The 72,089-nt window shown below is 39.8% G+C and overlaps 2 protein-coding genes across 2 annotated transcripts; one reads left to right on the forward strand and one right to left on the reverse strand.

The window, feature by feature from the left end:
- Window positions 1-36,881: 36,881 nt before the first annotated feature.
- On the reverse strand, window positions 36,882-37,271 carry LOC111365655 (copper transporter 1-like). The gene has a single exon (XM_022986195.1). It carries the CDS (start codon window positions 37,269-37,271, stop codon window positions 36,882-36,884), a length of 390 nt encoding a protein of 129 aa, XP_022841963.1.
- A 3,955-nt stretch (window positions 37,272-41,226) lies between these two features.
- On the forward strand, window positions 41,227-41,976 carry LOC111365229 (class I heat shock protein-like). The gene has a single exon (XM_022985642.1). It carries the CDS (start codon window positions 41,385-41,387, stop codon window positions 41,787-41,789), a length of 405 nt encoding a protein of 134 aa, XP_022841410.1. The 5' UTR covers window positions 41,227-41,384; the 3' UTR covers window positions 41,790-41,976.
- The last annotated feature ends 30,113 nt before the right edge of the window (window positions 41,977-72,089 follow it).

Consider the following 72,089-nt stretch of genomic DNA (forward strand, 5'->3'; position numbering starts at 1 on the left):
GGGAAGCCCCCTCTTTGGAAGCTTTTGGAGTACTGTCCTTGGAAAGGTGTTCCACCCTGCCTCGGTCCTCCTTGGAGCCACTAGACCCCGACTTCAAGGCCCTAGCCTTGACGGTGGTGGTGGCCTTCAGAATTGTAGCCATATGTGGAGCCGGGTACTCCTTCCTCTTGAATTTATCTGCATAAGAACGTCAGGTCAGCACATCAGTATCCAATCAAAAGGACAAGGAAATTTACAACTATGGGAGCCTCGTACCTCTGGATGCCATCAGTCCAAAATCTAGGAAGTAGCGACTCCTGTCAATCAGATGGTCAAAGTGGCGGAGCTTCAGAGGCCTCTTGTAGATGTCCTCTATCACCTCGAACTCTTCTCTGCTGAGCTCGAACCTCGTACTACAATCTGTAATGGAAGCCCCAACAGTTAGAAATTTTCTAAATGTTCAATTCAGAAGTACAAGCAGGGGCTGGGAGACTCACGAGCTTCATAGTACTGGGTCAGCACTGTGCAAGAAAGGGCCTTGTCCCCCTCCACTACCTGCCATTTTCCCCGTACCTAGAACCAGGACTCCTTCCACCCCTTAATGGAGGAAGGCAGTCCCACCACAAAGGGTACGTGAGCCCCCCAAGGTGTAAGGTAATACCACCCCCTGGACTCCTTCCCTATGATCCAGGGCTGAAAAAGGGACATGAATACATGGAGAGGCATGTCCTCCTCAAGTGACACCTCCTTCCACAGGAAGTACGAGCCGACCAACTGACTCCACCCATTTGGCAGAACCTGGGTCAGCGACAACATAACGTTCCTCAACACCTCCCTAAAGAAGGGGTGTAGAGGAAGACGCATACCTGCTTTAAACAGGTATTCACTGACTGCCACGCATCCGGGCCTCGGATAGCAGGCTCGCTCATTTGGCTCGGGTACTAGCATTTCTATGGTATGGGGGACACTGTATCTCTCCCTGATCTCCCCTAACCTTTTCCACGTCATACTTGAGGGCACCCTAGACGCCTCCCACTCTTCAGTATAATCTACTGGGTCTTCGGCCATGGCATAACTATTAGCCTCGGCATCCCCTCCTCTGACTGACCCCATAATCTAACGACGCTACAGTCACCACTTCCCTACCCGAGGTGGACTCCATTTCACAGAATTAACACAACAAAAAGGGATTTTCTGCGAATAATACCTAAGGAAAGAACACTACGCGAATGCAGACAGGCTAAAAAATCAAATAACAGGCAGCCTTGACGTCGAAAAGTTCGAGATTTTGAGAGAGAACCAAATTGCAAATTTTCAAAAGTCCTAAAAAATGGGATTCTCTTACCTTTTATAGAGGTCCAGGATGAACCCCAGCCGTCAGATCGAATCTCAGTCAATCTGAACCCTCCCTTGAAGAATAAATCCGAGGCATTGAATTCAAACTGGTTTTCAAACCTATGCCTCAGATTCAAGTGTGCCTCCCACGCACCCCATCCAATGCGTCTGCTTCTAGAACCTCCAGCTGTCCTCATAATTGTGTTTTTAATTCGACGGCAGCAGGTGCCTTGGAAGTCATACGGGTCAGTCGTATTTCCTCGAAAACAAGCACAAAACATGAAATCATTGCGCAGCTATCGATGCACAATCATTCCCATCGAACCTCGGCTTCAACTTCAACGATCAGCCTACAAGCCTCGCAGGTTCGGTTTCCCACCCACCTCGGCTTCGACTTCAACGATCGGCCTACAAGCCTCGCAGGTTCGATTTCCCAACTACCTCGACTTCCACCTCAACACAGCCTTGGTCTCTTCATCATTTGCTTACAGCAGCACATCTCAAACTCCAACCATCACATAAATATCTATACTTGGACTTGGGGGACTATTGTCGCGTATTGTCATACTTAGCCAACCTACCTGGGCCAATGGCCCACTTATGCCGAACCACGTGGCATTCCAGTCGAGGCGGTATATATTGCCGAGGTGGGCTATGGCCGAAGCCCTCCAATCCGAGGCATGCCCTTTCACCGAGGCCTATAATCACAACCGAGGTCCACATGCTGAGGCCTATGGCCGACGCCATGATGCGGAAGCTAGTTGAAGTTAGCCGAAGCCCTCAAGTGGGAGTATTGTATGAAATGGCCGAAGCCCCGAAGCTAATGCAGGAGCCTCCGAACCACATGGGAGCGTCCTCCATGGTCACTTTTCCCAAGAGATCGTCTACACAAAGATCTCATTCGAATGATTGATGGAACGTTTGTCATAAGCATAAAGGTCAAGTCTTGTCACTAGCATGGAGGCTCTACACAAACAATAAATGCGCAGTAAGCTAGCAAGTCAAGCCCCTGCCTAGGATAAGATGTTTGAATCAAAGAGATGAGGCCACGTGCCACCTCATCCAAGGGCTCCCATTTCACATGTATCACTATAAATACTTTCCTTGTGTAACATCAAAGGACTAATGCAAGAATCAATTCAAAGAACTACACTTTACTCAACTCTCTCTCTCTCTCTCTCTCTCTTATTTACTTGCAATACACAAATCGAGTTTACACATATTTACATATACATCTACGAACACCGGTTGGTAATTATTGTACAATCGGATCACGAACAACCCGTCGGATTTCGACGTCACCGTCCTGCATTGTTGGGCTACTCCCATGCCCTTTGAATCGCTCGTTGTAGATCGTCCACGTGTCATAGCGTGTTGGACATTCTCCCACGTGTGTGCGGGTGGCACCGGCATCTGTTGGCAACACTTTTTGGGGTCAACAGGGTAATCAAAGTAAAATAAAATAAAATTGAATGATCATAGTAACACTAAATAAGAACTTGAATTCCATGGAAAAATATACCCATCAAACACCTTAAAAGTTGGAAAATATTGTTGAAGTTCCATTTTTCATGGAAAATTTGGGTGTATCAAACACACCCTAATTTTGAAAGAGGTAAATCAGTAACTTTGCAATATATATAGTATAATTTTTAAAAATATAATAAACTAAAACTTATTTAAAAGAAAGTTACTTAAAAAAAATAAAATAAAAAATTTATTTTATAAAATCGTTACTTAAAAAATAAAATAAAATAAAAAATGTTTTAAAAAAATGTTTTAATTTTTTTTCCCAGGAAGACTCAGAGGGAGTTCACGACCCCCATTGTGATGCTTTGGTTGTAAGAGTCGTGGTAGCTAGAAACGGATTAAAACGCATGCTCGTTGACAATGGCAGTTCCGTGAACATATTGTTCAGCTCCACTTTTGACAAAATACAAATTAAACATGGGTTGATCCCCATGACCGACCCACTATTCGGATTCACTGGGGACAGCATCATCCCACGAGGGCAGATCACCCTGCCTGTCGAAATGTCGGCACCTCTAGTAGCCCAGCACTTCATGAAATTTCTGGTGGTAGATCATAGATCGACTTATCATGGAGTATTGGGCAGACCCGCTCTGAAAGATCTTTGGGCTGTGACGTCCATTCACTATTTGTGCATGAAATTTCCAACCGAACATGGGATTGCAACAGTTCGAGGCGATCAGATGGGCTCCAGGGCATGCTACCTAAACTCGCTGTGAAAGTTCGAGCCTCGAACTGTTAATGTAATCCTAGCTGAGGTACCCGCTAAAGTCGGTACGGATGTAGAAATGCTCGATGCCCCGGAACAAGAGGGAGACGTCGACATGGAATAGGCCCCTGAACAAGGACACCCTCTTGATGAGTTAAACCCCCGAATAATTGACTGTGAACTATGCGATCCCAATGGAAGAATTGGAGACTTTTCCCGTCAACCCGGAAGACCCCAGTCAGGTCTTACGTATGGGGAAGTCATTATCACCTGAAGCAAAAACTGAGATGATACGCTTCCTGAAAGGAAACCTGGATATCTTCGAATGGAAACATGAAGATATGGTGGGAATAGATCCTAGGATCAGTTGCCATCACCTTAACATCAACCCCTCCTATCTCCCCCATAGACAGAAGAGGCGTGCCTTAAACCCGGAATGGTACGAGGCACTGAAAGACGAAGTAAGCAAACTTAGCCGCAATGGTTTCATAAGAGAGGCCATCTATCCGAGGTGGATATCCAACCCGGTTCTGGTGAAAAAGCCCAGCGAAAAATGGAGGGTATGCGTGGACTTCACAAACCTAAATAAGGCGTGCCCCAAAGACAGCTTCCCACTTCCAAGAATAGATCAACTTGTGGACTCTACTGCTGGGCATGAACTATTGAGTTTCATGGATGCATACTCAAGGTATAACCAGATACCCATGTTCCGACCTGACGAGGAAGCTATATCATTCATTACGGACAGGGGCCTGTATTGCTACAAAGTCATGCCCTTCGGATTGAAAAATGTCGGAGCCACATACTAGAGGTTAGTCAACATGATGTTTGCCGAACTCATTGGCAAAACTATGGAAGTCTACGTAGACGACATGTTGGTCAAAAGCCTCCAGGCAACCGAACACGTGAGTCACATCGACCAAACCTTTCAGATACTTAGAAAGTATAATATGAAATTGAATCCCCTCAAGTGCACCTTTGGAGTGGCATCGAGCCAATTCTTGGGGTATATTGTAAATCAGAGAGGAATTGAGGCGAATCCGGTGAAAGTAACGGCCTTACTAGAAATGAGGTCACCTCAAAAACCGAAGGAGGTCCAAAGTCTCAATGGTCGGATCGCCGCACTCAGTCGCTTCATCTCCAGAGCCACTGATAAAAGCTCGCCTTTCTTCAATGTGCTGAAGTAAGGAAAGAAATTCCAATGGACTTCGGAGTGCGAAAAAGCTTTCGAGGCTCTGAAGAAGCACCTTGGGGAAGCGTCCCTCTTGTCAAAACCTCAACCGGATGAATCTCTACTACTGTATCTAGCGGTTTCGGACGTGGCAGTCAGTGCAGTCCTAATCAGGGAAGAAAATGAGCGCCAATTGCCAGTGTACTATATCAGCAAAGCACTTCTCCCAGCTGAAACACGCTACCCAGACATGGAAAAATTGGCACTCGCCCTTATCACAGCCTCAAGAAAGCTGAGGCCATATTTCCAAGCCCACTCAATACAAGTTCTCACCAATTTTCCTGTAAAACAAGTAATGCAGAAAACAGACGCGTCAGGGCGCCTGCTAAAATGGGCAATCGAGCTCAGCGAGTTCGATCTAACGTTCCGACCTCGACACGCCGTCAAGGGCCAGGCCCTTGCTGATTTTATAGTTGAGTTTACCAAAGTCCTAGAAATGGAGGCGATAATGGAAATAGCCGAGCCCCCCCACATGGAAACTATTCGTAGATGGGTCATCAGGAGAGGCTGGCGCAGGGGCAGGGATCGTATTGGAGAGCCTGGAAGGCCATAAGCTAAATTGTACGGTAAGGTTCGGCTTCAAAGCCTCGAACAACGCAGCCAAATACGAGGCCCTTCTGGCAGGTCTAAGACTCGCTAAGGAGATGCAGGTCAGAAAGCTCCTAGCGAGCAGTGACTCTCAGCTCATAGTAAATCAGGTAAATGGGAATTTCGCAGCCAAAGATGGTAACATGCTTGCGTACTTGAAGTTGGTTCTGGACATAATTCCTTATTTTGAAAGGTTCGAACTGACTCAAGTCCCCCATCTAGAAAATGCACATGCAGACGCCCTTTCAAAATTAGCCAGCAGCATAGACTCAGAGCTGCTAAACATCGTCCCTATTGAGCACTTATCGAAGCCCTCCACCTCCGAAGGCGAAGAGGTACTGTGGATAGAAGGCACCCCATTATGGATGCAACCCATCATCGCGTACCTGAAGGAGCAAACACTGCTTGCTTCCTGAGGCGAGGCGAGGAAATGAAGGAGAAGGGCTGCACACTTCGTCCTGCAAGAAGATACCCTTTACAAGAGAGGCTTCGCTTCGCCTCTTCTTCGATGCGTAGGCGGCGAAGAGGTCACATACATACTCAGGGAAATCCATGAAGGAATCTGTGGAAACCACTTTTGAGGAACGGTTCTGGCACAAAAGGTTCTTCGTCAAAGCTACTTCTGGCCGACCCTGAAAAGGGATGCTTGCCAATTTGTCCAGAAATGTGACAAGTGCCAGTGCTTCTCGAACATACAAAGACAACCTGCTCAAAGCCTCTCTGTAGTAACCAGCCCTTGGCCATTCGCCAAGTGGGGCATTGACTTCATTGGTCCACTCCTAAAAGAGAGAGGAAGCGCAACTTTCGCTATTGTCGCCATTGACTACTTCATTAAGTGGGTCGAGGCAGAACCCCTTGCCCGAATTACCGAGGCTAATACTACCAAGTTCGTTTGGAAAAATATCATTTGTAGATTCGGCATCCCCCACTCCTTAGTCTCTGATAAAGGACGGCAGTTCGACAATAGGAAGATGCGAGACTTATGCGACGAATTGGGCATAAAGAAGGACTTCTCGACACCTCATCACCCCCAGGCGAATGGGCAAGTTGAAGCAGTGAACAAGACTATCAAACACACCCTGTAAAGGAAACTGGATACCTTAAAAGGGGCCTGGGTTGACGAACTCCCCCACGTCCTCTGGGCTATCAGGACTACTTGCCGGACTGCAATCGGTAAAACCCCATTTTCCATGACCTACGGAGTCGAGGCAATGAGTCCGGTCGAAGTTGGGGTCCCATCATATCGACGGATACATTTCAATGAGATCAGCAACGACGAGGCCCGAATAAGCGAACTACACCTCCTTGAGGAAAAGAGAGATGCCTCCCAAGTGATCTTGGCAAAATATCATCGAAAGATGACCTGCTATTACAACTCCAAGGTCAGATTCCGTTTGGGCGACCTCGTCCTCAGAAGAGTGTTCTAACCTTCAAAACCAATCGGGTTAGGAATGTTCGGCCCAAACTGGAAAGGCCCTTACCGTATCCGTTGGGAATCCCGACCTGGTACCTTCGAAATCGAAGATATATCAGGAAAGGCGTTGCCTCATCAGTGGAACATCGAACACTTGAGGAAGTACTACCAATAATGAGACTGTGTTTCGATCCGATCTCAATATGTTATAGTGAATCGATTGTCCTGATCTGATCTCAGTTGTAAAATTCCCTAAGTGATGGAATCGCCTTTGTAAAGGGTGATGTAATTTATCTTAGTAATGAATCTTCTGTTCCGAGCCACATCGGTTATTGAATAGTTTCCTCAGTACTTCGGAAGGTTCATTTAAGCGATCCGATCGTCAATTATTAGCTGATTAACATCAAGCGGCTCTTCATGTTTGCTTAAGTGGTCTGATCTCAAATTATTAACAAGTTGGCATTAAGAGTCGCTTCATACTCGCTTAAGTGTTTAAACTTATATTAACTTGAGCGGTCCGCTCCGCAGTTATTAACTGGTTATTGTCGCGAGGCAATTAGTCTGACGTTTGTCGTTCATACAAGTATAAACAGATAGAAAATATAAAGAAGCAGAAGCCCAAATACTTAACAAAAATTTTCATTTCATTTAATAAATTTAAGTACAAAGGGGCCGAATTCATTACAAGAGATAACCCTAATCTGCTGGAGGGACTTCTACATTGGCCGCCTCCTGGGCCTCCGGAGCCCCCTCGACAACCCTATCAGGCCGACCTCCAGTTGGTCCCCCAAACTCTGCCTCCAATGAAGAGATGTCCAGAGTGGGATGCACCTCCTTCAGTCGACTCAGTAAGCTTTGGGCACTCCATGAGGCCCAGAAGTTGGCGAAGTCGTCATACAGGGGATGGTCTTCGAAGTGGTCAATGAAGTTCTGGACTGCCACCTTCCCCGCAGACTTCAACTCCTCCTTCAAAGAGGCAATCTCTTCTGACTGAACCTCTGCCTTCTGCCTCAGCTCTGCCTTTTCTTTGTTGGAGGCCTCTAGAGCATCGGTGGTGAGCTTGTGGTGCTCATTGGCATGATCAAGTCGCCGAGTCACAGCAGCCACTTGGCATTCCACCTCATACAGCTCCTTCTTCAGCCGTTCCACTTCTGCTTTCACAGCAGTAAGCTGGGCCTCAGCATCTTTCTTCCCCTCCTCTACCGACGTAGCTTTGGCCTGATGAGGCAGCGCCTTTCTTCCCCTCCTCGAGGCGCTTGGTGAGGTCCTCCCTTTTAGAGTTCAGATCCTTCACCAAGCCCTCAAGCTGGATGTTTGTGCTTAGGGCCCGAGCCACACAGGCACTGTTCACGGCCACCAAATCCTCAGCCGTGCAGGAGGCAGTGTGGTCCCTCCACTCTTCCGTCTAGTATTTATTGTGGACCACTGCCACCGCAGCTGTTTCGAGAGGAAGAGCCTCCAACACTTCCCTTACGGGCTCTTCAGAATTGGTGCCCAGAAAGTCGACCTCCTTAGAGGGACAGGGTCTTGTTCTCTTCTGCTACCCCATCGCTTGATCAATTGGCACTGCAGCGAGGGGTGTTGTGCTCGGGGCAGCGACGGGCTCAGTGGGAGCGGGCCTTCTCTCTGGGAGGGCCACCCCATGGGAATTGTGGTCTACCTCAAAGCTAGGGGTGGCCTCGCCACAGTTGGGCGTCTTGGAGGGACGGCACTCTTCTTGCCCTTCCTTCGGAGGTCAGCCTTCGGGTCCTCCGGTACTTCCTCCTCCGTCGGGGGCTGGAGCCTCTTACTGGCCTCCACCAACTCCTCCATTTGCTTTTTGTACGAGGAGGAGGAGACCTTCAACGCCCGTGCCTCTGCCATCATCTTCTGGATGGTCTTGAAGTCGGGGTACACTGACAGCTTCTTATTAAAGTTGTCTGCAAAGAAGCAAGTAAGGAATTAATACAAGTCTTGGGAGTTCGGAATAAAAAGTAAAGACTTCGGTCCAGTTACCTTGGGATGCCATTAAATCGTGAGTAATAAAATGGATGTTTTTTCGGATCTGCCTGTGGTAGGACCTCTTCTTTTGAGGCAGCTAATAAATGACCCAGATGGTGTCGAAGTCCTCGGTTGACAATTCGCACTGAGGAAGAGCACCTACAAAGGAAATGTAACTGTTAGACACAATTCGAACCGAAGAGAAATATAAGGAGCAACTACTACTATACTCACTAAGTGTTGAATACTTCGTTGGAACTGTAAAAGGCGCCAGGGGGTCCCCATCCATCGTGTCCCATCGCCATGCTGCCCAGCACCATGAGCTCTTCCATTCTTTGATGGAGCTCGGTAGATCGACCACGAATGGAATGTGGGAACCCCATGACGTGAGGTAATACCATCCCCGAGTCTTATCCCCCACGGTAGTAACCTTAGGAATAAAAAGGGTTTGGAAAACGGAAAGGGGCATCTCCACCACTAATGACGCCTCTTTCCACAACATCTAGGAGCCCACCATCTGGCTCCAGGAGTTCGGATTGAGCTGCGTCGGGGCTAGCCTATAGGATCTAAGCACCATCCTAAAGAATGGGTGAACGGGCAGCCTAAGTCCGGCCCTAAGGATTGCCTCACTAATGGCCACACAGCCCGGCCTAGTGTAGCAGGCTCTCTCTTCCGGCCTGGGGAGGATCAAATCTACGCTATCAGGGATCCTATACTCTGTCCTAAGTTTCCCCAGGTCGGCCTCCTTTAATTTTGATGGGTAGTCCGACGCCCCCAATGCACAGAGGTATCTGGTCGACTATCCGATCGTTTCCATATATTCTTCCCCCCATTATTGCCTTGACTATTTCTGAGGAGGTCGACACAATGGGCTCGTCCACCCTCACCATTTCTAAACCCCTCCCCGAACCAGAACTCCCCTCTGAGGCCATTCTTTCAAAATTTAAAAGCCTAAATAGGTACTAAAACTTACGGGTTTGGAGGTTTTCCTAGCCGAAAATGGTGTAAGGTCGCCGGAAGTCTAGTTTTCTCGTCGGAATTGCTTACAAAACGCTAGAAATTGCCAATAACTCGAGAGCAAAATATAGCGTTAGTTTCGCAAGGGTAGAAAGCCTGAGAAAACCTCAGAGTCCTCCTTTTATGGAAAAACAAATCCGATCTCCACCGTTGAGTTCAAATGCGATCAATCTAAGCCGTTCGTCGCATCCTCAATCTAGGCCATTGAAATGAAACACCAGATTTGATCTACGCCCAAGATGTCGTTGTGACTTTCACGCTTGCTTGAAACGCGTCACCTCGGTTACAACCAGCCGTTAATAATAATTAGTAGTTGCAGCAGCCTTTTAGGAGAATGGGCATGGCACCCAATTGTCACCTTGAAAACACGCAACAGTTGTCAAATCATTTGACGTTTCAATCGCCTTGGATTGAGCTCCTCCTCCAACTTTACAAAGCTTGGACGTACCTGACGCGAAGGCCTTTTTGGGTCATCGCCTCGGACGCTGCGTTTCCTCCCATGCTTTACAAAGTTTCAACCATCTCCCAACAAATCGGCCTTTTGGATCAGCGCACCGGTGGTAGGTGAGCTCCTTCTCCAACTTTACAAGGCTTGGACGCACCTGACGCGAAGACCCTTTTGGGTCATCGCCTCGGACGCTGCATTTCCTCCCATGCTTTACAAAGTTTCAGCCATCCTCCAACGCGTCGGCCTTTTCGGTCAGTGCACCGATGGCAGATGAGCTCCTCCTCCAACTTTACAATGCTTGGACGCACCTGACACGAAGGCCCCTTTTGGGTTATCACCTCGGACGATGCGTTACCTCCCGTGCTTTACAAAGTTTCAGCCATCTCCCAACGCGTCGATTTGTGGGGTCAGCACACCATATTCGCGAAGCTTCGATGCACCTTACGCAAAGTTCCATGCTGGTTGACCGCCTCGTACGTTATGCACAATAACGAAACTTTGGCACGTCTGCTTGTTATCATAACCTTGATTGCTGCAACAGATCAACCCCCAAAACTCCCATGATTTGCGGTCCGATCAGGAAAGCAAGTCCACGCATGATATAAATATTCATCCCCGGACTTGGGTGACCACTGTTACGCTCTGATCTTACACGCCTCGGACTCACAGCACCACATATTCCGACCTGAAAATGACCCTTCCGAAGTGATATAGATGCATCTCGCCTCCGAGGTCGAGATCAAGTGGACCCCGCGCAGCACCACATATTCCGACCTGAAAACGACCCTTCCGAAGTGATATAACGATTCCTACTACTGATCTGCCGAAGCATCTCGCCTCCGAGGTCGAGATCAAGTGGACCCCGGTTAGAAGATCCGCCGCCAATTTGAGATTTGTCCTGCACCTAAAGTTTAAATTGATTAGACGTCTCCATGAGGTTAGTTGATGTGAATTATCAACTTTATGTCAATTCAACTCAGAAGAAACAAACTGTCCGCCCACTCTACAAACGCGGCTGATTGACGCCTATGAGCGGACGCTTCATACCTTCAGATGTATACACGCGTTCCACATCCAACGTTTCATACCACCTATAAATACCCAAGGTTTGGTAAGAGGCAAAGATAATGAAACTCTTACTACATAGCACTCCATAACAAGTTTATATATTTTCTCCTCCCCCTTTATCATTGATTTGCATAGCCCCTGGGTACTGTTCCGATCACTTAAACTTAACTTGACCGTCGGAGTATATACGGCTGCCACCACCCCCACTGGTTCCGACCGTGTGCGCCTGACTATTCGCTGATTGTGCGCAGGGAGGAACACGTGGAGTAGCTTTCAGTTGGCCACGTGGAAGGACCAATTTTTGGGGTCAACAAGAACCATACGAAATTATTAAAAGCTTTGTATAAATTTTTCTTTATTTTCTTATCTTGTTTCTTTTTGTTTTAATTCTTTCCATAATGCTAGGTCCGAACTCATTCTCGCCTTCTGTTCTTTGTGTTCATTATGATAAGCCTTTCAACCATGCATACTCAATACAAATCTATGTTATATTTGATTGCTAAAAGGATTCTGGCAGAGACGGGTAATGGAAAATTGCTTGCATCACATACTCAAGGAGGACCACTTTTATGTTTTTTTTTTTTACTTTTGGGAAGTCTGAGGTCAGCCACGGTAGAAGGTATTGAAGAAGTCCATTTTGAGGTAGAGCTGGTACATTTCGTTCAGGTAACAAGTTCTTCTCCACTAGAGTTATCGGTGTCTCAAGACTCAGGTTGCTCTGTTTATGTGGAAAAGAAATTGTTACCATTTAATGTGATTAACGAAGTCAATAATTCTAGAAGAAATACTGCCTTATATATGGGTAACTTCTGTAACAGGTTTTACTTTACTAATTTTACAGCATCAAATCACATTAATGCTTTTATCTTCCTTGTCCTTATCCTCTTGATTAGGACTATAAGCAAAAATCGTAAAATTGGAAAATCGAATCGAAATCACATTTTAGAAACTGTTGGTTTGGTATCACGTGGACCCGGTCGACGAAATGGTTTTGACCCAAACCAAACCGGTCAAAATGGTTTGGTTTAGGTTTGAGAAATTTAATTGCGGTTTAAAATCAAACCGGACCGACAAAAAAATATATAAAAATAAAAAAATGAAAAAATGAAATTTTTTGAAATTCATTCAAATATGTAAAATTCAATAGTTTTGTCATTTGTGGGCATTTTTGTCAATTTCTAATTTTCTAATACATATATTATTATTATTATTATTATTATTATTATTATTATTATTATTATTATTATTATCCAATAATCCTAATATATATCTAATAATTTCAAGACTAATATAATCTATCAAAAGTTTTTTTCCTCTTCAGAATTTAGATGAACTCCAGTCGACTCCTAACACACTCTTGAGTCATCGGCACTACACACTTCTTTTTTAGATTTTTTATGCCTTTTCAAAGTTGAATTAAAGTCCATTATATCAAATCGGAGACAAAAAGATTCTAGACCTTCGGTGATAATATTTGCTACGAATAAAGTTTCAGATCAATAATTTTTTTTGGAGCAAATTAAGGTAAAAATCTAAAATTAAATGCATTTCGTAACATCATACAAACGTAAACTGGTGTAATTGTTATGGTTAGATATTATAAAATATTGTTTTATTATTGTGGTTGGTTATTCTCTTTATTTAATTAGTATCCTTTTTTCAGATATGATGATCACGAAATCTTATTGGATATAATTATTTTTTTGGGCCTTATATCTAGTTTAGTAGACTTTTATTGTATCGTCATTAGCCTAAAAAGGTAAAAAAAAATGAAAAAAAACTATGTTTTAGTTTATTGTGATTTCAATTTGATTTAGTTAGTATTTAAATTTATAGTAGATATATTTAGCTCATGTTTGAGCCATATTTTCCATATCATCATAATGAGAAAATTGACTGTTAGAGAGGAGACTGGGTCCCACACATGAAATAGCAGGTCAACAAAGGCGGTTGGACTTGTGGGATAACGATCCAAATTTTTATTTTTTCATTCCAAAAATTTGGTTGAAATAGGAGCTTATTTTGTTTTAGATTTATTACTAGTAAGATATAAATATATATTGAATTCAATGAATTAATGATATAAAAGTAGATGGACAAAAAAATATATGGTGAAACCGACGGTTTAAAATCGGACCAAACCGTTAGATTTAGGTTTGATTTTTTTTTCAAACCGTTCAAAATGGTTTGGTTTAAGTTTGAGTTTTTCTCAAACCGTTTTAAACGGTTTGGTTTGAAAATCTGTAAAAAAACTAGTAAAATCGGACCGCTTACACCCCTACTCTTGATAGTAATTTTGATGTCATTTTCTGAAAGGCATGACAGAGGACACTGTCATCGTGGATTTATTAATTATTTCTTGATAATGTACTATTTTGTTGCTCTACGACTTCTTAGTTTCTACTTTCCCTCCATTGATGCAGGAGTGCAGGACCAATTGGCACCACCATTATAGAGTAAAAATAACAGAAGTACTCCACAATTAATGTAAAATGAATAAAATGGAAGCCAAAAAGTAATTCCATTTCAGCGATCGAATGAATTTGAAACCATGTAGGCATAACATAAAAGTACGCGAGTAACTATACAATCCCAAGTTGAGAAAATGAGATTAATGCTTGGTGTACAGAAAAATATTTTACAGAAGAAATACAGATGTCTCACAATGGCGTGGGCCCCGCATGAATAAATAATGTCAAAAAATTACCCACCCACCCCCTAAATGTGAGGTGTCGGTAGGGGTTCCGTGAACTCACGGCTGAGAAAATGTATATGGACCATAAATCTGTCAACAATCTCTCCTACATTCTAGCATGTAGCCTTTTTTTTTCCCCTCGAGTGTTTTGTATTTCTCATCACTCTTGTTTTTCGTCTCGTACCTCAACTTTTGGTATCATACACAATTTTCTTGTAAATGTAAAATCGTAAAGATATTCGTTTAAGTAATTTGTAGGATTGATGATAATACGGTCCTCTTGTTCAAGTTGTCATGTCATGTTGGAAAAAATAATTAGTTGCAGTAGTGATCAGAACAATATAATGCAGAAATATAAAACTTATCATCCGATCATGTCTCGTGACAGCACGATGTCCTAAAGTGAAATTGCCCGTCAATAATTGCTGCGACCTCTGTGGACAATCACTCCCATGATACAACGATCGTAAACCACTTGTGCAGCAATCACGAATGGTTTTTCTAGAACTCTCAATTGTACTCCAGAATAGATATAAAACCCGAATATAAGAAATTCACAATATGAAAAGCGTGATTGATGCAAGATGATTTTTCTATTTTCTTTTTGTGTGTCTTTTCCCAAAACGAGATATGGGTTTGTATAGACAAGATGGTAGTAATAGTCTTCACTATGTTAATGCAGAATTTCAATGACTGAGTAGTGGGTGTTTTAATGGCAGTTAGTGGGTTATTACAAAAATAAACAGTCATAAAATACTGGCTAGTTTTACCCATTAAATAATAAAGAAAAAAAATATTTATTTTAGTCAAGGAAGCCCAAGGCCCTAATCAAGACATTTTAATATCTGCGTGGGGAGTGATTCGAACCCCTGACGTCCCACACAAATGTCACATTTCCCACCACTTTGGCACTTTATCTAATTTGATTATTTCTTTCACATTTTATATTTATACCATAAATATATAACAATCCCCCACATGAAAGAAATAAGATAAATGAAAATATTACTCTGGAGTACGGTAGAAATCATGCAGGCTTAGGTGTCTATCGACTTGAACCTTGGCTTTGTATATTCTATCGAGCTTACTAACTGTAGAGTGAACTATGTCTTGAACTCTACAATTATAGTTGCAAACTGAGACTATAGAACACACACATGATTTCTAGAATAGTCATTGAGTTCTCGTGGTTGTGTTCATTTCGGCCGTGAACTTTCCCAGTCTCTTTGAGTGCTCTAGAGAATTCGCCTCAATTCTCATAGGAAGCGGCCCCACTTCCACACTCAAATAGGTGCTACTATCAAGGGTGTACTGTATTTAAACACCCCACTGAATATCAGCTATAGTAAGCATTAAGAGTATTAGCTCATCCTCTAATCAATACAGTTGGTACTACGCATCATAGGGAGGGGTTTGGAATAAATCCAATGTAGTACCCCTACAGACCACTCCAATAACTTTGTTGTCCCATTGAACCTTGACCATGGGATCTCCAATTGCAAGGTTGGGTTTCCATTATAGGTGATCTAATACATAATAGGCTTTGGCCCCATCCCCCTCGATATTTGTTGAATTAGCTCTCTAGCTAATCCTTTGTTTAATGGGTCAGCAATGTTATCACTTGACTTCACATAGTCAATAGCTATAATCCCATCCTTAAGCAGCTGACGCACAGTATTGTGCCTCCTACGAATATGTCTAGACTTTCCATTGTAGGATGGATTTTGAGCTCTTGAGATAGCTGCTTGATTGTCACAATGTATTGAAATAGTTGGAAATGGTTTAGACCACAAAGAAACATCCATAAGAAAATTCCTTAACCATTCAGCCTCCTCACTTGCCTTATCTAAAGCTATGAACTCAGATTCCATAGTAGATCTAGCAATGCAGGTTTGCTTAGTGGATTTTCAGGAGACACCTCCGCCTGCTAATCTAAATACATATCCACTTGTAGATTTACTTTCATTGGTATCGGAAATCCAATTAGCATCACAATATCCCTCAAGTATAGCAGGGAATTTGGTATAATGTATTCCCCAGTCTAGATTGTATCTCAAATACCTCAAGACTCAAATAAGAGCATCCCAATGTTCACTGTTAGGATTACTAGTATACCTGCTAAGTCTACCGATAGCATATGCTATATCAGGTCTTGTACAGTTCATGAGATACATGAGACTGCCGATTACTTTAGCATACTCTAAAGCGGAAACACTAGGACTTGAATGTTTTCTCAAATGACGGCTTGCATCATAAGGTGTTTTAGCAAGAATACAGTTGTATTGATTAAACTTTTTAAGCACTTTTTCTACATAATGTGATTGGGTCAAAATAATTCCTTCAGAATATTTTACTATTTTGATTCCTAGAATAACATCAGCAACACCCAAATCTTTCATTTCAAAGTGCTTGTTCAGAAACCGCTTAGTTTTATTAACCACATCTAAACTAGTTCCCATAATCAGCATATCATCAACATATAAGCAAATTATCACACCACAATTATTTTCAAATTTGCTATATATGCATTTATCTGCTTCATTTATCACATAACCACTTGATGTCAAAACTGTATCAAATTTTTCGTGCCATTGTTTAGGAGCTTGTTTAAGGCCATAAAGGGATTTTTTAAGTCTACATACTTTATCCTCAAGGCTTTCTAGAACAAATCCTTCAGGCTGATCCATATAAATCTCCTCTTCTAAGTCTCCATTTAAAAATGCAGATTTGACATCCATTTGATGTATAATAAGATCATACAGTGAGGCAATTGCAATTAACATCCTAATAGAGGTAATCCTAGTAACGGGTGAATACGTATCAAAGAAGTCAACTCCTTCCTTTTGTTTGTAGCCTTTAGCTACAAGTCTTGCTTTATACTTATCAATTAAACCATCAGGTTTAAGTTTTTTCTTAAACAACCATCTGCACCCAATTGTCTTACATCCTTGAGGTAAGTCCACTAACTCCCAAGTATTATTAGACATAATTGAATCATATTCACTATTTACAGCTTCCTTCCAAAATATAGAATCTAGTGAAAATATAGCCTCACCAAAAGTACTAGGATCATCCTCTACTAAGTAGGTTATAAAGTCAGGACCGAAAGAAGTAGTGGTCCTAGGTCTTTTGCTTCTCCTAATTTCAGCTTCTTCTAATTCAGATGGCTCCTCTCTAACACTAGGAGGAATACTAAAAGAACTGCTTGATCCTTCAGACTTTTCTTTAAACGGAAATCTATTTTCAAAAAATTCAGCATCTCTAATTTCAAATATTGTGTTCTTTTCAATCAAATTATTTTTAGAGTCAACGACTAAAAATCTGTAGGCATTACTATGAAAAGCATACCCTATAAAAACACAATCAACAGTTTTCGGACCAAGTTTAGTTCTCTTAGGTGCTGGAATAGAAGCTTTAGCTAAACACCCTCACACTTTAAGATATTTATATGAAGGTGTTCTGTCCTTCCACATTTCATAAGGAGACTTATTATTTTTCTTACTAGGAATTCTGTTAAGAATATAACATGCAGTAAGAAGTGCTTCCCCCCACATGTTAAAAGGTAATCCAGAAGAGCTTAGTATTGATATGACCATATCCTTAAGGGTTCGATTTTTCCTTTCAGCTACACTATTAGATTGTGGAGAATAAGGTGGAGTAGTCTCATGAATAATACCATTCTCAACACAAAATTTATCAAAATCTCCTGTATATTCTCCTCCCCTATCAGATCTTAAAACTTTAATAGTTTTGTCTAGATGATTTTCTACTTCAGTTTTATAGGAAGTAAATTTTGAATAGCTTTCATCCTTACTCTTAAGTAGATAAATATAACAATATCGAGAATAATCATCAATGAAAGTTAAGAAATATTTATTTCCACCACGAGTAACATATCCTTTTAAGTCACATAAATCAGAATGTATCAAACTTAAGACCGAAATAGTCCTATCAACACGAGGAAATGATTTTCTAGAATATTTAGATTCAACACACGTTTCACATTTTGAATTTGGACAATTATCGATTTTGGGAATGTTTCCCAAAGTCATTAATTTTTTAATAGAAGTTTTATTAACGTGTCCAAGTCTAGCATGCCACAAATCATAAGAATCCAACAAGTAAACGGAAGAGCTAGATGCTTTATTGTTAATCACAGAAACATTGAGTTTAAACAGACTCTCATCTGCATACCCTTTCCCAACAAAAGAACCACCTTTAGACAGTACAACTTGACCACTTTCAAATACAATCTTAAAACCCTTTTTTACTAAGATAGATCCAGATACTAGATTTTTCCTAATATCAGGTACATAAAGGACATCCTTCAAATTAAGGATATTTCCAGAAGTAAATTTAAGCGTCACAGTTCCTTTTCCCTCGATTTTGGAGGAGGAAGCATTGCCCATGAACAGACATTCTCCATCACTAGCGGGAGTGAATGAAGAAAATGCACCTCTCGTGCAGCAAATATGCTTGGTAGCTCCAGAATCTACCCACCAGTCTGTCATGTTGCTTACTAGATTCACTTCTGTCACCATAGCAGAGAAATTCCCATCCTCTACCACATGTGCCTGATGCTTCACAGCTTTTCCTTTCCTATTTCTGCAATCCTTTGCAAAGTGACCTGGTTTGCCACAAACAAAACAGTCACCAACAATTTTATTTTTAAATTGGGGCTTAGACCGATTGTTCATTCCTACAAATTGTTTTCCCTTATTTCTACCTTTAAAGTTCTGACCCCTTGTAAAATTTCCAATTGGTTTCTTAGTCCCAGAACTTCCTTCAATAAGATTAGCCTTGGTATCAAAATCTGGCCTTTCCTTACGTTCTGCCATTCTATTGTCCTCCTCAATTCTAATCCTGATAATCAGATCCTCTAAGGACATTTCTTTTCTCTTATGCTTCAAACTATTTTTATGCTTTTTTCAAGTAGGTGGCAATTTTTCAATTATAGCTGACACTTGAAAGCCCTCACAGATTTTATATCCTTCAGCAATAATTTCGTGAATTATAATCTGCAATTCTTCAACCTGACTAACCACCGTTCTAACATCATTCATTTTAAAATCTAAAAACTTTCCCACAACAAATTTCTTGGTTCCAGCATCTTCTGTAGCATATTTCTTTTCTAATGAATTCCATAACTCTTTTGCAGATTTACACGAGTAGTAAACATCATACAGATCTAAAGTCAAACAATTCAGAATATAATTCCTGCACATATAATCCTTATATTCCCAATTAGCTAAATCCTCTGTTTCCTTATCAGTGGGATTATCAGCAATTACAAAACCGGGTTTATCTGATTCAATAGCATCAAGGACTTTAAGTGTTGTCAAATAAAATCGTAGTTTCATTTGCCATCTCTTAAAATTCTTTCCATCAAACAATTCAGGTTTTTCAGAATACTTAGGAACATCTACCTCTACAGCATACATGGCAACTAATTATAAAATAATTTCACTTTAGATTGTTGGAAAAAATAATTAGTTGCAGTAGTGATCAGAACAATATAATGCAGAAATATAAAACTTATCGTCCGATCGTGTCTCGTGACAGCACGATGTCCTAAAGTGAAATTGCCTGTCAATAATTGTTGCGACCTCCGTGGACAATCACTCCCATGATACAACGATCGTAAACCACTTGTGTAGCAATCACGAATGATTTTTCTAGAACTCTCAATTGTACTCCAGAATAGATATAAAACCCGAATATAAGAAATTCACAATATGAAAAGAGTGATTGATGCAAGATGATTTTTCTATTTTCTTTTTGTGTGTCTTTTCCCAAAACGAGATATGGGTTTATATAGGCAAGATGGTAGTAATAGTCTTCACTATGTTAATGCAGAATTTCAATGACTGAGTAGTGGGTGTTTTAATGGCAGTTAGTGGGTTGTTACAAAAACAAACAGTCATAAAATACTGGCTAGTTTTACCCATTAAATAATAAAGAAAAAAAATATTTATTTTAGTCAAGGAAGCCCCAAGGCCTCAATCAAGACATTTTAATATCTGCTTGGGGAGTGATTCGAACCCCTGACGTCCCACACATATGTCACATTTTCCACCACTTTGACACTTTATCTAATTTGATTATTTCTTTCACATTTTATATTTATACCATAAATATATAACATGTCATACATAGGTGCAATATGGTTTCCGTGCTTTAATTTCTCATAAATACTGGTTGTATTTGCATCTCTTTTAACCTTTACACAAGTTATCCTAAACATACGTCTTTGTGTATAATTATTCATGGGGTTTTTCATACTTATTCAGTAGATGCATAGTGGGGAAAAAATGATGAAGCAAAATCACCTGGGACCACCGAGTCTTGACAAAATCTAAAATAATTAATTGGTCAATAAGTTAGTGCCAAAACTTCTTACTAGAAAAATATTGCAAAGGGTAAAATAGTTCTATCCATGTCATCTTTCCTTATTTATCCCTAGAACCACATTGATCTCTTTGCTTTTAGTTCCTTTGAAATTTCTTATCATTGATATACAAGTGCGGGACATGCTTGGAGATGGACGCCTCATAAAATGTCGGATTCGTGATGGAATAGGTGTTTTCAAACTCTAGTTTACAGCCTAATATTGCGATTTGTTCTACCAAAATTTGTTGTTTTATGCACACTAAATTTTTTGACATAATTAGGTGAATTTCCTATGGATTGCCCGCTTCGTGACAGTCTCCTACATGTCCATTGCAAGGGGATGCTTCTCAATGCAGAAAAAACTATCTTCTACGATACAAAAGTTGATAACAATGGTCAGCCTCTGGAGTTCAGATCAGGAGAAGGGCTTGTAAGCCAATTTTTATGCCCTGAAAGCACATCTTAAAATGTTTTTGCATATTACCATTTCTCATCCTTCGTATTGCATTCTTTTCATTTTAAAATTGTTCATGTTAACCCTAAAAAGTGCGCCAACAGATGTCGGTTTCACCCGCGCTTGCGTGGGCGAATGTCCAACACGCTAAGACACGTGGACAGTCTAAAATGAGCGGTTCAAAGGGACGTGGGAGTAGCCCAACGACGCGAGACGGTGACGTTCGGAATCCGACGGGTTGTTCGTAATCCGAATGTACAATAATTACCAGCCGGTTCTCGTAAATGTATATGTAAATGTGTATAAACTCGATTTGTGTATTACAAGTAAAATGAGAGAGAGTTGAGTAAATGTAGTTCTTTGTATTGATTCTTGCATTCGCCTTTGACATTACACAATGTGAGTATTTATAGTGATACATATGAAATGGAAGCCCTTGGATGAAATGGCACGTGGCCTCATCCCCTTAGTCTAAACGTCTGTTCTTAGGTATGGGACTTGACTTGCTAACTTACGGTGCATTTATTGCTTCCACAGGTCCTTTATTCCAGTGACAAGACTTGACCTTTATGCTTGTGACAAACGTTCCATCAGTCATTCGAATAAGATCTCTGAGCAGGCGATCTCTTGGGAGGAGTGACTGTGGAGGAAGCTTCTTGTGGTCAAGAGGCTCGTGCATCAGCTTCGGGGCTTCAACCATTTGACAAATACTTCCACTTGAGGACCTCAGCTACATTCAATAGGTCCCATGCTTCGGTTCGTGGGCCTCGGTAGTTGGACTTCGGCAGACTCGTGTACATTGGATCACGGAGCCTCGACAGATGGACCTCGGCTTGATGCACTTCGGATACAACCAACCTCGACAATATGTGACACCTCGACAGGAATGCCACGTGGATCAGGATGAGTGGGCCATTGGCCCAGGTGGGTAGGACAGGTGTGACAACACGCAACAATAGTCCCCCAAGTCCAAGTATAATCATTAATGTAATGCGAGGACTTTAATGGATTGAAAGAATTTTTGAACCCCGAATAATAGTCCCCCAAGTGCAAGTATAGATATTTATATCATGGTTGGAGTTTGAGGAGTGTTGGTTTGGGTGAGCGATGAAGTAGGCATGGTGTTTGAATTCTGAAGATGAGCCGAGGTGGTTGAGTAGCCGAACCTGCGAGGCTTTGAAGCTGAATGGTGAAGAGGAAGCCGAGGTGGTTGAGGAACCGAACCTGCGAGGCTTGAGTGTTGATTGGCGAGGAGGAAGTCGAGGTGGTTGAGGAACCGAACCTGCGAGGCTTGATGCTGAATGGTGAAGAGGAGGCCGAGGTGGTTGAGGAACCGAACCTGCGAGGCTTGAATGCTGAATGGTAAGGAGGAAGACGAGGTGGTTGAGGAATCGAACCTGCGAGGCTTGAATGCTGATTGGCGAGGAGGAAGCCGAGGTGGTTGAGGAACCGAACCTGCGAGGCTTGAATGCTGAATGGTAAGGAGGAAGCCGAGGTTGTTGAGGAACCAAACCTGCGAGGCTTGAATGCTGAATGGTAAGGAGGAAGCCGAGGTCCAGTGGTAATGATTGTGCGCTGGTTGCTGTGCCAATGATTTGATGTTTTGTGCTCATTTTTGAGGAAAGGTGGCTGAACCATTACGACTTCCAAGGCGTTGCTGCCGTCGAATTAAAAATGTAATTATAAGGGCAGCTGGCGTTTCTGGAAGCCGACGCGTTGGAGAGGTGCGTGGGAGGCACGCATAAATCAGAGGCGTAGGATTCAAAAACTGTTTGAATTCAACGCCTCAGATTGGATCTGAAATGGAGGGCTCGGATTGACTGAGATTTGATCTGACGGCTGGGGTTCATCTTGGACCTTTATAAAAGGCGGGAAAATCCTAATTTTCAAGATTTTTGAACACTTTGCACTCTGAAACTCTCTCAAATCTCCAATTTTCCGGCGTCGAGGTTGTCTACGATATTAACTCCCGACCAGTCTCCGTTTGTGTCGAACTCGTTTAGGTATTATTTGCATAAAAAACCCTTGTTACTGTCTTTGTACTGAAAAATGGAGTCCACTTCGGGTAGGGAGCTTGTTACAGTGGCGTCTTTAGACTATGGGGTCGGTCATGGGGGGATGTTCGAGGTGGATAGGTATGCCATGGTCGAGGAGGCTGTGGATTATACCCAGGAGTGGGGGGCTTCTAGAGTGCCCTCGAATATGACAGGGAAGAGGTTGGGGGAACTTAGGGAGAGGTACAGTGTACCCCATAACATAGAAATGTTAGTGCCCGAACCGAAAGAGCGGGCCTGCTATCCGAGGCCCTGCTGGGGGGCCGTGAGTGAATACCTGTTCAAGGCAGGTATGCGTCTTCCTCTGCACCCTTTCTTTAGGGAGGTGCTTAGGAAATTCATCCTGTCGCCGACCCAGGTTCTGCCGAATGGGTGGAGCCAGCTGGTCGGCTCATACTTCCTATGGAAGGAAGTGTCACTTGGGGAGGACATGCCTCTTCATGTATTCCTGACCCTGTTCCAGCCCCGGGTAATTGGGAAGGAGTCAAGGGGGTGGTACTACCTCACGCCTTGGGGGGCTCACGCACCCTTTGTGATGGGACTTCCTTCCTCTATCAAGGGGTGGAAGGAGTCCTGGTTCTGGGTGCGAGGTAAATGACAAGCAGTGGAGGGTGACAAAGCCCTGTCATGCACAGCGTCGACCCAGTACTACGAAGCTCGTGAGTCTCCCGACCTCTGCTTGTCTTTTGAAGTCAGAATATGAATTCATCTAACTGTTGGAGGTTCCTTTGCAGATAGTAGTACGAGGTTCGAGCTCAGCAGGGAGGAATTCAAGGTGATAGATGACATTTACAAGAGGCCTCTGAAGCTTCGGCACTTCGATCACCTGATTGATAGAAGCAGATACTTTTTGGACTTCGAGCTGATGGCATCCAGAGGTACGAGGCCCCAACACATGTTTTTATCCTTATTTATTTCTTATGTTGATGCTGATCTGACATATTGTGCAGACAAATTCAAGAAGAGGGAGTACCCACCTCCGGACATGGCCTCTATCTTGAAGGCCACTTCTACAGCGAAGGCGAGGCCCCTGAAGCCGGGGTCCAGTGGGGCAAAGGAAGTCCGAGGCAGGGTTGAGCGCCTGTCCAAGGACTGCACTCCCAGGGCCTCGGAGGAGGCAACTACTCAGAGGCCAGAGAAGCCTAAGGAGCCTCGGGGCAAAGAGAAAGTCTCTGAGGAGACTAAGAAGAGGAAGCTGGTGCACATCTCCAGCTCAGCTGGCAAGTTTGGGACCTCAGTGTCCCATAGGGCCGAACAAACTGGAGAGCCGAAGCTCCTTGCTACAGCCTCTAAAGCCAACAAAATGGAGATGGTAAGAGAGGTAGAGGCTGAAGAGGCCAGAGAAGAGGCTACAAAGCGAGCTGCTGAAGCCGTCGAAGAGGAGGCGGTAAAGGAGAAGTCGGTTCGGGAGAAGGGAAAGTCTCCAAACTTCCTAGTTGGGAGGGAGGATGAGCTGGCCCCAGCCTTGGTGGAGGCTCTCCCTGAGGAAATCAGAAGTGCCACCGAGAGCTTTTACAAGTTCTGGACAGAGAGGTGGCAGCTTCATGCATCATCTTGTGATGCCACTGACCTCACAAGAGCACTGGTGAGCCAAAGCGCCCGGACCTTTGGCCTCGCGCTCGAATGCAGGGAGGCGTTAAGCGAATTCCAGATAAGGACCCATACCTCGGAAGGGAAAGCTGCCTCCCTTGCAGAGGAGGTCAAAGCTGCTAAGGCCGAGGCCGAAGAAGCCAAATCCCAGAAAGTTGAAGAGACGGCGAAACTGGAGTCTGCGTTAGCCCAAATTGAGGCCTTGAAGAAGGAAGTGTATGAGTCACAGTGCGAGGTGGCCTCCTTAACAAAGAAGGTGGAGGTCTCCAATGAGCACCAAAAGGTGACTGCTGAGGCCCTCGAGAAGGCGAACCTCTCCTTGGCTGGTGCTCGAGATGCTTATCAGTTTCTTGAAGGCCAAGCGAAGTGGTACATGAATGACGCCTCTGTTGCCAGAGAAGAGGCCCGAACTGCAGGGGAAGAGGCGGTGAAGAAATACATCGCCAATTTCCACACTACAGAGGAGTATAAAAGCTTCAGCGCATACTGGAGGAACTTCGCCTATGCCGAAGTGCTGGAGAGGGCAGAGGAGCTCTATCCCAACTTGGACCTGGCTCAACTTAGGTCCGAATTTGTGGATGAGGTACCTCAGACCCCTGCTGAGGAGGTCTAGGGTGATGAAGAAGTTGGTGTCGAGGCCCCTAGTGCTGAGGCAGAGAAAACAACTACTGATGCCCAAGTTGCTGAAGGCCCCAATGCCGAGGCTCCTCCGTCATCTAGCCAGGCATAGACTAGATTTTATTTTTTTAGTAATTTGGATGTAATGGCCAGAGGCCCTCCTTTGTAACCTGCTTTGAAATATCAATACAATGTCTTTCTTCTTTCATTGTTGCTTTTTGCCCCAAGTTTTTATACCTCGTTTAAACATATTTACTGGAACTTGATAGAAGCATGAACTAAATCAATGTACATAACTTGAGTGGTTGAACTGTACGAACCTCGGACTTAAGCAAATTAACATTGGAAGATGAACTGTACGAACCTCGGACTTGAGCAAATTAACATTGGAAGATAAACTGTACGAACCTCGGACTTGAGCAAATTAACATAACTTAAGGAGATGAACAGTGTGAACCTCAGACTTAAGCACATAAATGTGACTTAAGGAGATAAGCTGTATGAACCTCGGACTTAAGCACATAAACAGTGCGAGCCTCGAATTTTAGGGTCGTGGCTTCTCCCCTTGGCGTTCAGCAAGGCCGAAGGGAGGCATGTGCTAGCGCCTCGGAGTTCAAGCGAGGTGACCCGGAGGTGGGTCACGAGCCTCTCCTCCGAGGTGACGACGAATCCCAGACATGGTGGATGGTGCAGCCATATTGAGGCTTCTCCCCTTGGCGTTCAGCAGGGCCAAAGGGAGTCATGTGCTAGCGCCTTGAAGCTCGAGCGAGGTGGCCCGGAGGTGGGTCCCGATCCTCTCCTCCGAGGTGACGATACATCCCAGACATGGTGGATGGTGCAGTCATGTTGAGGCTTCTCCCCTTGACGTTCATCAGGGCCAAAAGGAGTCATGTGCTAGCTCCTCTGAGCTCGAGCGAGGTGGCCCGGAGGTGGGTCCCGATCCTCTCCTCCGAGGTGATGATGCATCCCAGACGGTTTAATTAATGCATTTTATTGAGCCATAGAAATATTACAAAGGCTGGAAAAGTCATCCAGCATGATACAATTCATTGATAAAAGATTCTGAGGTGTTCAATGTTCCATGGACGGGGTTGCTCCTTGCCGTCCAAGTCTTCAATCCAGTAGGTTCCAGGTCGGATTTCTCCTCTGATCTTGTATGGACCTTCCCAGTTCGACCCCAGGGAACCAGAATCAGGTTCCTTTGAAGATGGGAAGACCCTCCTGAGCACAAGATCGTTGATTCGGAACGACTTCTTCTTGACTTGAGAGTTGAAGTATCTTATCATCTTTCTTTGATAGGTGCCTAGTCTCAGCTGGGAGTCATCCCTTCTCTTCTCAATGAAATCGAGGTCGAGCCTCCGGAGCTCGTCGTTGGTCACTTCGCTGAAGTGCAGACGACGTGGAGATGAGAGTCCGACTTCCACGGGGCTCATTGCCTCAGTCCCAAAAGCCATGAGAAAGGGGGTCTCTCCCGTTGGGGTCCTGGTGGTGGTTCGGATTGCCCAAAGTACTTGGGGCAGCTCATCAACCCAATCTCCTTTAGATACATCAAGCTTCCTTTTCAGGACGTGCTTGATTGTCTTGTTTACGGCTTCAACTTGGCCATTAGCTTGTGGGTGGTGAGGTGTAGAGAAGTGCTTCTTTATGCCAAGCTCTTCACACAGTTCTCTAACCTTCTTGTTATCCAATTGCCTGCCATTGTCTGAGAGGATCGAGTAGGGAATTCCGAACCGGCAAATGATATTCTTCCATAGGAACTTGGAGGTGTTTGCTTCTGTGATTTTTGCCAGTGGTTCAGCTTCGACCCACTTTGTGAAGTAATCAATGGCTACTATTGCAAAACTTGCACCTCCTCTTCCCTTAGGTAAAGGGCCTATGAGGTCCACACCCCACTTTGAGAAAGGCCAGGGGCTGGAGATTGCAGTCAAATCCTGTGATGGTCGTCTTTGAACGGGAGAGAATCGTTGGTACTTGTCACATTTTCGCACAAATTCGAGAGCATCCCGTTTCAGAGTAGGCCAGTAGTACCCTTGCCTCAGTATTTTTTGTGCCAGATATAGGCCTCCAGAGTGGTTGCCACACACTCCCTCGTGGACTTCTCTTAGTATGTAGGTAGCCTCTTCTCCTCCGACGCATCGTAAGAGTGGAGAGGAGAAACTTCTTTTGTAGAGAATATCATCGATGAAGAGGAAGTGGGCTGACCTCCTTCTCAGCTTATAAGCCTCATTCTTGTTGGTGGGCAGCGCCTGGTCTTTCAGATATGCTATAATTGGTTGCATCCAGGTGGGAGTTTCACTGACCCACATGACATTAGGGGCCTCGGTAGAAGGCAGTAGGAGGTGTTCAATAGGCACTACAGTGAGTAGCTCTGAGTCTTTGCTACTAGCCAGCTTCGAGAGTGCATCCACATGAGCATTTTCGATGCGGGAAATCTGGGTTAACTCAAACTTTTCAAAGGATGGGATGAGGTCCATCACCATTTTCAGATAGGAGGCCATTGTTTTGTCTTTGGCTGAGAAATTGCCATTGACTTGGCTAACAACCAGCTGGGAGTCACTACTGACGAGTAGCTTCTTTACTTGCATTTCCTTGGCCAGTCTGAGGCCCGCAAGGAGTGCTTTATACTCTGCAACATTGTTGGTGGCTTTGAATTCGAACCTCACGGTCGAGGTGAGTTTGTGACCCTCGGGGCTAATGAGGACAACCCCGGTGCCTGAGTCGACTTCCCCAGCTGAGCCATCGACGAAGAGGCTCCATGTGGAGGGTTCAACGGATTCCATGATTTCATCCACCTCGGGTAGGTTGGCGAATTCAACAACAAAGTCAGCTAAAGCTTGCCCTTTGATGGCTTCCCTAGCTTTGAACACAAAGTCAAATTCACTTAGTTCCATTGCCCATTTCAACAATCTTCCCAAGGCTTCGGGCTTTTGGAGAACTTGCCTTAGGGTAAAACTTGTAAGTACATGGATGGTATGAGCTTGGAAGTAGGGTCTCAACTTCCTAGAGGCCGTGATTAGGGCCAAAGCAAGCTTCTTCATATCGGGGTATCGGGTCTCCAGCGATAGGAGCGCTTTACTCGTATAGTAGACGGGAAGTTGGGTGGGCCCTTCTTCTCGAATCAAAATCGAACTGATGGCGTCATTGGAGACGGCAAGATATAGTTGCAAGATGTCGTCGGACTTCGGCTTGGAGAGGAGTGGGGCCTACCCCAAATGCCTTTTCAATCCTTGGAAGGCCTCTTCACATTCCTCAGTCCATTGGAATTTCTTCCCAGCCTTGAGCACTTTGAAAAATGGGAGGCACTTGTCAGTCGCTTTGGAGACGAAGTGACTAAGTGCTGCCACTCGTCCAGTTAAGCTTTGCACCTCCTTTGGCTTTTGAGGGGACCTCATCTGGCACAGAGCCTCAATCTTCTCGGGATTTGCTTCAATTCCTCGCTGGTTGACCATGTACCCCAAGAACTTGCCGGAAGCCACCCCAAAGGCACATTTCAAGGGGTTGAGCCTCATCCTGTACCTTCTCAGGATTTGGAAGGTGTCGTTGAGGTGCGCTATATGGTTTTCTGCCTCTAAGCTCTTCACCAGCATGTCATCCACGTAGACCTCCATTGTCTTGCTAATGAGATCGGTAAACATTTTGTTCACGAGTCTTTGGTAGGTTGCTCCGGCATTTTTCAACCCGAAAGGCATCATTCTATAGCAATAGAGGCCTCGGTCCGTGATGAAAGAGGTGTGCTCTTCATCGGCCGGATGCATGGGGATTTGGTTGTAGCCGGAGTATGCATCCATGAAGCTCAACAACTCGTGCCCAGCCGTGGAGTCCACCAATTGGTCAATCCTTGGAAGTGGGAAGCTGTCTTTCGGGCAAGCTCTATTCAAGTTGGTAAAGTCGATGCATGCCCTCCATTTGCCATTATGTTTCTTAACCAAGACCGGGTTGGAGACCCACCTCGGATAGGTGGCCTCCCTGATGAAGCCATTTTGGATGAGCTTCTGAACCTCTTCCTTTAGGGCCTCATACCTCTTAGGGTTGAGGGCTCTCCTTTTTTGCCTATGCGGGGCAACATTAGGATCAATTTTCAAGTGGTGGCAGCTGATCTTGGGGTCTATGCCCACCATGTCCTCATGCCTCCAAGCAAAGACGTCAATATTCTTGCCTAGGAAGTCCTTAATCTTTTTTCTCAAAATGTTGGATAGGCCTCTGCCTATTTTCAACACCTTGGACAGATCTCGGGGGTCGGCTGAGAAGCTCTCAAGTTCCTCTACAGGGGATGCTTGAGGCTCATGTTCCATTATGTGGGGGTCTATCTCATCAACGATTAGCACCTCCTGAATAAGCGGTGCGTCGATCATATCAACATCTTCCTGGTCAGTGGGAGTGTCACCTGGGATATCCGTCATGACCACATCAGCCATGATCACGTAGACGTCCCGGGGCTCTACCTTTTTAATGGAGCTCAGATAGCACTCTCTCGAACCTCTCTGGTCGCCTCTCACCGTTGCCACCCCATTTTCTGTTGGGAATTTCATGCATAGGTGGTGGATGGAGGTGACTGCTCCCAATTCCTTTAGGTCCGATCTGCCCAAGACTCCGTAGTAAGCCGACCGACTGTCAACTACGAGGAATTCCATGAAGTTCATCGTAGTTTGAGGAGATTTTCTCATCTCCACTGTCAGTGTTATCTTTCCTCTTGGAGTGATGCTATCTCCAGTAAATTCGTACAATAGAGTGGTGGTGGGCGTCAACTGATGGTCCAATATCATCTTGTCAAAGGCGGACCCGAATAGGATGTTGACGGAGTTGCCGTTGTCGATTAGCATTCGTTTGAGCCCATTTCGGGCTATGACAGCCCTTACCACCAGCGCATTACAGTGGGGGTAATGAACTCCTTCGGTGTCTTCCTGGGTGAAGACAATGGGTGTACTTGGTTTCTTCGAGAGCTACTATCCACAATGTAACTCGTCAGAGGGGGGTGCTTAGCCTCCCTAGCATAATTTCTTTTGGCATTCCGTGTTTCATCGCCAACATAAGGGCCTCCAAATATGGTATCTATCTCGTGGATAGGGACCTCATCTTGAGCTTGCCTATCTCTTCGGTGTCTACGCCCTTCCCTGGGCCTCTCTGTGTCTCGCTCTCTTCGCCTTGGGGATACATCCCTTTGACGAGGAGCAGCTGCCTCACGCCCATGTCGGTTGTCCTGCCTGGGCGGGGGCCTGTTCGCCTAGGGCGAGTTATGTCTTTCTTTGACGGGTTCCTGCCGGGAGCGGTATGCATAGTCTCTGCAATCCGCGGTATCATGCCCGTAGGTCCTGTGGTGCAAGCAGTATCCAGGGAGGTTCGGATTGGACCTATTTCTAGGTGCAAAACCTCGGCCTCAGCCTCTTCCTCTACGGGGTCCCTGTCGGGCCTCCATCTGATGTGGGTTAGCGGTTGGGTTGACATCCTCATATGCCAAGGTAGGAACCGCGTTCAGAGTTGTGGTGGCCAAAGCTTGGCCGAAGTTCTCATTTCCGGCTTGGTTTATCTGGTAGTCCATGAGGTGGGAGGTCGGACCCCTACCTCGCTGTCTTTGAGGAGGTAGGAGGCCTCTGCTTGCCCTATTCCTATGCTCAATCAATTCTTCATTGATTATCTCCCTTCTCATCATTTCTAGTAGGGCGTCATAGGTGGTGGGGTCTTGATTCTGCACATCCTTCCAGAATAGGGTGTTCATGTTCAAGCCTCCTCTTAATGCAGATAGTACCTCTCTGTCGGTGACCTGTACGCAGTAGGTCATCTCGTCGGTGAAGCGAGATAGGAAACCCTTCAGGGACTCGCCATGTGCCTATCTCATGTCTTGAAGACGCTGGATGGGGGTCTCTCCTTCCTTGCTCACTGCCAACCTTTTCAAGAAGGTAGTTTTGAACTCGGGCCAGCTTCGAATGCTCCCAGGTGGTAGCCTACTTTACCAGATTTCAGCCGCTCCACTGAGGGTTAAATGGAATGCTCTGCACTTTACGGCTGGGGTGGCGCCCCTCAGACTCATGTGAGTTTTGTAAACGTTGAAGTGCTTTTCTGGGTCACCTCTCCCATCATACTTTGGTATTTTTGGCATGACATAGTGGCTCGGGGCCTGGGCATTCCTCAGTTCTCTTGAGAATGGCAGGTTCTTATCATCATCATCCAAGTCACAGGACCTCTGCTGCTCATCAGAATCGTAGTTTTTGGCCTCGTACCTCGGTTGTTGGTTAGAGGGTCCGGGCTGGTTCCTAGCCTCTTCTTCCCTCCTTTGCGGCCTACTTCTAGGCGGGACAGCGCGGGGGGCATTCTCATGCTTTCTCTCCGGCTGCTGGGACATCGGGGGTGGAGGCTGTGGCCTCGTCCGAAGCTGCTCAGCCTGCTGTTGACTGAGCCTCGGTTCGGCAAGGCTGATTCTGTCAAAAACACTTTCTGCTCTCCTATGTCTTGGGTTTTACTCATATGGGGGTGAAAAGTTATCATGACTCATTTGGACCTCGGTGGGTCGGCCAGATGCATAGTTGGAGGAAATGTCGGCTCCTACTTCCCTCTCGAATGGGCTCTCACCTCGGCCATAATCTGGCGAGGCAACCCTATGACTCTGGACCTCGTCCTCTTGCTGATAGTGCCCGTGGGAGGTGTATGGAGGAATGGGGAAATCTCCCTGGCCTTGCATTTGGGCCATGAGGCTCATGGCCAAGTTTTGGTTGGCTATATCTCTCATGTTGGCTACCATGGTAGTCATTTCTCTTGATAGTCGTGCTGTCGCACGCATTCCACCTCTCCTTTGGTGGTGGTGGAGCCTCGTCCGAGCTGCTGGGGCAGCAGGCTGGGGAGGCACATTCGTGCTTTCTCTTACCCTCCTTGGGGGAGTATCTTCGTTAGAACTCATTTTTCTTTTGTCAAACTTAAATTTCTCCAAGTGATAGGGGTTCCTCCTGTTCTTTTCCAAGAACAAATCCTTTTTCAAGGGGGGTTGCCCAATTATTTTTTCAGCAAGCTTCCACCACAAGGTTGCTCGTGGTTATGGTATGGTTTTCCACAGACGGCGCCAATCTGTTGACCCCAAAAAGTGCGCCAACAGATGCCGGTCCCACCCGCGCTTGCGTGGGCGAATGTCCAACACGCTAAGACACGTGGACGGTCTAAAACGAGCGGTTCAAAGGGGCGTGGGAGTAGCCCAACGATGCGGGGCGGTGACGTTCGGAATCCGGCGGGTTGTTCGTAATCCGGATGTATAATAATTGCCAACCGGTTCTTGTAAATGTATATGTAAATGTGTATAAACTCGATTTGTGTATTGCAAGTAAAATGAGAGAGAGTTGAGTAAATGTAGTTCTTTGTATTGATTCTTGCATTCGCCTTTGACATTACACAATGTGAGTATTTATAGTGATACATATGAAATGGGAGCCCTTGGACGAAGTGGCACATGGCCTCATCCCCTTAGTCTAAACGTCTGTTCTTAGGTATGGGACTTGACTTGCTAGCTTACGGTGCATTTATTGCTTCCACAGGTCCTTTATACCAGTGACAAGACTTGACCTTTATGCTTGTGACAAACGTTCCATCAGTTATTCGAATAAGATCTCTGAGCAGGCGATCTCTTGGGAGGAGTGACTGTGGAGGAAGCTCCTTGTGGTCAAGAGGCTCGTGCATCAGCTTCGGGGCTTCAACCATTTGACAAATACTTCCACTTGAGGACCTCAGCTACATTCAACAGGTCCCATGCTTCGGTTCGTGGGCCTCGATAGTTGGACTTCGGCAGACTCGTGTGCATCGGATCGCGGAGCCTCGGCAGATGGACCTCGGCTTGATGCACTTCAGATACAACCAACCTCGACAATATGTGACACCTCGGCAGGAATGTCACGTGGATCAGGATGAGTGGGCCATTGGCCCAGGTGGGTAGGACAGGTGTGACAACATGCAACGGTTCATTCCGTTGTTGTGCAAGGCCAAATATAGTTTCTGAAAACCTTGATTGTTTGTTATTTTGGTTTTGGCTGTATGTTACTTGTATTGATAAGTTATGATTCTTTTTCCAATCAGGTACCAGAAGGGTTTGAAATATGCACTCGACTGATGCTGCCTAGAAAGATAGCCCTAGTAACATGCCCTCCTGATAATGCTTTCGACAAATTTCCTAGGTAAATTTTTCTTTATTTACACTCTTTTATTATCTATACATATTTATAATCACTCAAAAAATGCTCACCGTCCTGTCTTCATTTTTATTGCTGACATCATTCTACTTAGCTATATTCTCATATTTATTTTGTTGTGACATGATCAGTCCAGCTAACGTTCCTCTTGTAGGGAATTTACTTAAATATGCACAGTGGAATTTAACAAATTTCAATTCCCATTCAGGATTCAGCTTTGTATTTAGATAAAAACTGTGATAAGAAATAAACCTTTTCTTGTAATTTGCAAACTCGTTCGCGTTATTCCTTTCAAGCAGCTTGAATCTGCCTCCCACAGCTGTCCAATTGTCCAGCCTCAAATGAAATCCACACACAGAATAGACTGCAACTGCTAGGGTTTCTCTCTTGTACCAGCAAGAATAATGAAAACCTTATGAACCTCAAACTCTAGCTATGTATATATATAAACCCAAACGGACCCGGTCCGGTCCGGTCCAATATTTAATTAATCCAATTAATTAAACCCGATTCGTGAATTAATTAATCCAATTAATTAATTCGGGAATATAAATAACAAATTCAAGTAATTAATTTATCCAACGATTGTTAAATTAACCAATTGGCAATTTGCAATCTTCCAATTCTCTTTTGTGTGCGACCCATTAGGTTCCCGACCACGATGCCTAACGTCGTGAAATATTATTTTGATTTAATCAAGATTGATGAATTAATACACCCTTTTAATTTATCGTCAATTCACACTCGCCGTCCCTGATTGACATCTAGCAATGTGTCAGGGCAATACATGTGACGGGAAATGTCACGTGGTATGACAAAACCAAATTCGTTCGTTTACCGTGAAACTATTATCCCTTCGTCATTACGATCCGATCAATTACGAGATATGAAATTGTGTCAATCTCGATCATTGATCATATCTTTCACTCCACTATTAAGTCAATATAAATCGAAAACTCCTTTTCGACTTATGAGTACACATTGGCCAAAGATTTTATCATCGACTTAATTGAATGAAACGCAGATCATAATCTCCTACTACCTAAGAGTGACAAATCTTTTATTGATCAATCACAACTTTCATACGATTCTTGACGTACCCGAACGATGTCGTATTTGCGGCCCTTTGAGAGCAACATCCAACACCGCCAAAGTATGACTGTCCTCATATGAGGTACCATGACGACCTCAAGTCAAAGGACCAATTCTACTACCGAACGTTAGAGATTAGCCACTGACACTCAGATAGTTATCCATGTGGAATCTCTTAACGGGTCTCCAATGTTTTGTTCAATAACAAAACATCCTCGTGTTCATTTAAGTGTCACCACACTTTAACTCGTGAGATCAACTACTTACTTCACAAGTAAGAAATGCCACACGTGATGGTCTAATTGTATTAACGATATCCGTATCTCGTTATTACTTACGACCATGGTTTATTCAAGATCCAATTATATGTAATTTGTATCTCACAATCACAACTCCTTGTGATTAACAGATTACCTAAAAATTGGATCTTCGGATTCTATTATTTAATATTATTTATCACAAAATTAATTTAAATAAATAATAGATCTCGCCAAAATCAAATGCATTAAATATATTAAAAGCGTTTACAACCTAAATCAATTGGATCTAGGACATAACACTTACACCTCTAGGTGCTAACATCCAGTGGGAGATTGTATATGGACCAAAAGACCTTATTTGAAATTTGTTTGAATTTGGTGTCAAAGATAGTGGAATATGATTTTGAACTACAGTGAGGTATATTTGTAACAAAAGAAGTCCAAATATTTACCTCTGGGATTTCTATTTTGAGTGGCAGTGGGCAATCCCTAACTTGAATATTAGTGCTAATATTTGGCAGTTTTTTAATGAAAAATATCGACTAATGTTTAATTTTATGATATAAAATATATTGATGTAAGTTTGTTCTTATAATTGATGATTACAACGAATAGATATCTTCGTTCCACCAAACACTGCCTTGGAATACCGTGCTTCAGGTAACGTTGTTTAAGAGAAATCAATGAGATGTGGCAAATCAATTCAGTGGCTGAGTGGTTTCAATGCTATAAATAAGGATAGTATTCAGAAACGGATAATAAAAATTTAATTTATTCTCATTAAACAAGAAGCAGAAATTCCTTATTGTAAAAATAGGTTTTTGTGCTAGTCCACCGCAGTTCACAAATTTCTTTTCAATAAGCAGAAATTCCTTATTGTAAAAAAGAAATTAGGTTTATATTTGTGGTGTGATTATAATGTGGTGTGATTAATTAAAAGTACATTAAGACCCTAATTCGTAATTTTACTTGAGGCTATTTAAGTAAATAAAAAAGATATTAAAAATGTGGTGCACTTAACAAATTTTGTAGTGATAATCGATTTTTTGACTGTTAGAGATTGAGTGGGTTCTATCTATGAGAGAAAAATTTAAAAATGACGACTGAAATAGTGAAATAACGATCAAAAAATTGATTTTAATTAACTTAAAATCTGTAACAAACAAACACTTTATGTATTTGTTCTTTTCTTATAAACTTGAGGGTAAATTTTGTCTTTTCACTAAATTTAATGGCGTTAAGATAATTTTCCTGAGAGATAATTATATTACCACTACAAATTTTACTTCCTACACCACATTATATTCACGCCAAAATTAAAATATATTATTCATAAATACACTACATCAAATTTACAAATATAGTCCTTAATCCAATAAAAACTAAAAAGAATAATTATATTGCCTCCATAAATATTATTGTTACACCACTTTTTATGCACACCTTATCAAAATATGCTTTTCATAAACACCCCAAAACAATTTTATAATTATAATTTATAACCTAACTCAATTTAAAAACAAAAAAGGTGGTGTACATTTTCCTTCTCTCTTGTCCCTCTCAAGAAAAGGCTCCCCACCGTTTTCTTCTATTGCCATAAACAATCTTTATTCAAAAAAAAAAAAAAATCAAAATGGATATTAATTTAGTAACTTCAGCAAAAACTACATTCCGCTACTGCATCGCTATTCATGCATTCATTGAGGTAGGGAGTTGCTTTGGCTAGCAAAAAAAAACCAATGGCTGAGAACTGTTGGAGAAAACCAAGTTATACCGCTAAAATAATTATATAATGCTAGTAAAAATATCGAAATGGTATGCGATAGAGAATGAATAGTATCAGCAATTAGGGCTTTTGGATCTCGAGTAGGGCCTTTGATTCTCTTTTATGTGGTTGTAGAATTTCAAATCCTTGTGTAGTTTTGGATGTTGTAACTCTAGGGTAAAAAACTAGAGTGATGGTAATATAACCACCACAATGGTATGATTGAATCTTTTGAAGCGTGAATTATTGCATGTTTACTTAACTAGGAGTTATATATTTTTGTTGTGCACAGATGATGGTGATGAAATTAATAAATATACAAGTGAATAATAGATAGGATACTTATGTCATTTTACTCATAGTTATTTAAGTAAATAAAAAATTTGTGATGTGTCAAACAGTTATTGTGGTAGTAATATAATCACCCTTTCCCAAGTAGAAGACACCCTCAAAGTCTCTACATTTTATTTGATCATTTCTTCATTGTAAAGATACAGTAGAACTAAGCTTTTAGAGGAGCGGCGGCATCATCCTCTGCCCTATAAATGGCCGCTATCGCCCTGCACTTGACGAAAAAGCACCCCACAGCGTGGCCAGCCACCACGGCAATGAAGATTCCGGCGTTGAAGGACATGACAGAGAGCATGACCAAGTAAGCAAGAGCCATACGAACAGCATAGACAGCCGCCTGAATCAAGCTACCACTCAAAGGCCTCATCCTCGGCTTTATAGGTGGCGCCGCCAAGATTTCAACAGCCACAGCCAGCAAGAACACAAAGACCAGAGCCAGTATGTACATGCCAAGGCGGTCGTTTGGCCACCTGTCAAACAGAACCACTACATCTTTGCCCCAGAAAAAGGTCATGTGCGTGGCCGTATCATCTATGTTCATACTATTATTGTTCATGGAATCAAGTGGACAATTTTGCGGAAGAGAAAAGATGAGAGAATTTTGTGTGCGAGATGGGAGTTAGACAAAATCAAAGATGTCATATTTTGTAGGGGTGTCGATAATTCACATGCTTATAGGAGAGAATACCAAACATGCAAAATAAATAAATGAGGCCATTTTCTAGTTTTGGTTCTCCTTATGAATTTCCTCCTACTTATATGCAGTTAGGAGAGAGTGCTACACTCGATAAATATAGAAAATGAATAAATGAATGTGAGTCAGTGACCAAGAATAGGATATGGTGACAAAACCTGTCAAAGTTTCGTATTATCATTTTAAAGATTTTTACCGGCAGTGCCTGAACTTTACACTTGTTGCACATGGATCCATTTTATTATATCATTCAAAAACTGTACTCAGTTGAGAAACGGAAAAGATAGATCAAAATGATAAACAAAACCGATGGAAAAATTAAGCCCAATGTATATCACATAGCATGAATGCTTGATGAAATGACGCCAATAGAAAGCATCGATTGAAAATTTGAACATTCGCGTCATGAAACCTAACAAAAACCAATATGGCAAAAGCAAAGATTTGGCTCAAGCAGACCGTTATCTTAAATTATGGTCAATGCCGCCCTGGCCCAAGGCAAGTGAGGCCACTGCCTTGGGCCTCATATTGTAGGGGGCCTTATCTCTTAAAAAAAAATAATAATAATAATAATGTTGGCACTGTGACTGATTCATACAGAAAGCATTACAATTGATTGGGAGTTGGGACAAGGATTTGAAAAGTTTATGTACAAGCATTTTGTGATTTTGATTCTTGACAACCTGCCATCTCTCTATGGATACGTGTCTGTGTGTGGATATAATCCTGATCCTTAAGCACTTATTACATCATATTAAGTAAAAGTAATGAAGCTGCAAAAAAAATTATTGAGTTATTTAGCACTGAGTCTAAAGGTAAAAAAATGTAAAGACCGAAAATTTAAACTTTAATTTACATGAAGATCTTATTATGAAAATGAAAGTACATCTTATAAATTATTTAGTTCATTTTCTTATCATCTTATGTCTTCTTTTTTTCTTCGAATTTAATTTGGATAAACGTGCTCTAATTATATTCCATATTTTTTGAAATATTTTTAGTTTTTTAAGTGTAAGAAACATTTTTTTCTCCATTCTATCTACTAATATAAAAGTGTTAATTATTTAAATATTTACATATTGTTAGACTTGTAAAATAAATTTTGTGTCGAGTGGTCCCATAATAATTAAACGCTTAGGGCCTCTAAATTCCCAAGGCCGCCCTGATTATGGTCCTTCTGAATGGAGTGAATTCAAGCTCATTGATTTTGGAAGGGATCAATGAGCATCAAACATGAAATTTTCGTCATATTTCACACCACCTGACTCAGTAAGCGAAATTGATAGTTTGTGAGGTAAATGCCAAAAATAATAAATAAGGATTTAAGCATGATGAATGGTATACTTTGAGAACTGCAGCTGTAAATTTTCCTTGGACGTTTCCAAGTGGTGAGTTCTGATGGACTTTAAGGACTAAAAGCAACGCGTTTTTGGGTAAACGGAGCTGTGGAAAACAGCTTCTGCGTCCTCCGCAATAATATAAAAGAAACAATCGCTGACAACATCATCAAAACTTGTCAATTTCTCGCACAGGAGAACATATCGTTAACAAGTAATATAATGATGAGCGGATCCTATGAAGATTGATTATTGACTTTAATCTAATCGTAATTAACATTAACAAGAATACACAATTAATTGATGGTTTTAACATTGATTTTACGATTGCTAAGTAAATTGAGCACCTATTTGGCATGAAAAGAGATTTTTAAGAGTAAAATTCAATCATGTAAAATACTAGGACGTCGAATTCATCTTCGATATATGATTGAATTATCAATCCTTACCATGTTAAAAATCAATGATCCAAAAATAATCAATCATACCCATATATGAATTTAATTATCTCTAATTAAATTGCAAACATATAAGCATGCATTAATTCACAGAGATCATCATATAACGATTTCATAGAGCATAATACATCTCTATCTATTATAAGACTATTTTCTTTTTTATTACCATGTGATAATTTATATATAATCTCTCGAAAGAAATATAAACCACAAACAAGTTCAAATGGGGTCAAACTTCAATAGAGAACAAGAGAATAATGAGGATAAGGCTCAATGTATAAGCAAATCCTTATTGGAAATCTGTGAAGGATTTATTGCAAGTGTTGCACGACTCAAATTATAAACAATTGACTCACTAGAATTAAACAAAAATGAGCGATTTCATTGTTAATTCTATCCACAAAAAGTTTAGCAGAACATGGATGGTTTAATAAAGATAGAAAGTTGAAAAATTCATACCCGAAAAATCTAGATGAAAAGATGGTTGCCTCAATGATGAATTTCTTCAAGATCTCGAATTCGCACATTCTTCGCTGTCAAGGAAAACTCGAAATGGATGAAGACAACTTGCTTTGATTTGCGCTATTTATCATTTTAAAGAAATTATCCCGTGCAAGGCTTCTATTTACTTTACTTCCCGAGGCTTAGCGCAAGCGAATCCCAAATATTAGTTTTGACCATCCATAACATCAAAGATAACTACTCTATATTTTTCTCTTTCATCTTTAATCCCATGACATTATTAATCTATATTGCGTGGTCCTTTCTCTTGACCTAGTCTTGGTCTTTATATAGTCCTCAATTCGTCTCGAAAGTCATGTATAAAAATTATCCGAAGTGCTATTGAATTTGGATAAAAATAAAAATCCATGTTCTGACCAGAAAGCACATGTGGCAAACAGGCCCTTAAGGGGCCAAAAATTCATCGGCCACGATCGTAACTATGCATGCTACCCTAATTTGCAGTTTCCGTCCAGTTTTAGGCTTTTAGCCACTGGTTCTTTGCAATTTTACTCCGCAACTCCAAGTTTTTGTACATCTTTGGTCCTTCCATCTTTAAATAAAATCAGATTCGGTCCTCCCTTTCAGATTGATCCTTCAGCTTCCAAACTCATTTGACTTTGGACCTTAAACATTTTTTTCCTTCAATGTTTGGAGAATTTTCACATTGGTCCCAAATTCTTAAAAGTCGAATCTAGTCTCCAGAACTTGTGAATTCATCTAATTAGTACTTTCAAAGCTTCTAATCAAGTCCAAACTTTGAGGTAACTCTTCCATTTCATCCTTGAAGCTCCAATTACGCCCAAATTCTCTTCCTTTATGCTCAATTGACATTCAAATTGAGATCATAATAGGTACTAATACAAGTAAGTCAATATATCCATAAAATGCAAGTTTTTAAGTCTATATAATTGTGTAAAACGTGTTATTAGAAAAATTCACTCATAATTTGAGTGATCGAAGACATCTTAATTTCTCATTGGAAAAATGAGATGGAATAAATATGCAGATTATATAAGCTGACGAACTCGATTGGTAGACTTGTGTAATGGTTTTGAATTATGTTCATATTTTTATATAGTGGGTACCATGGGAGTGGGCAATGAAGTTTCGGGGACTTCTACGTAATTGAATTTCTAAAGTTTAATCCAAATACATATCCAGAACCATACTACTGCTACAGTACCAAAATAATTCATATAATAGTTGACATAGTGTTACATGATATTCATTAAGTTGTTTAGAAAGCGGTTATCTGTTTCATTAAATCACCTCTCCCCAACTAGGATTCTACCATTCTTTTGTCAGTGTGGTTTAATCGGTATCTCGAGTTGTGACTGGTAAATCTAAACTTACGTGGCGACTTGAAATAGCATTTTCTAGAGGATGTTCTCGAAGTCCCTGTTGCAGAAACTTCTCGTTTGCTCCCGCTTTACTTTTTGTTTTTCCTTATTATATTTATAATATACCAGTGACATTGAAAGCATTCTCTAGAAAATGCTAATTATTGTAAATATCTGATAAACTTTTTATGTTCTTTTGCATTGTAGAAGAACCCTGAAACTTCATGGCCTCATTCTCACTCGTTATAAATATGAGCAAAATTCACGTCACCATTTCATAAAGAATCCCACGATCAAATTAATAAGAAAAAAAAAGGAAAAATGTCTTTGGTTCCTCAAATTCTGAGCGAAGTTTTCCCACAATTTCAATCAACCAATGAAATTTCTGCCTCAGCCAACGCACGGATAGACTGGAAGGAGACGCCGGAGGCCCATGTTTTCAAAGCCGATCTTCCGGGGCTGAAGAAAGAAGAGGTGAAAGTAGAGGTGGAGGAGGGTAGGGTTCTGCAAATCAGCGGTGAGAGGGCGGCGGAAAAGGAAGATAAGAATGATATATGGCATCGGATGGAGAGGGGAAGAGGCAAGTTTCTCAGGAGGTTCTATTTGCCGGAAAATACGAAAACCGATGAAGTGAAGGCAACTATGGAGAATGGTGTTCTTACTGTAACTGTTCCTAAGCAGGAGGTGAAGAAAACTGAAGCGAAGACTATTGAAATCACTGGGTGAAAAAAGAGCATTACTTTCAACTGTCTGGAAGTTTCGATTGTTGTTCTGCGTTTGTTTGTTTAATGATGTTTTTGCATGTGGAACTTTGCGTCATTTTTATGAATGTTTGTATTTCGTATAATATGCAGTATGTCTCCTGTGTTGTGATGAATAAAAGTTGCTTGGCCCATTAAAACGGTGTTAACGTGGTATGGAATGAGGTATGCTTGATGGAGTTCAATTGAATCGGGCTAAGCGTTTATTTATTAGGGATTAATTAAATTTGTTTGATTGATTAAATTTTTAACTTAAAAGTTGTTACTTTCCATCTTTTGATGTTTAATAGTTATTATTTTACATGGAAATGGTCATTTGTTCCCACTTTTGTTGTGTGATTGTTATTATTTCCATAGAAATTGTCACTCTTTTGAGGGAAATGGAAATGAAAAACTCTTATCTCAAATGGAAATGGTAACTCTTCTCTTGAAATAAGAGCATTTTTAAGAGATTTTTTTTATTATATTTTATCATTTGGGAAGCATTTACAAACTTAAGAATTTAAAATTTTGAAATATTCTAACAAGTTCTTTAATATTGAACAATTAATTTTTCTTTTTTCAAAAGAAATTTATTATTTTTCTTTATGTTTTATTTTAGCTAACTTTTTTTAAATTTTTTTTTTTACATTGAAAATTGAAGCACTTTGAATGCATTTTAGCTGACTCTTTAAATTAAAAATATTAATTTGAATAGTTTCTCGGAACAGGATTGCAGAAGTTGGCTCTTTAAAATTGAAAGCATATCATGTTTAAAGAATTTGTTGGAGATGCTCCAATTCACTCAACTGGGCTACTCAATTTTTACTACTTCCACCACTTCCTTTTGAACTAGTAGAAGAACTTGAAGAGGAGCTCGAATCTCCAGACGATTTCATATTTTTCTTAGGAATCTTACTATCTGTTTGATCATATTTGTTTGGACGACCAAATTAACCCCTCAAAATCTCTCAAAAAGATTATTTATTATCGAAGTTCGATTAGCCATGATTTTGAATTGGATTATTGGCAATGGCCAACAACATGAATTTTCCATAGCTGCAACTTAATTTAATAAATTAATTAACAAACCTTAAAAACCTAATGTTTCGTGCGGGTTAGTCGCTAACAATTAAAAGAGATCAGACGATTGTGTAAAGGACAAATCTCTTGAGACAAAGTCCCAAAAAGGGGTGTTGTTTTATTGGCGATGACTTTACAATTGGAAATCAAAAATAAAATGTCTCCAAGCAGCGCAAGCACACGAGTTACTGAAAAAAGTGTTTAAGTCTAAAACTAAGGAAATTAAAATTACATGTTCTCTGTTCGAGAGTTTTTGATCGGTCCTTTGCTCTATGTCTTTTTTCCCTTTTATATTTCATGGACGATTTCTTTGTGATCAACCGCCTAAAAACTATTTGATCGTTCTGCAACTGCCCACTTTCCTCATAATGGCCAACTTGTCATGAAAACTGTCTTATTTAACTGTTGTCATTACTCTTCGTCGTTCAACCGTTTTCGATTGAATTCCTTGAATCGTGGAACGTGATGGGACTGCTTTGATAATTGCACTTCTTGCTAACCACAACGCTTTATATTTGTTAAGACTTTGGGCGACTTGAAGGTTTTGGCGAGAATAGAGTAATAGCTCTGAGCGACTGCATGGTACTCCATTCGCTCTGATTCTGGGCGACTTGCAATCTTGGGCGATGACATTACCACGTTCTTGGGCCTCCTTATTTGGGCCTTCATCTTGAATTGTTTGATTGGGCTTCGTTCTTTGGGCTATCTGATTTGGGGATTCTCCAATTGGGCTTCATTCCTTGGACCATTCGATTTGGGCTGAATTTTTATATGTCAACAATTACCCCCCAATATGGCAGAATTAATAACAATTATTAAATTTTGCCATATTCACTTTGTGTTTCCAGCAACATTCGAGATTTTCAAGAATTTCAATCATTGTTTTCTTCCATAACTTGAAAAGGTGCGTCGTTTTGCAAACCCTTATAACTCCCAAAACATCGAAGTAGAAGGTAATTCAGTTTTTTGATGCCTTACCTTTGCTTGTGCTATTGGTTTCTGATTTGTTGCTCTTGAGTTTTGTAGATACTCCTATGAGTCTGCCCGTTGTGGCAACATCTTCTCGCTCAGACAAGGGGAAGTCCTCATGAATGGAGGAGTCGTTGGTGGCAGACTTGGCTGAGAACATGCCATCTTCCACGATTGTTGATGAGGTAATCTTTGCTTCACTTTTATTTCTATCTTGTTCGTTGTAGTGTGAATCTTTAATATTGGCAATTTTCTTTGCAGGATGCTAACAAGATTGTGCGTTCTATCCAAGACTTGTTCGCTTCTTGGGGGCAAGTCAAGACGTCTCGCCCTGCTCCATCTGACCGTCCTACTGCTTCTTCAGAGGAAGATTTGAAGTTCCTCAAGCAGTCGATATTTGAGTACGTGTCCTTCATGGATATGGACATTGGAAGAGTTAGTGCTGCTAGACACAAGGATAAACTTGAGCATTTGAATGCGAAGTTGGAGCAAGCACTGATGCTTCCGTCGCTTAATCTTTCTGCCGATTTTAAAGCGACGTTGAAGGTTATCCACTCCGAGATCCTTTCTTTGCTGGCCAAGAATGCTGAACTAAAGGACAAAAGTACTCAATATCTTCGAGCCGTATCTGAGAAAGAGTCTTTGCGTATGGAGATCAACAAGGCTGAGGACGAGTTGAAAGAAATCTCTTCCGAAGTCATGGTTGAAGACCCTTTGATGGTTAACTTGGCTGCTCAGATGAAGGAACTTCAAGCCAAAATGGACGACTGCAAGGCGAGAATGGCTGCTAAAAAGCGCGACGTCTCCCAGGGAATTGAGCGAACTAAGTCCTTGGTTGAGCAGTACAAGAAGTTAGAAGTTGATGATGATGTCGTGGCCGAGTTTAACATCACTTTCTCTCGGCAGAACGAGGATTGGGAAAAACTTAGGGAACGAATTCGTTCAGTGTGGGGTGGACTGTAATTAAGACATATGATGCCTTTTTCTTTTGTAATTTGATTTTCCCTTTTTAACTTTGTTCATCATTAATGAACATATATATTAATTTCTTGTGTATTTATTTGACGTTTGTTTTTTAGTCGTCAATTCTTCAAGCATTTAACTGCTTTGTGCTAAAAATCTTGCCGATTTTCTTTTGATATTTTCACCACTTTTCTCAAAACTTTGGGCTATTTAATTCCATTTATTAAGCAGAATGTGGCTGCTCATATTCTGTCTCTTCATCTCCACCCCCTTATAAATGCACGGATGCTTCACATTTTCTTCCATCTTCATCTTCATTTTCTTCTTCGAAACCAATTTGCTGCCATTGTTTGGCACTCCGACAATCAATCTAATCCAAAACCTTCGTTTTTTCTATAAAAATGGATTGTTTAGTCTGCCCATTTTACTATTTGCATTGATGTCACCTTCGGTGTGGGAGGTACAGGAAATATTTTTTGGCCAGCAGCAAAATTTTTACCATCGAAGATCTTCCCATCGTCTCTTTATCCTTTACAAGGAGTCGATGATAGAAGGTAATTTTTGGGATGCTTGCTGGCCACATTGTTTGCTGAGAGTGCTTTTCAGCCTCTTTGCCCGCCATTGCAGCGATGCATTTAGGAAGGTGGTGAGGCCAGCCCACCCTCTTACTCGGCGATCCCACCATTGCAGCGATGCATTTAGGAAGGCGGTGTGAGGTTAGTCCACCCTCTTGCTAATCGATCAACCGGGAGATTAGCTTACTTTTGATTGTAATTTGCAGAGCATCCATTATTTGTATTTTCGCATCTTTGTAATGAACGTTTGATAATAAAGGACTTTATTTGAACGTATTTCGCTCTGACTTTGTTATCCTTAATCGTTCAACATATTTTGATTATACTTTTATCTACTCACATTCCCATAAAGAAGGAACATATTTTTTCAAATATTTGCCGTTAATGAATCTCACGTGCTTGGTGCCATCTAAATCTTCCAAGTGATACGCTCCATTGGGCAACACACTGTTTATTTTGTATGGTCCTTCCCAATTGGGCGACCACTTCCCCTACTTTGGATCCTTGCTATCCAAAGGGAGTATCGTCTTCCAAACTAGTTCATCCAGGCTGAACGACTTGGCTATGACTTTTTTATTATAAAACTTAGTCATTCTTTGTTTTTGAACTTGCAATCTATCTAAGACGTCCAACTTTAATTCGTCTAACCCAAATAAATTTTGAACTAGTGATTCGGCATACTCATCATCATTTAACTTATGCTACAAGCACACTCTAATCGATTGCACGTTGATTTCCATAGGCAAAACAGCCTCCTGCCCATAAACAAGTTGGAAAGGAGTAACCTTGGTACTTGATCGAGGTGATGTTCTATAAGCCCATAAGGCTTTGTTCAGACATTCGTGCCAACTTATGGCATTTTCATCTATCATCTTTTCTGATGATATTTTTTAGAATCTTATTAGAAGATTCCGCTTGTCCGTTGGATTGAGCATAGTATGGTGTGGAGTTTACTAATTTAACTCCAAACTCGCTCAGAAATTTGTTCACTTGATCCCCATTCAAAGATGTTCCGTGATCTACCATCAACGTTTGTGGAATTCCAAACCTATAAATGATGTGATTATGGATAAACTCTATAACGTTTTTCTGGGTGATCTCTTTCAAAGGTACCGTTTCTACCCATTTGGTGAAATAGTCGGTTGCAACTATAACAAAAGTATGTTGCTTGGACGATGGGGGATAAATCTTCCCTATCAAGTCTATCGCCCAACCCTTGAACGGTCAAAATTTAATAATAGGTGTCATCTCTCGCGCTGGCGCCCTTTGTATTGGACCATGCTTTTGGCATGCTAAACAACTCTTTGCATACTGAACGCATAATTCTCCCATCTTTGGTCAAAAATATCCACTCCTAATAATTAACCATCTCATTCTTTGGCCAGTTTGATGAGCTCCACATATCCCTTCGTGCACCTCAACCATGATCGTCTTGGCTTCTTGCAAACTTACACACTTTAGTAATACACCATCAGAGCGTTTCTTAAACAACTCTTTATCTATTAGTGTATAGTTCAGCAAACACAGCTTCATTCTCCTACTAATCCCTCCATTAGGTTCCTTAAGGAACCTTTTAATATCTATCCTCCAATCCATTGCATCTCCATTTTGTATGCAGTGAAGTTCAATCTTTTTCGCTCTTCTTTGAGTCCGGGCAATATGATTCCATACTCACAAGTAGACTTTCAATTCAAAACCTTTGAGTATCCTGAGGCCATTTGGGCTAACTCATTTGCCACGTCATTATATATCCTATTAACGCATTGAAGTTCTACTTGGTCGAATTCCTCCAACAACTCTTGGGCGATCTCATATTGACTTATAATGGAATCACTTTGGCATTTAAAATCACCAATCAATTGGTGGATTACTAATTGAGAATCGCCCCTAACAATCATATTTCTTACTCCCATATCTATCATTAGTTCTAGGCCTACAATTAAAGCTTCATATTCGGCCTGATTGTTGGTGCACATTCTGTCTAACGTGAATGCGAACTTGTAGCAAATCCCTAAAAGATTAATCAATGTTACTCCTACTCCTGCACCTTTAGAGGTTTTTGACCCATCGAAATACAACACCCAAGGTTTTAACTGGAACGAATTGGTTTCTAGTTCAATTTCTTCAGGCATGTCAAGGCATGGATGATCGGCTAGAAAATTAGCCAAAGCCTGATTTTTGACTGCCTTTTGAGGTATATATTGTATCTCGAATTCTAATAAAGCTAGTGTCCAAAGGCCTACCCTTTGGTGTAAAATAGGGCGCGAGAACATATACTTAACTAAATTTACTTTAGAAATAAAATAAACGGTTACGGGCCGTAAATAAGCCCTTAATTTTGTACATGTGAAATATAATGCAAGACATAATTTTTCGATAGCAGAGTAATTACATTCACATTTCGTTAACCGTCTACTTAAGTAGTAAATTGCCCTTTCTTCACCAAATTGGTCTTCCTATGCGACCATTCCAGTTATTGATTCTTTTTCAGCCGATACGTACACTTTCATTGGCCGTCCTTGGATTGGTGACACCAACACTGGTGGACTTGATAAATATGTCTTTAGGCTTTCGAAAGCCTTTTGATGTTCTTCTTTCCAGACGAATTCGTCCTGATTTTTCAGCTTTAAAAGCGGCGAAAAGACTTTAGTTCGCCCTACACAGTTAGAAATAAAGCGTCTTAAAAAGTTTACTTGGCCTAGAAACCTTTGCAATTCTTTTTTGTTGTTAGGTGGTTTGGCCTCTAAAATAGCTTTCGCTTTATTTTTATCAAGTTCAATCCCTCTCTTGTGTACTAAGAAACCAAGAAAATTCCCTGCATTAACACCAAACCAAGTATGTTGCTTCATTCGCTCAAACGAACATCTTAACTGTTCGAAATGGTCCTCTTCTTTAATGGACTTGACTACTATGTCATCTACATACACTTCAACAAACTTGCCTATTATATCATGAAAGATTAAATTCATTGCCCGTTGATAAGTTGCCCCTGCATTTTTTAGGCCGAAAGGCATAACCACCCATTCAAAACATCCTAGAGATCCAGGGCATCTAAAGGCAGTTTTGTGTATATCTTCTTCAACTATATAAATTTGATTGTATCCTGAATACCCATCCATGAAAGAATACATGACATGTTCGGCAGTCGAGTCTACTAAAGAATCCACCGTGGGCATTAGATACTCATATTTGGGTGTAGCTATGTTTAAATTCCTAAAGTCTATACATACCCTTAGTTTACCATTCTTTTTTAGTACTGGCACGATATTGGACAACCATTCGACATATCTGGCTGTTCTAATAAAACCTGCTTTCAATAATCGCTCTATCTCTTTCTTGATTTCAGGGAATACATTGGGAACAAAACGTCTAGGAGGCTGCCTATGAGGTTTAAAGTTAGGCTTAGTTGGTAACCTATATTCCACCAAGTCTCTATTTAAACCAGGCATTTGTTCATATTCCCAAGTAAAACAATCTTTGTACTCTTTTAGCAAAGCGATTAATTTATTACTAACCTCTTGATCGAGCATCTGGCTGATGAATGTTGGACGATCTTCTCTTTCATTGCCAATGTTTACTTTGATCAGAGGGTCTTGTGCTTGAGCGTATCCAGGTTTGACGATCCGCATTACTTCGTCGTCCAGTTCCCTTGTAAGTACATCTTCTTCTAAACAATCCACCTTGTTGACTTCTTGGCCAATGCTTTGTTCTAACTCGAATACTGTCAGTTTGTCCTTCAGCGCTTTTAGGGCTGTCTCTTCTTTCGCCTTGTCATTGCATTCCTTATTGAAAGCCATTAGTCTGGCTTTGAAGACCTGAATGTCGGCCATTTGCTTTTATAACTTAGAATCCATTCAAGACTCCTTGATTATTCTTTTGCCAATTACTGGCTCTTCTAGGGCCACCATATTTGGCCTCATCTGTTTGAACATTTCAGTGAGTGCGTCCACTGAGAATGGTTCTTCGCTTTGCGTGACAACTTGAGTTTCTTCCCCATCCTGTACTACCCTGACAGGTCCATAGTTTCCTTCGTACATGAACTTTTCCACCGAGTTTGCTTCTGCGACAAAAGGCCTGTGATCAGCCTGTACCACCTCTGCTTCGCCTTTGTTATTCCAAAAGATCAGGCATTGATGGAGCGATGAGGGTATACAGCGACTTCCGTGTATCCAGTCTCTTCCTAGTAGCACATTGTAACTAGTAGGACCATCTATTACAAAGAAGACAGTGGTCCTAGTAGTCGTCCCTATAGTTATGTCCAATGGCATAACTCCCTTAGCTGAAGTTGCTCCTCCATTGAAGCTCGTGAGGATGACTTCTGTAGGAATCATATCACCCTCTGTCTTTGTGAACTTCCTCATCATCCTAGATGGAATGGTGTTTATAGCTGCTCTATTGTCGACAAGCACTTTTGCCACTGGGATGTCGTTAACTAGAGCTTTAACGTACAACGGCCTCAAGTGTTTAGTCAATTTCATAGCTGGCCGTTTAAAAATAACCTTTTCGACAACTTCTATTTCTACTTCCTGCTTGTTTTCTGTCGAATTATCCCCCTGTGATAAGTCGACGTGCAGTATATCGCGCTGATCCTCTGTCTCCTGAACTTCCTTTCTACTTTTTTCTAATGCTTCCTCATCAGTTACCCAACCTGTGGGAGGGGGCCATTATTCTTGGAGGTGACCCATACTTTTCAGAGCGAGACACTCTCTTCTTCCTTTTGGGTGTCCCGTACAGTACGTAGAAATCGAAAGGACGCCCAGATAGTTCTCCCAACAAGTCTATTTCGTGAACTCCCTCTCGATGTAGTTGCTTCAACAGAGTATTGCGCGATACTCCTCTCTTTCTTCCTTCTGCTTCTAGGTCGATTTCTTCTTCAATGTCTGTCATCCCGTCGTCCTCTTCATTGTTGTAGGCCTCTCTAGAAGTCTGACCTTCTTCACATACCAGCACGCAAGCTTCTCCTTCGCTACTCTCCATCTCTTCTTCTTTTTCTTTATTCTTGAATTCATTGACCAGTAAGTAATTATTGGCCACGACAGGAGGTAACGTACCGAACTGAATGGTAAGGGGCTAATCTGAATCTTCTCCATCCCTTTTGTCCCGCTCAAACTTTGATCTCCCAGAAGAAGTTTCTGACAGTTCCTTCATTGATTCACCTGTACCGGTCTCTTCACTATCTTTGAGGACATTTTGATTGGCTACTTTGAATAGTTTAGGCGCTTTAGGATGTGACACTCCCTGTTGCTGCCTCATCATCCATCCATAGTTTCGTTGAAAACGCCTTTGTTGGGTTCTAGTCATCTCATCGAAGGGTATTGCCCTTCCTGCATTATACTGGAATGAATACCATACATTTGGCCTGCGAGGTTGCGGTCTGAATGTTCTTCCATTATCTGCTGGCCTGAACTGCCTCTCAAAAGGCGGTCCTCTATAGAATGATGTACCTCGTCCTCTACCAGACTGAGTGTTTGGGAAGAAGGTAGGGCGATGGGGATGCTGTCATATCCCTGGTTTCTCCGTATTGCCATTTATTTCTCTTTTACATCTTGCACACAGGACGTCTTCGTCCTTTTTTGGTTCTTTCCCCTTGATTCGTTCAAAGACACTGGGATGTGGTCTAGGATCCTCTTCTCCATCATCTACGACCAGTTTGAATTTTGGCAACTTGTTTTTGAATCCAGATGTCACCATGTTCACTCCAAGTGGCTGTGGAAAAGAATTTTCATCCACTGCCATCTTCTTCTTATCGTCGAACGTAATTCGTCCTGATTCAATGGTATCCTGCAATACATGACGAAAAATCAAGCAATTGTTAGTCAAATGTGACCATGCATTATGCCACTTACAATATTTTTTACCCTTAATTTGTTCAGGGTTTGGCAATTTCTGCTTATCGCTCAACTTTATCTACTTATCCCTATATAATTTATCAAATATAAGGTCAACTTTGGTTACGTCGAACGAGAACGTTCTAGCCTTTATGTTTCCATCTTTTATGGGCTCATCTTTGCCCGATGGTTTAGACTTGGTCATTATGGGACAAGTATATGTATCTCCTTTGACCAATTCAATCAAACACATTTCAGCCTGGTCGTATGACTCATCACTGATGGTATGAACATCAAAATTTGGGTCTTTGTAATAAGTCCCTTTACTAGAATTTTTCATCTGTTCTTCCTCTCTTATCAGTCGTTCATACCTAATCACATTCGCACTTAACTGGAAAAGGTCAGGAAATTCCTTGTCCTGGAATTTCTTTTTTAAATCAAAGCTCAAGCAGCCTTGAGCGATTTTGACAAATTCTTTTTCGGGGAGAGGTACAAAACACTTGCTTCTTGCTGTCTTGAACATTTGGAGAAAACTTTCTACCATTCGTTTGGCATTTGACGTAGATTCGCCAAATCAGCCAAAGTGACTTCAGACTCAGTTTTATAAAACTGAGCGTGAAATAACTGTTCCAATTATTGCCATGTTTGAACAGAGTTCGCTGGCAGGTTGATGAACCAGGAGAAAGTTACTCCTGTTAACGAACTAGGGAAAAGCCTCATTTTATGGTAATCGGTTACATCACCACTTTGCAATGTGAATCGCCCTATGTGTTCTAGAGTATACACCTCTTCTAAACCGATAAACAGTGAGAATTCTGGCACTTTGTACCCTCTAGGCCATGGATATGCTTGATCTACCCAATCAGGATATGGCTTTGTGTACGTCGGCCTAATGACGGGGCGTACCCCAAAAGCCATCTGATCCTATACGATTTCCATAATCTGATTCCTCAACATGACGTTGGGGTCATATGAAATTCCTACAGGCTGGTTAACCGGTTGATTTGCATGAGGCCTGATGTTTGGTCCTTGATTGGCAACAAAGTTACCATGATTAGGGTCATTACCATTAGCCTGAACATCTATTCCCTCATTAAAACGTGGGGTATTCTGTCCATTGTTTAAGACATTATCTCTTATACTTGGATTACCCCCAAGTTAGGCGTACCACTACCATTGTTCTGATTTGGCACTGCAGTACCCCCTTGGTTTGAAGTAGAGGGACCAGAAAGTGGTTCTACCCCTTGATTCGGATTTAGGACTGAGGGATTATGTCCCACAATTGTCCTAGTTTGAAAGTGATTTGCAAGAGGTATAACCGGTTGATATATTTGGCCTACTAACTTATTCAATGTTTCGTTCAAAGTGTTTAGTTGTTTGGTCATGTTGTCATAGTGTGCATTCCCATTTTGGGTAAATCTTTCCATATTATGAATACTTCGAAAATTTACCTGTTCAACAACGTCTTGTGTGAGTTCCCCAAGTAATGCACGCATGGTTCGAGGACTCAACTCTATCATTGGTTCGTAACGACCGTTACTACTCTGATTCTGGCCATCTGTTCGTGGAGAGGCATGCTGCTCCTCATATCGCTCGATCACAGACTGGATTCCTCCCTGACTTGCTGCTTCCTTATCGAATCTCTGAGGCATATTGTTTCACCTTTTGTATTTTCAACACCAAACACCACTGTCCCACCGGGCGTGCCAAATTGTTTCGCGCGGGTTAGTCACTAACAATTAAAAGGGATCAGACGATTGTGTAAGGGACAAACCTCTTGAGACAAAGTCCCAAAAAGGGGTGTTGTTTTATTGCGATGACTTGACAATTGGAAATCAAAAACAAAATGCCTCCAAGGGGCGCAAGTACACGAGTTACTGAAAAAAGTGTTTAAGTCTAAAACTAAGGAAATTAAAATTACATGTTCTCTGTTCGAGAGTTTTTTATTCGGTCCTTTACTCTATGTCTTTTTTCTCTTTTAAACTTCATGGGCGATCTCTTTGTGATCAACCGCCTAAAAACTGCTTAATCGTTCTACAACTGCCCACTTTCCTCATAATGGCCAGCTTGTCATGAAAACTGTCTTATTTAACTGTTGTCATTACTCTTCGTCGTTCAACCATTTTTGATTGAATTCCTTGAATCGTGGAACGTGGTGGGGCTGCTTTGATAACTGCACTTCTTGATAACCACAACGCTTTATATTTGTTAAGACTTTGGGCGACTTGAAGGTTTTGACGGGAATAGAGTAATAGCTCTGGGCGACTGCATGGTACTCCATTCGCTCATATTCTGGGCGACTTGCAATCTTGGGCGTTGGCATTACCACGTTCTTGGGCCTCTCTATTTGGGCCTTCATCTTGAATTGTTTGATTGGGTTTCGTTTTTTGGGCTATCTGATTTGGGGATTCTCCAATTGGGCTTCATTCCTTGGGCCATTCGATTTGGACTGAATTTTTATGTGTCAACACCTAATTAGTAAGCATCTTAATTGATGTTCACTGTTTATTTAAGTGTATTGTATAATTGAAAGAAAATGTATGATCAATACACATTACTAACATCGTTTCAGTTAAACCCCACTTGAAAAGAAAAGGCATTTCTTGTGAAGAAAAAACAGAGGAATGTTGCATTACATAACAAACAGAATCACCTCTACCGATTATTTACTGGTATTAACAGAGGTTAAGACTACATAAAAACACATCATGGATCCAGGAGGAGAATCTTTCCGATTTGCCACTTTAAATTCTTCGATTTAATTTAAATTTTTCTCTATTTTATTTTCAATAAAATAATATTACAAACAAACTGAATTTTTTTTATTTTTTTACAACTATTTATTTTAAAAAATATATATTATTTTCCCATTATAAACCCAAATAATGGGGTATAATGGGGCTCAATTAGCAGGTGAGTTTCTGCAGCCTCGGTTAACGTAAAAGACTTGCACACAACGAATATAACGAGAGAAGACAATTAATGTGAGATTCTGGAGATTTTTTAATAATGAACAGGATTGCTCTAGAAAGGAAGAAAATGACTATTAATGCTTTGAGTGAGAGAGAGAGAGAGAGAAATTCTTGACACACTCTTGTAGTGGATAAGTATCCAATCCTGATTGGCCTTTCGGGACATAGTTCAGTGATACAAAGGACAAGAGTGAGGTTATTTCACGTCTTGTTGGCAGCAGAACTGTGGGGGTTCGATTCTTGAGACATGAAATTGAACTCCTTGTAAACATAATGTACAAGTAACTTTTGTTCCCTGACTTGTTGGGGTACATCTCAGGATTTATCTCTCTCACAAAATTTTAGAGACGAAGTGATGGGGACCCTCAAAGTTGGGACTCAACCTTTTTTTTAAGTATACAATCCTGACATAATTTTTCATCAATTTTAAGAAAAGTACATCAAAAAATCCCTAAGGGTGAAGAGACTGTGTACATGAGATGCATTCCATGGTGCCATATGAATTGAGCCCACTCTTACAATAGAGACAATATTTCTATTTCATTAGCACCACAGAAAACTTAAATGCTTCACAAAAATATTTGTATAGATTAATTTATAGATGTACATATATTTTTTGTACAGGAGACTAGCTGAAATTTTTTAAAACGTCTATCAAATTATTATCCATTAGATCCCCGAGTCACAATTCTTCCATTTACTCGTTTAGAAAATATCCAGTTAGCTATTGCAACTTCTCCCAGTCAATCCATGCACGTTCATACAGCAATATAGGTATAGAGATTGTAGATTTAAGAAGACCAGAATATCCAGCAAGAAATTTACTAAATGTTGGAAATTTATTCGTTTGTTGTTCAAAATCAAAAGAAAATAAAAATAAAAATAAAGGGGCTTAACCATACGACCGCATATAAAAAACTAACCGTTATATTAGTTTTTTGACCGTTTTTATTTGAAATTGGTGACTTTACATCCTTGTTTTGTACCATTTTGTAAAAAAACTTGTCAAGGCCTTTAAATAGGTGATCCAAGTGTAAGAAAAATATATTGAGTTCTATTAAAATTTATCCCCAAATACACTTGCAATATTAAGAAAATTTATCACATAATCCTTCCATTTTCACTTGTTCATTGTGAAGAAACACCTTTGCTTTTTGGTGTTCTTCTTGTCAAGGCTTGTTTAATCATACAAACTATTTGTCAGAAATCCTTAAAAAGCATTGGAAATAAGGCAAATAACGTTTGAGGACAGCAAGATTAATTTCATGTTCAAACTTTTATTGATATATTTTTATAATTTTCTTCTCCATTGCCATTATTTTTCTAACAATGTCAAACATTATATGTTACTATTATTGCAATGGAGACGGAATCTACACTTGCTACTATCAAAATGATGAATCAAGACCTGGTACGCTTGGACAGATTCGATGGTGCAAATTTCACAAGAAGGCAAGACAAACTTAAATTTCTATTAAAGGCCTTGAAGATCTTCTATGTACTTGATCCAAAATTGGAGCTCATTCCTGATGCAACTGACAAGGATACCGAAGAAATTTGTGTAGAAAGAAAGAAACAGGAAGAGGACGAATTGATATGTCGTGGCCATATTCTAAATGCATTATCCGATCGCCTCTATGATCTCTACACCAACACTACATCGGTAAAAGAAATCTAGTACGCGTTAGAAAGCAAATACAAAGCCGGGGAGGAAGGTACCAAAAAGTTCTAATATCTAAGTATTTTGATATCAAATTTTTGGATAATATACCATTATTGTCTCAAGTACATGAGTTACAAATAATTATAAACAAACTGAAAGTGGTGAAAATCGAACTTTTTGAAACTTTCCAAGTGAGAGCAATTATTGCTAAACTTCCTGGTTTTTGGAAAGGATATAAAAAGAAGATTCTTCACAATTTCGAAGACTTTTATTTGGAAGATATACAAAAACATCTTCATATTGAGAAAGAATAAAGGGCAAGAGATAAGATTGAAAATTTTTATGAAGGCCTTTCAAAGGCTAATGTCATGGACAATATGGACAACTCCAACAAATTTAAAAAGAAAGGAAGATTTCTTGGTTCTAGAAAGGATCAAGGAAAGTTCAAAAACAAAGTCAAAGGATATTGCTATGTTTGTGAAAAATCGGGACACTATGTCAAGGATTGTAAACATAGGAAACAACAAAAGAAGAGAAGTGAACTCCGTTGATGAGATTATCGCCACGGTGAGCGAAATCAATGCAATTCAAGGCAAAGTTCCGGGCTGGTGGTACGATACATGCGCTACAATTCATATATGTTATGATAAGTCTCTCTTCAAAACCTATCATGACATTGAAAACAATCAAGAGATACAAATGGGAAATGAAGGAAGATCAAAAGTGATTGGCAAAGGAAATGTGGAACTCATTTTCTCTTCGAGAAAGAAAATCACTTTGACAAATGTCTTGCATGTACCGAAAATGAATAGAAATTTAGCAAGTGGTGTACTCTTCGAAAAACTTGGAATTAAATTATTTTTTAATCTGGAAAGCTTGTATTAACCCATAATGAGCACTTTGTTGGAAAGGGCTATTCCACCGAAGGAATGATCAAACTATGTACTATTGAGGATAACTCAAATAAATTAAATCTTTTTGCGTATGTTACTGATTCATTTAATTTATGGCATGGTAGATTAGCACATATATGAGTTAATACTATGAAAAGAATGATTAAATGTGGATTAATACAATGTGAAATTGACAACTTAGAAAAATGTGAAGCATGTATTAAATAAAAAATGATTAAGAAACCATTTCATAGCGTAGTAAGAACAACAACATTACTTGAACTTGTTCATTCCAACATATGTGAATTGAATGGAATGTTAACTAGAGGCGGTAATAAATATTTTATTACTTTTATTGATGATTGTTCTAGATATATCTATGTATACTTGTTAAAACATAATGATGAAACCTTTAGTGCCTTTAAGACCTATAAGATTGAAGTTGAAAATCAATTAGGAAGAAAATTAAAGACTTTAAGAAGTGATAGAGGTGGGGAATATTTTTCTAATGAATTTAACATATTTTATGAACAAAATGGAATAATACATCAATCTTCTGCATCTAGAGCACCGGAACAAAATGGATTAGTAAAAAGAAAGAATAGAACTCTTTTAGAAATGATAAATGCAATGTTGTTAAATTCTAAATCACCCTTTAATCTATAGGGTGAAGCCCTACTTAGTGCTTGTCATATAACAATTAGGATCCCTATGAAAAAGAATAAAATTTCTCCATATGAAATTTGAAAAAATAGAAAACCAAATATCAGTTATTTTAAGTGTGGAGGTGCCTCGCATATTGTAAGAATATGGATCCTCAGATAACCAAGTTAGGTCCTAGAGGTATCAAGTGTACTTTTGTGGGATATGCTCTCAATAGCAAAGCCTATAGATTATTATATCTAGAAACAGATGTTATAATAGAATCAAGAGATGTGGAATTCTTCGAGAATGTAATGGTAGTTAGAAAATCAAAAAATAATGATAATGATATTTCAATCTTTAGAAGCTCACCAGAAGAGACATCCATAAAGGATGTTGAAATTGAGCCTCGAAGAAGTAAAAGAACTAGAAAAGAAAATAACTTAGGATCAGATGAAATAGTTCCCCAACTTATTTCTTTTTTAGTAGAAAGAGATAGAAAGGATGTTGTAAGAACAATTCTCTTTGTTTTTCAAGTGGAAAGTGATCCTAAGACTTATAAGGAAGCGGTGCAATCTAGAGATTGTATGTTCTGGAAAGATGTCATAAACAACGAAATGGATTCTATTGTTTCAAATAACACTTGGAAAATAGTTGACTTGCCAGCAGGATCTAAGGCTATTGGTTGCAAGTGGGTATTTAGGAAGAAATACAATTCCGATGGATCACTTAATACCTATAAAGCTAGATTAGTGGCTAAAAAGTATCGTCAAAGAGAAGAAGTTGATTACTTTGATACGTATGTACCCGTAGCTAGGATAACTTCGATTAGGATCTTATTTGCGTTAGCATCCATTTATGATCTACATGTTCATCAAATGGACGTCAAGACGGCGTTCCTAAATGGAGATCTCGAAGAAGAGGTCTACATGGAACAACCAGAAGGGTTCGTTCTACTGGGAAATGAACATAAAGTGTGCAAATTAATTAAATTCTTATATTGACTAAAGCAAGCTCCCAAAAAGTGGCATGAGAAATTTGACTCTAAAATAATGTCAAATGGATTTAATCACAATTCAGTAGATAAATACCTCTACACGAAAGTCAATGAAAATATATTCACATTAGTATGTCTCTATGTTGATGACATGCTAATCATTAGCAATTATATAGACGGGATCAAAGAAACAAAATTGTTTTTATCATCTACTTTCAAAATGAAAGATCTTGAAGAAGTTGATACTATCCTTGGTATCAAAGTTAAAAGGGATAGTGGGATTTTTACATTAAGCCAATCACACTATGTTGAGAGTGTGATAAACAAATTCAAACATTTGAATGTTAAGGAGGCTAACACTCCTATAAATCCAAATATTAAATTGATAAAAAATGAAGGCAGAGCAATTGCACAAATGGAGTACGCAAGTGCAATTGGAAGTCTTATGTATGCATCACAATGTACAAGACCTGATGTAGCATTTGTTGTAAGTAAACTAAGTAGATTTACTAGTAATCCAAGTTCAGAACATTGGAAAGCCATCAGTAGGGTTCTTGGTTATCTAAAGAAAAATAAAATCTTGGGCTACAATATACGAAATTTCCTAAAATCTGGGAAGGATATACCAATGTAAGTTGGATATCGAGTGTGGGAGAGAATAAACCTACTTCAGGTTGGATATTCACTCTTGGATGTGGTGCAACTTCTTGGGAGTCTAAGAAACAAACTTATATTACTCATTCAACTATGGAATCGGAGTTTGTAGCATTGGCTGAAACCGGGAAAGAAGTTGAGTGGCTAAGAGATTTATTATATGAAATACCTTTAGATATAAAGGATATATCTTCTATATCTATCTTGTGTGATAGTCAAGCCACCCTAGCTCGAGCATATAACAAAGTATACAATGGAAAATCTAGACACATGAGTCTAAGACACGAGTATGTGAGGAAATTAATCAAACACGGAGTAATTTCTCTTACATTTGTTAAGTCTAGTGAGAACTTAGCTGATCCATTTACGAAACCTCTCATAAAAGAGTTTGTTTTGTGAGATCAACATCAAGTAAAATGGGATTAAAACTCCTCAAATAGATCCACCAATAACGGTAACCTCACCAAAATATACTAAACTAGTAAATAGAGGTTCAAGAAGTAACAACAAGTTATTCGATAAGTGGATGGATTCAACACTATTAAATATATCTAATATTATCTTTTGAAAATAGTGTTGGTTGTTACTGTTAGAGGGATGAGTTAAAATAAACTCTTAATGAAGTTCAGTACGGAGTACAAGATACTGGAAGAACTTCACCTATGTGAACTTCGAGGTGGTACCGCCTCATTAGAGAGTTGGAGCCTTCTCTCTTTAAAAGTTAAATGAAATAAGGCCATATTAGCACTAAGCGAGTTAGAAGAACTAGTGAAAAGCATAACACTTGTGTGTGTGATTTCATCGGTATTGTCACAAAGAATAATTGGTTCAAGGCACATTAGCCACCTAGAATTCTAATAATACTTTATGAGATTTACACTATGAATAGATTTAAATCGAAAGATATCTAATTCTTATGCATAAGTGTTGATATCTGATTATGTTATCAAAATAGATTTTGAACAATTGGGGGATTGTTGGAAATTTATTTGTTTGTTGTTCAAAATCAAAAGAAAAAGGAGGGGGGAGGGGGCTTAACCACGTGACTGCATGGATTAAGCCCATGCGGTCGCATGAGGCCCTCCCGAAAATGGGAGGGCCGCGAAGGCTGTAACCATGCGACCACATGGGTATAAAAAACTAACCGTTATGTTAGTTTTTTGACCGTTTTTAATTTGAAATTGATGATTTTTCATCCTTGTTTTGCACCATTTAGTGAAAAAAACTTGCCAAAACCCATAAATAGGTGATCCAAGTGCAAGAAAAATATATTGAGTTTCATTAAAATTTATCTCCAGATACACTTCCAATATTGAGAAAATTTATCACATAATCTTTCCATTTTCACTTGTTCATTGTGAATAAACACCTTTGCTTTTTGGTGTTTTTCTTGTCAAGGCTTGTTTAATCCTACAAACTATTTGCCGAAAATCCTTAAAAAGCATTGGAAAGGAGGCAAATAACGTTTGAGAACAACGAGATTAATTTCGTGTTCAAGCCTTTATTGATATACTTTTATAATTTTCTTCTCCATTGCCATTATTTTTCCAACACTAAATTTAGTCATGTAAAATGTATATAAGCAAATCAGCCAAATGTAGATACTTTGCAATTGATAATTGCCTTTATATTTTGGTTTTTGGAGTAAGCCTATTTCAATATTTTTCGTCTTCAATTTGATAAAATCTAAAGCCAATGAATTGAAGAGAAATTGTAAAATGAATTTTCTTCATTCTTCTGATCCGTGTACAATGATATATATATATATAGAGTTTAGCTCTAACAGAATTAATGGAAAGCTGTACAACTCTAACAAATAACAAAATATTAACTAACAACTAACTGCCATGTTACTAACTAATTAAGTAACTGCCATGTCATTAACTAACTAATACAAGAATTTGTCTATGATACGCCCCCTCAAGATGGAAGGTAAATATTATGAACCCTCATCTTGCTTAAGAGTGTCCGAAACCTAAGTCCTCCAATTGATCTAATTAACATGTCTGCTAGTTGATATTTAGTGCACAGGTGCATAGTTCTGATTTTACCCTCTTGTATCTTTTCTCTGACCACATGGCAATCGAGCTCAATACGTTTTGTTCTTTCATGATAAACCTGGTTTTTAGCAATATGCATGGCTGCTTGATTGTCGCAGAACAATAGTGCGGGTTTCTTATGTTTAATTCCCAAATCAGCAAGTATATACTGAAGCCATGTTAATTCACATACTACAGCTACCATGGCCCTATATTCGACTTCTGCGGATGACCTAGACATTGTGGTTTACTTCTTCAATCGCCATGAAATTAGAGAATTCCCTAAAAATACACATTATTCGGTGATTGATCTTTGGGTGTCTGTGCATGCAGCCCAGTCTGCATCACAAAAGCATTTCAATTGAATCTCTAAGTCTTTTGCAAAGAATAATCCCTATCTAGCAGTCCCCTTTAGATATCTTAGCACATGCAGAGCAGCATCAAGATGTGGTTGTCTAGGTGAATCAACAAAGTGACTAAGAATCTGGACTGGATAAGCAAGATATGGCCTGGTAATCGTGAGGTAGAGAAGTCTGCCTAACAGCCTTCTGTATGTACTGGGATCAGTGATGAACTCACCATCAGATTTGGTAAGCTTCAAATTTTGTTGCATAGGTGTCTTGGCAGGTTTGGCACCTAAATACCCTGCATCTTCCAAGACTTCTAAAGCATACTTTCTCTGGCAAATGATGCGAGTAAGGGCTATCAACATCAAAGAAAGAAGACCAAACTGGCTAAGTTGACTATCCGAATTGACCACCCCTTCCTAGATCCTTTAGCTTGAATTGTTGGTCCAAGACTTTCTTAAACTGATCAATATAAGCAACATCATTTCCAGCAACAATGATATCATCAACATAGACCAATAAAATGGTAGATAAGCAACCATTGAATTTAACGAACAATGAGTAATCTGACTGTGATTGAGTGAATCCTTGAGAAAAAATGAAATTGGACAGTTTGGAAAACCATCACCTTGAGGCCTGTTTAAGGCCATAAATGGACTTATTAAGCTTGCATACAAGCTTCTCACCATTGGCCTCCTGCTGCTCATAACTTGGAGGCATGTACATGTACACTTCTTCGACTAAGTCGCCATGAAGAAAAGTATTGTTCACATCTAATTGAAACAAATGCCATTACTGTATTGCAGCCACTGCCAAAAGGGTTTTCGCAGTAGCTAATTTTGCCACAAGAGAGAATGTTTCTTGGCAATCCAATCCAGCCCGTTGTGTGAATCCTTTTGCAACTAGGCGTGCTTTCTTCCTTTCTTCACTGCCATCTGATTTGTCTTTAATTTTGTAGACCTATTTACAATCAATAGGAGTCTTATGTGGTGGCAAGTTTGTCAATGTCCAAGTATTATTGGCAACGAAGGCTTGAAACTCAGCATCCATTGCTGCACACCATTCTGGACTCTTTGAAGCATGGTGAAAAGATGTTGGTTCAATAGAGGATGAAATGGACAAAACATACACCTTATGTGCAGGAGATAAATTTTCATATCCAACATAATTTGAAATATCATATTGTTTACCACATTCAGGTGTAATAGTATACTTGGAATTTGATTGGAGTTGGCAATTATTACTTATAGTCAAGTTGCAATGATATTGATCAAGATATGAAGGTGGTCTACGGGTTCTTGTGGATCTTCTAGGTGGAGAAATCGGATAGATGTCAGGATGATGAGTTTCTGAAGATGAGGATTGTACTGCTGATCCTGGTGGATGAAGATCTATAGGGGGAGAGTGTGTTGCAGGTGAAGGTTCTACAGGTGTGGAAACGTGAATAGGAATATAAATGATAGGTGTGGAAGATTGATGAGATGGAATGCTATTATTCATAAAAAGGGGTGAGTGGTCAGCAGTGGTAGGAATTTGTGATGTTATATTATGGAAAGGAAATATGAATTCATGAAAAATCACATTCCTGAATATGATATAGGTTTGTCTGGTTAGGTTGAAAAGTTTATAGGTTTTCATACCATTTGGATAACCAAGGAAAATGCAGGCATCAGCTCTGGGGTCAAATTTCGACCTGTTCCTTTTGAGTGTAGATGCAAAGCATAGGCACCCAAAAACTCTTAAATGGGAATAGGTTGGTCTCTTGTTGAAAAGGAGTTCATAAGGGGTCTTGTCAGAGAGTTTTGGAGAAGGAATTCTGTTGATAAGATATGTGGCTGTGAGAATGGAATCACCCCAGAATTGTTTTGGGAGATTGGACTGAAACATTAAGGATCTAGCTACATTAAGAAGGTGTTGGTGTTTACGTTCAACAAACCCCATTTTGTTTAGGCGTTTCAACACAACTAAGTTGGTGAATGATTCCTTTGGTTTGGTAGAAATCTAGCATATGGAATTCTGATCCATTATCTGATCGTATTTGTTTGATTTTGGTGTTGAACTGTGTGAAAATCAGATTATAAAATGTTGTGATAATGTTTCTAGTTTGAGACTTATTGTTCATAAGAAATGTCCATGTAGATCGACTGTAATCATCTACAATAGTAAGAAAGTGCTTAGAACCATCAATAGAAGGACAATGGAAAGGGCCCCATATATCAACATGGATCAATTCAAAAACAAAGTTTGATACATGTGTACTTTTAGGAAAAGGCAGAACATGTTGTTTGGCAAGAGGACAAATGGTACAATGAAAATTTGTTTTACTATGTACATCTGGTACAACTTTATTGATAATAGAAATTCTAGAACTAAGTAGATGACCCAATCTACTATGCCAGAGATCAAAGGAATGGTTGGTCACAGCATTGACTGCAGACTTTGGTATACTGGAGGCTATATTTTGAAGTTGTTGATGAGGTGTTTGAAGTTGTAAGTGATAGAGACCACCATCAATTTTCCCTACCCCAATCGTCTTCCAAGACAAAAGATCCTGAATGAAGCAGTAAGCAAACATGATAATTACACAACAATGATGGATTGAAATTAATCTACTGACAGATATCAAATTAAAAGTGAAGCATGGAACACAAAGGACATTTGTCAGAATAAGGTCACTTGATAGCTGAACCGCTCCTACATGTGTGACTGCGGCAACATAGCCATTGGGTAATCTGACAGTTCTATTAATAGTAGCTGTGATAGTGGTGAGTTGTTGGACAGAGCAGACAATATGATCTGTTGCCCCAGTATCAATTATCCAAGCATTTTCTATGTATGTATGAACTGAACATACTAAGCTACTACCTGAGAAAGCTATAGCAGAAGGCATCATTGAAGAGTGAGTTGATGCAACTTGCAGATCTCCAACATGATTTACAGCACCAGTGGAAGTTGAAGCAACAGATGAAGGTATAAAAGCTTCGAGTTGAGGCTTCAGCATAAAGACAATCTGTTAACATTGGTTAGGAGTTATGGTAATGTTGCTGAGATTGTGTAGTACTCAGAACAATCTGATGTAGAGACTTGATGTGCTGACGCGTTTGTAGGCGATTTCTTGGCCAAACAATGTCCTAGAGGGTATCCATGTAGTTTATAACACTCATTTTTCTTATGGCCAGTGATGCCACAGTAACTACAAATAGGTCTATCCTTCCTTTGTCCCTGGTTGTTACTGTTTGTATGCTTGACAAACTGTTGTTGATTGAGAGCACCATGATTGGCAAAAGCAGTAGCCTCTACATTTTGATGTAAAGATGTAACCTGTCTTTGCTTTTCTTCTTGAGAAACCATGGCAAAAACACGATTCAGTGGAGGAATTGGATCCATAAGAAGGATCTGGCTTCTAACAGCATTATAGGAATCGTCTAAGCCCATCAAAAATTGCATAACCTGATCATCAGATTGGTAGCGATTATAATTATGTGGCCTGTAGTGAGCCAATTCTTCCCGAAGCCCTTTCAATCTATTAAAATAAGAACTGGTAGATCCATTGTTCTGTGAAATTGAAGAAATCAATTTTTGCAGTTGATAAATGCGGAGACCATTACATTGATTGTATCTGTCATGAAGCTCAAGCCAAATTTCCCATGCTGAGTCTTTATGCATGACACTAGGATAAAGCTCCTTGGGAATCGAATTGATTATCCATGCAGACACCACACGTTTACATCTTCTCCATGGAATGAAAAGAGGATCATTGAGATCTCGCTTAGAGATTGTTCCATCAATGAAGCCTTCTTTATTCTTGACACTCAAGGCCATGGTTATTGCCCGGCTCCAAGTGGAGTAATTTTCATCAGAAAGAAGAACAGAGATGAGCTGTGTACCAGTATTTTCGCCATAATGAAGATAGTATGGACTATTAGGATCGTCCATGATTCGGGAGTTGATTTGTGCAGGAATTGCAGTAGCACCAGTAGGATTTTCCAGTGGATCTGATGATGGAGATGGGAATTGAGGTACCTTCAGGAATTGCACAATCTGTGTGAATCTGAGAGGTGACCTGATGATCATCAGCCATAGTTGGAAGCAGAAGCTAGAGAGATTGTTCTGATACCATGATAAAATCTAAAGCCAATGAATTGAAGAGAAATTGTAAAATGAATTTTCTTCATTCTTCTGATCCGTGTACAATGATATATAGAGAGTTTAGCTCTAACAGAATTAATGGAAAGTTGTACAACTCTAACAAATAACAGAATATTAACTAACAACTAATTGCCATGTTACTAACTAATTAACTAACTGCCATGTCATTAACTAACTAATACAAGAATTTGTCTGTCATACAATTTGCCAAGGCGCTAACATCATAGCATTGAAATGGGCCAATTAATTGGCTCAATTTTATTAACCTACAGAATTACCCATATGATTGAGGAGGAAGCTTGAATGGTAGAAGTCTAGAAGAAACAGTAGAATATCGGGCCTCGCTGTTGGCTTCAAGCCAACGCAAAGACGGGCGACGGCTACCTGCTTTGATGGTTCGACTTTGACTCGAGGACAGGAGGAGTGAGGATCTGACCTCGGCTAATCCACGGCTTGCTTCTAGTTTCTCAAGTTCCTCTATGGTTGTATCTTTATTCTTTATGCCTGCAAATCATTTTATTTCATGTATCAATGAGAATTGAGAAATGCAATTTGTTTCGTCTTCTTCTATTTTACAAACTCTCCAATTCATTTTATATATCAATTGAATTCTTGGTAAATTCTAAAATTGGATTTTAGCTTAGGGTCTAAACTAAAATTTAGAGCTTTACCGTTTTTCATCCACATTTTGATTCTTTTTGTTAGTTAACTTTCCAATATTATATTTTTTTCATACTACAGGTAGCAAGTTTGCACATACTAGTGTATTCTTTGATAATTGGAGGGGTTTGTCGCTTGGAGAATCTGTGAAATGGAATTATAGAAGTGTAGTGAATTCGAGAAGAAGTACAGTGAATTGGAATGGTTTGTGGCTAATTTTTGTGAAAATAATCATGGAACGATTTTATAAAAGAAAATCTCTTGAGGATGTGGTAAATGTTGATGAGGAGATGTCAATAGCACATCGGTTCCTAAAATACTTTAGATTCAATGCAGCTCAAATACCAAGGAAAAAATGAAATATGAAATGAATGAACAATATCATAATTACTGAGCTAGAAATATTATAAAGAAATGATGAAAAACGAATCTGTTATTCGGGAATTAAACCCATCTCAAAGCCCATAACAAGTAACGAAATAAAGCAGAAAAATAAAAAATACCCAAAAAATCAAAAGATTTTTGAGTATATACAAAACCCAGAAAACGATTTTCGCTAGTAAGATCAAAGCAGAGGTAGAAGCAATATTCTTGCATTGTTTTGAGCAAATGACTTACATGAAAATCAGACTAACGTTCATAATCATAATCTTTCATTCACACCACCATATTCCCAAAACAACATACCAAACAACACCCCTATAGATTGAGAAAAACTGAGAAACTCCATAAAATTACACACTATACTTGATTGATTGTCAAATTGAACCCAAAATCAACCAGAAATCTTAATTGATTTCACATCAGCATTCTTAGCTTCCACATTTATATAGTCACAGTCAAAACCCCATTCTTCATGCTTGCTTTCACCTGATCCACTTTGGCATTTTCTGGCAGCCTGAACCTCCCCATAAAACTCTAACTACTACTTTCAATCCTATGCCATGTATCGTCCTTATCTTTCAACTCTGTCTTCCTCTCATCACTTATCAGCAGAATCTGATCATCTTCAAGCTCCACCTTCACCCCTTACTTCCGCAGCCCGGCATGTCGGCCTTGAAAACATGAGTGTTGGGGGGTCTCTTGCCATTTAATCAAAGATTGGGCAAATTATGCGGTCACGGCATTTGAAGATGATTGGAAGTTGGACCGTAAATTGTCGGATAAAATTTTTGGATGTTCAGAGTGAGTTTTGAGATAGAAATTTTGGAGTTAATTGTTATGATAGTCACTGAACTTAAGTTCATGTTTTTGATTGATTATTGAAGTTTAAAAAGTCAAATTTTGATCACTGAACTTAGGTCAATATATTTGATTGTTCACTGAACTCAGGTTCATATCTTAGATTGCTCACTGAAATTTTAAAATGTCGAGTTTTGACCACTGAATTTTGGAATATAACGTACGTTACTCACTAACATCGCTGTTGAAGTTTGAAAAATATCAAGTTTATAGTAAGAAAGGTACAGTATTTTTCAAAGTTCGGTTAGTAATGTACAACATTTTTCAAAGTGTAGTGGTCAAAACTCGATATTTTAAACTCCAGTGAGCAATCGAAAACATGGAGCTTAATTTAGTGACCAAAACTCGAGACATGGACCTAAGTTCAGTGACCATTGGAACAATTAACTCGAAATTTTGGAGGGTTTATAATAGAGAGGAAGGAAATGTTTTTTTTTTTTTGTGCGTAGGTGTATGAGAGAGACAGAGGTAACGAGAGGGACTAGGAGAGAGAAGAATACAAGGTGAAAATAAAATCATAATCTTCTAAATAAAAATATTTTTCTTGATTTCTAGAAAAATAAGATCAAACTATTTTTCATGAAAAAACTTCCAATCAAATAGCATAATAATAACTTGGATGAAAAAACATATTTTTCATAGAAAATATTGACAATCAAACGCACCTTTAATATGAATATAAGTAAATAATTAATTTAAATTACATATTTTGTTGAATCCACAACTTTTCAACCATGAATTTTATCAAATTTTATTAAAGTTTATTAAAAATCTAAAGGGTATAGATCGTGAGTAGTTGACGATGACAAATTTTCAAAATTTATGTGTGTGAAAAAATGTTTTCTTAGTTTTTTAGTTTCTAAAAATTTAAACAAACATAAACTATTAAATATTAGGGATTATATTGTAAAAAATGAAGTTCAAGAACCATTGAATTTTTTTGAAAAGGTCGGGAGCTACTAGTGCAATTTTTTCCTTTGTGTTATATGTAACGCGTCTTGGTTTAGGAGCAGAAGGTATTGATCATATTCTTCCTAGTGCAAAAAAGGAAAAAGTCATCGCCCTAAATCACCACACGTCTCTTGACTACTTTGGTTGGTCAAAGTAAATATGATAGGTAGATGGGTTAAATCCACCAATGGCCTCATCTTTATATTTAGTGTCACATTGATCACCTAATTTGATTTTGTTTAATCATTATCATCCAACTTCATATTTAATGCCGCATGGACATTCAATTTGATTTTGTTTCATCATGAGCACCCAATTTCATAAATATAATCACATTGGCCACTCAATTTAATTATGTTAAATAAAGTTATCAAGTGACTTGACTGACACTAAGTATAAATTAGGGCAACCATTGTGAAACAAAATCAAATTGGGTGTCCAATGTGACAGTAAGTGTGAATATGGTGGTCATCACGAAACATAATCAAATTTGGTAGCTAATGTAACACTAAGTATAAAGTTGGATGATCATTGGTAAATTTAACCCCAAGTAGATAGTATTAATCCCCTGTTTGGTTCAATTAGAAAATATGATTAAAATCTAAATTAAAGTAAATAATTGATTTCAACCACACATTACATAAGATCCGCAAATTTTTAACCCCCACATTCAATCAACTTTTATAAAAAAAATATGAAAAATATGATTTCTATCAAAAACAAATATGGGCTAAGGTGAACTATGGTAGATATGACCATAGTACTTTTTTAGATTTTTATCCAAAAGAATGTTACCTTTCTTAAGAAAAAAAAGGATTAGTACGTTGGTTGAAATCAGAAAATAAATGTAAGTATTATGCCCTAAATCCAATCAATTTTGGATATAAATACTTTTGATATATAATTAATGTTGAGAATCGAAATAATTTTAATTTTCTGTTGTATATGTATAAGTAGATTCTCAACAATGGTATCAGAGTCTACTTTGTGTTTGTTAGAAATTGTTTTGATATTTGGGAACAGTCAAAAGTTGATTGTTATTGTTTTTCATGTTTCTAGCAATTAAGAAAGTTAATTCTATCTTCAAAATTTGTTTTGAATATAATATTTTCTTGGATTGGAATTGTAAACAAAAAAATAAAAATAAAAAATGGGAGAAGGGGTCGCCAACTGGGCGGCAATCACCGGCGCACAAGCAGCGTGGGACGCCGTCGCCGGGCAATGCCCGGACACTGACTGCAGCAGCGCGCAACATTGTTGCCGTCGTCGGGCAGCGCCCGGCCATTGAGTGCACGCTGCTGCTACCGCGAATGGCAGCAGGCGCTGCTACACGCCAATTCCCCCATTGGTGAAAAGAGATGGCGCCGGTACCAAAATCTAGGGTTAGGTTAAATTTTAGGTTTTCTCTATGTCTGTGGGTGAATTGGAGGCGGGGGCCTCTGACGCAATTTGTGAAATTGCAGGCCTCCGTTTGCAATATCCATTTTGGGGTCAATTTGTAAGTTATTTAAGTAAAGGACCGTTTTGCATTATTTGATATTGAGGACCCTTACTTGTAATTTCACTTCGGTGGTAAATGTGTAAATATTGAAATAAGGGCCTTTTCACAATTTCAGAAATCGGAGGGCTTGTTTGGTATTTTTAAAATGGGTCAAATTTTGAATTTTCAAAGATGTATTGAATTTTAAATTTGGAGGTATTTTACATTTGATTTCCAAATGGGTTTGACCCATAATTTTAATTTTGACCCAAATTAAAGGTTTCATTTAAATTTAACGACATTATTTTTTCGTTAAAATTGGATTTTAACTTAAATATTAAACTTTGACCCAATTGATTTTATTTTATTTTATTTAGGAGTATTATCCTAAATTAAAATATTAATTCAATTTAATTTAGAGTTGGACTCTAATTTAGCATTTAATTAAAACTAGATTTTAATTAATTATTCACCCCGAATATATTCTAGAAATTAAAATTCGATTCTAATTTGACATTTAATTAAAATTTGATTTTAATTAAATTATCCCGCCCTAAATTTCTTCTTGGAATTAGAGTTGGATTCTAATTTGGTATTTAATTGAAATATGATTTTGATTAAATAAATTCACCCTTAAATATTGGAATTAGAGTTAGACTCTAATTTTGTTATCTAATTGAAATTCGATTTTAATTAAATTCAACTGCCTTAAGTTATGAAATTAGAGTTGGACTCTAATTTAATATTTAATTAAAATTTGATTTTAATTAAGCAATCCCACCCTATAATTGTTGAATTAGAGTTGGACTCTAATTCGGTATTTAATTAAAATTTGATTTTAGTTAAACATGCCACTAATTAAATAATCGATTAATATGATTAATTAATTATTTAATTATTCTGATCCATTTGTCTAAAAGAGTTTAAACGACTTAATTACTAGAAACTTGAAACAAATTTGCACATAATATTAGATATTATATAGGTATACATTTATGTGATGAATGTATTATTAGTGGATGATTATGGACTCGACCATATGGATATGTTGAATGATTAATTTTATTCTTGTCGTTTTATGAGCCTGCAACCCCGTTATTATTGTTATTATTTTGGGCCTGCGAGCTCTTGATCATTTTGAACCTGCGAGTCCGTTATTATTATTGTTGATATGGGCCCGCGAGTCCAATTTTATTTAGGCCTGTGTGCCAATTAATATAGGATACATGTTGCAATTGGACTAATTGAAGAAACAAGAAGAGGAGGAGACCAAGACCATGGATATGGTACATTGATACTGATCAGTATTATACCCCCAATGAATTGACCAACTAATCTTCCTTATGGCTCGGGAAGACTACATAGTAAAGTCCATAATTGTCCACGCTATTATATTATATTATATATAAATATATTTATTTGCATGGTAGATGTATAATAGAATATATATATATATATATATATTGTTACGATGAGACCTTTGAATGCAAAATTCCTCTATAAAATATTAAGTCACATTTATAATCGCCTTCCATCATTATAGTGAAAAATCAGATTCCCAAATCGTCTCAACTTGTTGAATACACTCAAGGCTGGTCTATTAGGGATATGTTTAACACTATGAAATATTTGATATTTCTGAATGACGGGTTTGAATTAACTAAAATTTATATTTTATTGAGTACACTCAAGGAGATAAATTTTAGAGGCATGTTAAGCTGTCACATAAGATGTGTGAAAACAAAGAATTGTCAGCTTAATGATCTGGGAGTTGTATGGAGATACAATTGATAATAGTATCTACCCAAATGTTATATTAAGGCTTGTTGAGTACACTCAAGGTCTTAATATAATAGATGAGATCCTAACTCACTGGGAGTCAACTGTGGACTCCATAAATTTATGTAAGAGGGTCATAAATTTGTAGTAAACAGTGGGAGCATAATTAATTTAATAAAAGTCCATGTTAAATTAATTGATGCATTTTATATGTTATTTTTTTCGTCATTTATATTTATTGAATCATGAGTAACCATGTGTATTTGAGAAGCATATTGGATGCCAACAACCAAATTAAATCTTCTTGATTGGCACTGCAATTTGAGAATTGTTCTCAAGTATGAGAAAGTCGGTTGTCCTTAAGTAGCCATTTTCTAGAGACATTTGGTGATGACCCGAT

Source organism: Olea europaea, chromosome 17 (assembly GCF_002742605.1).
Source record: "Olea europaea var. sylvestris chromosome 17, O_europaea_v1, whole genome shotgun sequence".
Classification (NCBI taxonomy): domain Eukaryota; kingdom Viridiplantae; phylum Streptophyta; class Magnoliopsida; order Lamiales; family Oleaceae; genus Olea; species Olea europaea.

What these genes read in the sequence shown, in the direction of transcription:
- LOC111365229 (XM_022985642.1), top strand. Translation starts at nt 41,385, where the DNA reads ATGTCTTTGGTTCCTCAAATTCTGAGCGAAGTTTTCCCACAATTTCAA.
- LOC111365655 (XM_022986195.1), bottom strand. Translation starts at nt 37,271, where the DNA reads ATGAACATAGATGATACGGCCACGCACATGACCTTTTTCTGGGGCAAA.